This window comes from Siniperca chuatsi, linkage group LG5 (assembly GCF_020085105.1).
Source record: "Siniperca chuatsi isolate FFG_IHB_CAS linkage group LG5, ASM2008510v1, whole genome shotgun sequence".
NCBI lineage: Eukaryota > Metazoa > Chordata > Actinopteri > Centrarchiformes > Sinipercidae > Siniperca > Siniperca chuatsi.
In genome coordinates this window covers 12,334,244-12,394,906 of record NC_058046.1, presented here as the reverse complement: position 1 = coordinate 12,394,906, position 60,663 = coordinate 12,334,244, and the positions used below count along the sequence as shown (strand labels likewise).

The window sequence follows — 60,663 nt, the reverse complement described above, 5'->3', positions numbered from 1 at the left end:
TGCCCTAGAGCACTGTGACAGGCTTTGACAGCCCTCCTCCCTGCTGTGCATAAAGAGCATATATACAGTATGCCACATGTATCCAGATTCACACACAGACTCTACAAGCGAAAGGTGGAGCTGTGCTAACTCATCATTTTTCACCATTATTCTTTTGGCTGATATATGTGAGAAAAAACTTTGCAGCAACTAATAATATCACTATCTAATCTATACTAATCACTTAATTTCAAGTTTTTTACATCATGTTTTCACATCTCGCAGTGTTTGTAAAGTTAAAATGTATGTGTAAAATTAAAACAATATTTAGAAGAGGCGCACAACTGCATCGTCAAGGATAAAGCAATATTTGATATTTTGCTTGTTAACAAATCCCATTGAAATACCAAAACCAACAATGGAGGGATCTCACTAGTCAAGTATTGTCTGTGTAGCTGAAGCCTCATATAGCTTAATCCTCTGTGCCATAGACCGCCATTGTTGTCCAAACACTAAAATCACAGCAATGAGCCACACCGTTGCACTGGGTGAAATGTTCCTTCATTATAAAACACAGGAACTAGTTTATTTTGAGTCCATTCCACGTACTAAAAACTATGAATGAAAGTGTATATTCATGTTCTATTTTCTAAGATTTACATCTTCACTAGGAAGAAATTAGCTTGCAGAGTGCTACCGACAGGCTGGGGTTTGAAAAGTATTAAGATACGGACTACCGCATTGTTGGTTTTGGTCTTTTCATGAAAAGTGCTGACAACTACAAAAATATAGAATATTGCCAGCCTTATGCTTTAAAAATGTGGCCATTTTTCTGCAGAACCTACACTATAACACACATCAGTATTGTGCTCAATGTGAGCAGTGTTGCAGGTGTTGCTGTTATCAGAGATGGACAGCAGGTAGAGTCTGACGTTAGCTCTGCAGGTCAGATGTGAGTGTTTAGATGAAGCTAATCACCAATTTTGCGGTCATGGTAAGAGAAGCAGTGTAGCCAAACTCTCCAGATGGGCACGGAGCAATCTTGCTTTCAGAACCACAACTCATGAGCCCTGCCCAGCATCACCCATCAAAAAGCTTCCTCACATGGTTTCACTTTTCCTTTCACTCCACTTTATGATATGGAAAATAATAATGATTTTCAGGGACCACATTTTAAAATTAAAATGGAAACAACCTTTTTTGTCTGTAAGCTATGCAGCAGTTTAAAGGCTAGAGGAGTAGTTAAGAGCTGTTGTGCGTCTCAAGCATTTCACATATGGCAAATCTGTTTCAAGGCATCTTTTAAACGCCCTTGCTATCTCCAACCTACCAGGCCCACTTTAGGCTTCTCAGTCACCGCTGCTGTGTTGCCCGGAGGATTTGGCTCTGCCGAAGTTGAGCTGAACTGCAGAGCAACACATCAAAGCCCCACCCTCTGTGAGTCCGCCAGATGTCCCGTGGTCATTTTTAAACTCACACCCCGGCACATGACATGGAGCAGTGTCTAAGCATGTAGACAGAGGTGGATGGGCCGCTTGGAAATTGGAAAAGGAAGCCTGTATTTATGAGGTGGTTTGAGGTGCTGTGTTAAGACAGGCTTAGCCTGCCACTCTCCCTTTGACAGCCCTGTTTCCCCCTGAGCTGGGGTGACCAGAGACAGAGAGAGGTGAAGGAGTGAAGGCAGGAAGCCTGTCAAAGCAGGTCCAGACCAGACCTGGACCCATGGTGAACAGTCTCACTGGCAGGTGATGCAGCAAATCACATTGACAAGATGTAAAACTACATCTGATGTTCCCTGGATTCGTATTTTCATAACAAGAACAAACAGGAAGCAGAGAAATTGTGCTTCTTAATATGATTCCTTCAGCCTAGTGCATGCTGGGACAGGCTGAACCTTCCATGACCTTAAACAGGAAGAGCTTTGTAAGAAGAATTAATGAATAAGCGAGTGTTAATATTCTAAGAAAAAGAGACACGTAGGTTGTAGGCAGTGAAACACCTACTCTGCCATTTACCGGTTACCTCCAGCAGTCTCGTCTGTTTGTTCCTTGTTGACGTCATCAAATGTTGGAGTGCTTCACCGAGATTTAAAGCGGGAGGTTGGACGTGTGGTCTTCTATGTACCGCCACCTTAACAAGCCCCCAGGCTGCACTCCGAGGGGAGCCGCACATCTAATCTGTCTTTCTGTACCTCAGCTAGAGGTAAGATGAGTGATCTCCCAGAGCAGGGATCCCCTCTCCTCCCCCACACTGCGGCTCTCCTCCCCTCTAACTCTGCCACGGCAGCCAGCCCATGTGAGTCAAATTATTGTAATTGAGCAAGGATGGAGTCGGGTGTGAGGTGATCTCTCTCTTCATCCCCTCCCTCCCTCTCTCTCTCTCTCTCTTTCTCTCTCTCAGATATTCCTGCACATGTTGTGAAATGACCAGCAAGCATCTTTTTTTTTCTTCCCTCTAACATTGCCTGTAACACAGAAATCAATTAACTCCTTTCAAGTCAGATCAAAGGCCCAATACACCGACCAGGTCTTTCCCAAACCTGTGGGACAATTAACTCTCCCTTTGGACAGCGACCAGGCTGGACAGATGAAGGGAGGCTGCTGCCACTGTTCACATATGTGTGAAGTATTCGTAATAAAATGGGAAGTGATTGAACATAATTTCAACTAGCATCCCCCTAATTTACCAGCTAGTTGTGCATTAATACAACAAGATGATAGGTTTTGATTAATCTGCTAGGGACGTCATGACAAAAAGAAAAGGGACTTTGACTTCTGCATACATTTTAGAGGATGTTTGTGCTATAAGCTGCTATATAAGATGTGGCTCACACAGCCATGGACACATTATGAAACAATGGGTCCCCGGGCACAGACATATGTAAGGCCCCCACCCCGCCTACATAAGAGCAAGACGCCGCGACTGAAAGAGACACCACCAAACGACTACTACACGGCTTCGTCATTTGTAGTTGTGTTGTGTCTCTTTGCCCTCATTTAGCATCTCCTTGTGGTCTTTTTGTGTCTTTTTTTTGTCGGTTTGTGTCTCTATGTAGTTTTGTTTACATCTCTTTGTAGTCATGAATCTGTTTCGAGTCGTTTTGTCTCTTTGTGGTAATTTTTTTTTCGTCTCTGTGACCGTCTTGCATCTCTTTGTAGTTATTTTACATCTGTTTTGTAGTCGTTTTGAGTGTCCTTATAGTTGTTTCGTGTCTCTTTCAAGTCGTTTTGAGTTTCTTTGTAGTGGTCTTTTTGCATCTCTATGTGGTCATTTTGGCTCTGGCCAAGGAGTGCCCCCTGACCCCTTGGGCCCCTGGGCCTGTGTCTGGTAGGCCCGTTCAGTAATGCTTCCATGGGCATGGTACATAGGAGTACCAACATAGGAGTGTGACATCAAACTGATTGGACAAGGGGGAGCGAGGGCAGCTTTCGTCCACAGACAGGTGCACTGACCCTGTCCACCCCTGAAGGTGCCACTTGCATTTTATTGGACATTTAGGGCCGGCCAGCATTTTTTAACAGCCACCTGGATGCAATAAAGGACCAGCTCCTGAGCTCTGGCTGCCCAGAGGATTTCCCAGCAGCTCCCATGGGACCTCTGGCTAGTTAAGATGTTTATTAAGCTGAAAGTGGTCCAGTGGGAAAACACAGCACTTCTGAGAGATTCGGGCCAGCAGTTTTCTTGTTAGTCGGAGCGCTCCCCGGAGGATTGGGTTTCTTTTCCTTTCAAACCTCGGAGGGAGGACAGGGTCAGTTCACAGGGCATGAGGTTGACCAACTGGTAACTAGGCACATGAACCCAGGAAGGGAACTATCTAGAGACCATCAAGGTCAGCTTGGAGCAATTCCCACAGTTCCCAAACTGAGAATGTTAGCTGAACACATCCTAGTTAGCACCGAAATGCAGTTGTGTAGCCACTTTAGAAATGTAATTATTATCTACATTTCAAATATCTTGTGGAAACAATAACTAAAAGAAAATAAAAAGTGGGTTGCAAGGGTCTATCTGTGAGCAGGTTTGTTTTTTCTCAGAAAAAGTCTTCTGAACCTGAGTCTTTACACTTTTAAAATGATATATTTTATGAAGCTAAAATGTAAATGGGAATGTGCGTACTATAGCTTCAATACATATTTCTTTCTTTTTAATCCAGAACTGAAGTTCTTTGAAGAAAATTAAAATGTCCATCCAGAACATTGTGATCTTAGTTCTGCTTGCTGTTTGACAGATCTTGACCTCACTAAGCTCTGCTGGACCTCTAGTTCAAAGCGCTGGTCTTTAGCCTCAGGCACTCTGCCCTAATAACTTCAGTTAGCCTGTTAGCCCTTGTTTTGCTTTCTAAAAGTTTAGCAGCCACACTGCTTAAAGGAGAAGAGTTTGGAAGAAATGATAGAGGAATTGTGTAGTTAAAATTGCTTCTTCGCTTCTCAGCTTGATAAATATAACTTTTTTTCTTGTTTAATTTTGAACTTACTCGGGGCCAAACTGCAGAGCCTGTGGTTAGCACATTGTGAACTGAGCAGCACATGCGGCCAGTGATGGGTTTTTAGTGCTCTCTGCCTAATGTTCAGGACAGATTAGAAATGTTCGCCTGTGACAGATGCTGTCTAGATCTTCACTACCAGATCCACCCAGCTGCAAAACATCTGGTGGATTTCTACCTTTTTCTCTGAAGTGAAGCCTATTAATGACACACCCACAATCATAGATGTGCACATACACTCTCATTCAGCACACACAAAACATATCCAGCATGTTTTATTGAGACACAGAAAAAGAATCACACATATGTCTGATTATAAGGGTTTTTTATTGCTGCTGGCCTAGGTAGCCAAATCTTCTGCATATTTTGTTTCCATTGCAATGAATCATTTCTTATTTGTCATTGTTCACGCAGTACATATAACGCATGGATTGAAGCTGGTACCAGGTTCTACTGATTCTCCATATATGTCTTCGGCCATTCAATTCCAGCTCTGTATCACAGCCAGTGTGTATGTAGATGTATTTAGAATATATTTCACTACTTCAGCCATCAACTCTGCAAGCACATGCAATTTATTCAGCAGGCACAGAATTTATGCATTCCACATGAGGAGTGGGTAGCGAAGGCCTACGCTTGTTGTTAATGGCACCCATCCTAAAATCATGCTCCTGGCCTCCTGCAGACTCCAATTTTTTTGTGTCAGAGGAAACATTATTTTTGTGGAGACAAATCCACTGAATAACATGATCATCTGATGAAAGGCGCTGCAAATCTTGCCTGAGCTGAGACACTTTTGCTAATGATGAAAACAGTCACATAGCAACAAATGCCATGTATCCCACTGTGACATGACGTTATACTATCCGTTGCTTATAAGCACATGAGCCGAAGTTTTTCAAGTTTGCGAAAGCCTTTTTCTCTTAAGGGCAAACCATTGTTGTTTCTGTGTCGCTCCTCCACTCAGCACCTCTGTGCGGGATATTAAATGGTCATTATTGGAGAAAGATTTAAGATTCTTTAGGCGCTCATCAACACTTAGAGAAAGTCACAAATACGTGTGGGTGTGTGTCTCTTGAAGACATTTGGAGACCATGGTTTAATTTTGTTTAAAATTACCATGCAGTAAGTATTTCCTCATGTGTCTGAACAGCTTAGGCTCACATGAAGACTTGTTTGGCCATCGCCTGTGTGTGAAGTAAAACAGAAGGGAAGGGGGGATCGCCACATCACAGAAGAAAAAGATTTTGTTATTGCTGGGTTTCATCATGTATCATCTGTTTCCATCTGCGAACCAACTTTGAACAACATTTTAAAAATGTTTTGAAGATAATCCTTTGGAAAAAGGAAAATATTCATTTGGTTTTAACAAAACATTTGATATTAATTTTTATTTCTGCTATTCGTGTACAACCCAATGCAGAAAAGATCTCATTCAATTTACATTTGAATTTTCACGACTTTACAACAAAAAAAACTTTAATTAATTTAGTACACAGTAAATCATAGAAAATGAATTATGATTAGACAAAATATATATATATACATATATATGTGTGTGTGTGTCTACTGATAAATAATATGACAAAAATTCTAATTATATTAAAAAATAGAATTTGTGTAGTGCATTTTTTTGGCAAGTTGAATGAATTAATGAAATGAAAAATAAATATTGTTTATGTTTGTTTATCCACTATCCATTTGTATTGTAACTTGAAGTACATTATTCTCTAAAGATGCAGATGCAGAACATTGAACCAACAGTGAAAAGTCATTGTAAGTTATTGCTGCACAATTATACTGAATGTGCGTACAGACACCTCTTATCTACAAATATTTTATGCTATATTTGTAACATAATTTTAATATTATATATTTTTTTAATATTACAGAACAAAAAAGTACAATGCAACACATCACAAGAATAATACCAGGACAGAAACACTATATCACATCAACAGTATAAAAGAAGAGAAAAGTCAAAATACAAATACTATGATGAGGAACATATTCAAGTAATATCCAAAGTAGCATCTTTTGGCATTCAGTGAACATTTTAATTAATGGGTTTGAGAAACAACTCCCTGTATTCCTCATGGATATTTGACAGTTGTTTTATAAGACAACACTGACTTATATCTTTAGAATTTTTCACATTTACAGCATATACAAGTCAATAGTAGAAATTGTCTATTATTATTCTCATCAAAAAGAGTTAAACAGGAACATGTATCTATGAAATACAAATGATCTAAAAGCCTGCTTGTAAATGTATTTCTGATATAAAAATTCATAAAATTACATTCTATATTTGTCCTAATGAGGAAAAAATATAATTAAGTTTAATATGAAGAATTTTGAAATAGACCTTTACACTAACATGAAGTAAAGTATTAAAGACAAATCCAGTATTGTGTACTTATTGAAAGTTTGACAAACAATAATAACATATCATATTTATGTGACTTGAAAGAATAGAATAATGCTAATTTTGTTTAACTGATATATTTACAGTATGTAGTACTCCTATCTGCCTGTTACACAATATTTTATATTAGCATTTCTTTCATTGTGGTATTTTAAAGTTATAATAGGACAGCGTGTTGTACTGCCTGGTTTTGTCCAGCAGGGGGTGATATTGTAATTCAGATAGTGAGTTTGAGGGGTTTCGGGTAATGTCAGCATACAACTGAAGTAATATGTGTTTAGACTGAGTCGGGGACCAGATGCATAAATCTGACTGCATCCTGGATCACTGTCATCAGATGAGCTGGTCCTTCACTAAAACTACACCACAGTGTTTCTGAGGAGAAAGTGAGGTTTGTAGCTCAGAATGATGATGTGTAGCGGTGATCTATACCAAAATGGCAAGAAATACATTTGAATACATTTAACAAAAATGCGTTATGGCCAGTTTACTTTCATGAGATTTTGATTAAATGGCTGCGGTTATTATGCCATTTTTTTCATACATTTTACCCTGAAATAAAAGTAAATAGAGTTAACCAACAGATCGAGGACTTTAAACAGTAATGCTTATATTTACATCTGTGACTGTATTATTTGGCCATTACTGAGGTATTTCCCTGTAATTCACTGGTTCATATACACCCATAACACATCTAAATTACAGCAGTTTGATTAATTATTTACTCAAAAGACAACAGCAAAACTGTCAATATTCACCTTTTAAATCATTAAAGGATTTTAAGATTTCCAAAACCATCTATCTATGTTCTTGGGACTTGCTTTTACTTTTCTTTTAGTAAGTTAAATACATGCATTATGGTTTTCAAGTAAAAATTACATTAATAGTGATTATACCAGTAGTAGAACTACATGTAGCATTTGTATAGTTTTATTTGTATTTTCTTTTAGTATTATGTAGTCTATAACTGGTTGGGAATGGGGCTATATTATTATGTCTTATCTTAATTCAATTACAGCTCAGTTTTGCTCCTTGTCTTAACAAACTACAGGTAAACAGTTTTCAGACTCACATTTCAAACTTGAATGTCAGCTCGCTGTCACACAGGGCCCTGTCAGGCCATCTGTCAGGAACTCAATAAATTTGTCAGTGGGGGAAAGAAAAAAGAAGCTGAATCCAATAAATCATAACATAAACAAATCTAGCCATGGGTTGACAGTGCTGTATTATACTTTGGCTTAATCCTCTGGGAGTTGGGATTATCCTGCAGTATCATTTTTTTTGGCTGTCTCGGTAAGATGGGCCATGTTGTTCAGGCGAATAAAAGCAGAAATATGTGACTGAGTGGGAAGAAGGAGATGTGATGTAAATAACTCCACTATTTATCTTGTTGTGCATCTGTGAATTTAAGCAAAGCTCAAATAAAAAATGCATCTAAATAATGCTTATAGGAAATACAAAAAAATGTACAAAATCAGATGGACCTAATTTGTGATATTAAAAATCTGACATCAAAACGAGTTGTTACAGGCTACTTTAGTATTCAGGGGCCCTCAGGCCTGTGGGGCCCTGCATTTCATACCCTTTTTATTACTACAGCAGTGCACTGCCTGTTTGTTTGCTGTGTGAAATCATAGCGTAATAATTTTCATTTTTTTCAGGTATGAAAGCAACTAAGAAAAGATGCAGAAAACACTTAGCAAAAACCCGATTAAATTGCAGTTGTTGCCGACGTGCAAACCTCCAGGAAGCTTCACTGTTGATCCGCCGACCGGCCAGCGGTTCCGCTGACTTGACGCGGAGCGTGCTCTGCCCTTCAAACCCCTCCACAGCCACAGTAATGACTTTAGAGAAACGTCCATGTGAGAGAATCGTGTGCGGGCTAAAAGGAATATCACACGACATTTCCCCCCCAGTTCGTTCAACGTATTTAGCATCAGAAATCGTGCTGCTGCCCAGTGTCAGTCTGGTTTTAAGATGCCCAAGTGCAACTCGGCAGCAAACAAATTAAAGGAGCCTGTATTTTTTTTTCTTTCATTCGAGCTTAAAAAAAAGCATCATGGAAAGCTTAGAAACACTCATTAAAAGATCAAAGTGAGTTAACTATCAAAGTCCTCTAGCCATGCAATTTAGGGAGCCATTATGTCTTTGGTTTGCTGAGTTTCTCCTCAGAATGTTTGTGCAAGTGTTCTTGCCCTTCTCACTAAGGTATTTTATTTTAAAATGCTTATCGGTAAGCTTTGTTTTGAAAATGCTCACATTTCAGCTCCAGCAAACCTGTGTTGGAATTGTAAAAAAAAAAAAGATTATGACATAGGTGCAGCGTTTATTACAGTCCACATATTCACTTGAATATATTTTTACGTTGCGGATGATTTTCTGTGATTTTGCAGTACATTGATTATAGCCTCCGGGTTTGAGGCCTGACACAGTTGGAGTTGTGTGAGTTATTCTCTGGGTTGGAAAATGAATGGATCCTGCGTGGCTTATAAACAGCATGATGTAAATGTAATTAAAGTAGATCAATTATTATACTTTAATTTAAGTGATGCGTTTGTTTAGATTAGATTTAAATTGAACGAAGTCATGGAATAATTTGATTTATTTGTTGTATTAATTATAAAGGGTCAGTTTTGTTGCATTCTGTGGCACTTTTATCTTTTTAGAAGCGGAGATTAAGTCATAATGACGCATTAGTTTAAATAGGCGTAGTAACATAAGTAGCACTGATAATTGCTCGTTTTCTTAATGCACTTTCCTCCCAACTTTGTGCCTACTGAAATGTCAAATCTGCCGATACTGATTTCAAAGCAGAAAAAAAAAACTGCGCGCAAATATTCGCAATTTTTTAACTTTGCTCCCAGTCAACCATTTTAATGTAGGCCCATATGTCCGCTTTCCCCGAAATCATTTGGTCTTCTTCTGCATTCAAAACATGTAGTCCACATCATTTCTTCCTTAATATTCAAGTCGTTACTCTCACGGTGAAAACTCTCATCGAAATCACAGCAGCCGCCGCCGCTGCTGCAGGAATGTGCGTTGCTGTAATGGCGCATTATAATGCTCTCTTACCTTTCCGATGGATGCAACAGTTCTGCTCACTTTAAAGTAAATTGCTAAACTTTAGGAGCCCGTTGCTTTCTGTGCTGCACACCTGCTGCAACGGTTTTTTCCCTGCCTTATAGAAGGCGAGGGAGGGCTTGTCATGTAGAGGCTCATTAAAACACCGCAGGCTAAAAGTTGGCGGATTGATTTATTGAATGAATGTTTGATGGTCTCATTCACACAAGTGACCTGGCCGGTAGCTGCTGAATGAATGGGGGTGGAGGAGGGGGGAACACAGGCTTTATATGTTTCTTCAAATGTATTGATTATATTGTATTGATATTGCTCAGCTCATAATGCTGCTTAGTGGTAAGATAATCCAATATAGTGTGAGGCGGAGGTAATTGACCCCATGCTGATAGAAGAGCTGGAAATAGAAGGGGGAAAGCTAAGCCGGGGGTGGATGACTTCATGACAGGCAGGTATGGACTTAACAGAGCAAGTGCGCATCTGTGTCCTTTCATGAAAAATATAAAGACTTCGTAAATATAAAGTATTCGTGTTATATTTATTTGTGCTTTAAACATTTCTGCGATGGTTACATAATTTTATAAAACATGGCACAACAGGTGAAAATACTAATTTCCTGTCTCTGTTTGGCTCCCCTGTGTCTTTTAGAGAGCTTCAGCTGTTCTCTCACTGACCGGCAGAGGGCAACGCCAACAAAACTGTCCTCTGTTTTCCAAACTGGGCTACAGGTCATCGCCTTGATGCTTCACAAAGGACATCAAAAACAACACGCAGCTAGGCCTTTGGATCGAAGGTAAACACTAGATAGACTTGAGATCATTCTCTAGAAACATTTGGACGTGTTGTTTTGTTTTTGTTTTTTTTTTGTTTTTTGTTTCTTCCTTTCAATAGACTATCTTGCAATACGTAATGTGGAATACATGACTGCTTTTTTCTTAATATAAATTTCAGCAACTCATCATCATCATCATTATTATTATTATTATTATTATTATTATTATTATTATTATTATTATCTTTATTATCTTTATTATTATTATTAGACTTAATACTATTACATCTCTTCATGGGGTGTTGGTTTCCGCGTGTCTTCATTATCTCTAAATTGCGCAGCAGGTAGTCTGTTTTTATTAATTCAATAATAAAACTGGGAAAATAAATCCCGCATAGAGGCTAGCACGAGCTGATCTGAACGTATAGCGATACTGCTTTACAATAGCCCTAAAATGCTTCTTCCATGCGTCCAGTCTTCTCGTGTTTTCTTGCCCGGGCCTGTAGCTATATAGCTTTCTTTTTAAAACACGTTGATAACAATGATCCTCTCATGGAAGCAGCGCACCGTCCCACTGACAGCCCTGTCATTTCAGACAGGCCTCCGCACCTTTGCAAACGTCTTGATCACACCTTGACAAAGAAAATGTCAAGGTGTTTATATACATATACATATATAATGCTTATTTAGGTGTTTTTGGAGTATTCAGATTGGGCTTTAATTTCACTCTGCACGTGGGCGCAATCCTCAAAGTGTAAACTGATCAGTTGTTAAACATCACATAATAAGAGTAGATCTGTAGATGCTGTGTTCCTGCGACATAAATAGGCCTACGGGACAGGCCTGTAGGTATTATCATTATTATTATTATTATTATTATTATTATTATTATTATTATTATTATTATTGGTGCTCTTTCCTGTCCGACAGATGGATACACATGGCTCGTAGTGGCCACCTCAGTGCTGGACAGACCGCTGTTATCACCACTGATCGCCAGGTGCATCAGCTGAAAGGGGACAGCAGCTTCCACTGGAAACAATACACAAAAGAGCAAAGAGAGCATGTGATGCTGATCTGTAATTTTCACTACTGAGGGAAATATAACAATTCATGAGAAATATAGAGGGGGGGGGGGTTTGTCTCTCGCTTCAATATTTTTGAGCTAATCTTTACTAAATAATCGCCACAGAATGTTTTATTTTCTCAGAAAGCGTGTTGTATAATACGCCTAATAATTAAATTATAGTGTATTATTATTATTGTTGTTGTTGTTGTTATATAATCGTATTGTTGCTTCAGTGTCAAGCCAGGCCTCCTGTAAAATATCATTTTTCCTCTTTCTAGTTTTCCTTACGGCTGACTCCATGTGTGTGTTGTTATTGGACTGTGTGGAGCGCACTGTACTCTGCTCCAATAGCATCCCAATGGCAGTGAATGGGGGAATGAAAAAAGTGTAGCCATGCATGCAGGAGTGGGAGGATCCACTCGCTTCAATCTCGATCTCAGACTTTTGCAGCGACAGGGGCACAACCAACCAGCCGTCTCTGTTACTTCCAAAGAGTTACTGCCGGGACATCTACATACGTACTCTCCTGTTTTTATTTGGGGGGGGGAATTTATTGTCAAGTTTGTCTTCTTTTTCTCATCCTTGACAAAACTGTCATTCCGTGAAGAAATTCCCCGCTTTCTCCCGTCGGCTTGAGGACGAGAAGATAAAGCTTCCTCAGTCCTCTAATCATAACAGGTGACAGTTCAGAGAGTTTTCCACCTTTTATTGTTTGCTTTCTGTGTCCCCACGCTTCTCTCACACATTGGGGATCCGTGTAGCCGGCTTAGACTGCCTTTACCTCTTAACTATTGCGAGCATCAAAAGTCGAGTTTTTGCATTTCTTCTACTTAAGCTCATTTTGTAGTTTTCCTCCTCCGAGCTGCAGGCTGTGTGTCACACGGAACTCAAACGCTTTCAACAGGTTTCAGCCTCGCCTCCGCTCTTCTTCCAGACAGCTTTTGCGTGCCACAGGATTTTCTTGTCAAGTCTGACCGTATTCTTATGGATATTGCAACAGGTCTGGTGTCACTGGAGCGCCTCTCCGCGGGAGAACAGTCCGAGACGTGCATCATGCTGGACGGCATTAAAATTGAAGATCATCCCCTGCGATCGGGGCAAGCCACGCTCGGAGTCATGCTCGGTGAGTCTTTTACTGTGTAAACCTCAGCAAATCACTGTGAACTGCGAGCGCAGGTCAAACACTAGACTGTTATTCCTGTCTGGATGCCATTACTGTGCATGCATGCCCACCGCTGTTATGTTTCCGGCCATCATGAAAAGCGACAAAAGTTCATATTTGTGCATGCAAAGGAATAAAACAACAGAGATGACAATAAAAAATGTAGTTTAATTTGCATGTGAGTGTCAAAAAAATCGCATCCTGAACGACCCCAGACATTTAAAGGCTGGATGAGTGATGTAATCAGCAGGCCTTATTGGAGAAAAAATATCAAATTCATCCATTAAAACCATTTTGTTTTTATCTGATTAAATCCCATACACCTCTACTGATTTCTTTAAGCACCCAGTGTGTAGGCCTTTAACGCTGTTAGAGTTTTTAGTCTCAATTCAGGCCTTCTCTCTTCTGACGGGCCCCAACTCCTCTGCCGTTTTCCAGGGACTGACTGTCATCATCCATCCGTGTGTGAAGGATGCCAGCGTCCCATCTCCGACCGCTTCTTGATGAGGGTCAACGATTCCTCATGGCACGAGGAGTGTTTGCAGTGTACCGTGTGTCAACAGCCTCTCACCACCAGCTGTTACTTCAGAGAAAGGAAACTTTACTGCAAACACGACTACCAACAGTAAGCGCAATTTCGGGCAGGGAATCTCTGCTCTTGTTTTTGCATCTCTTCAGTTTGCTTTGGTTGTTGTGCAGTGATTTATTTTTTTATTTTTTAAAGGACATTGTGGTGGCTTTGGCTGGCCTGGAGGCCTTGTGTGTGTGTGTGTGTGTGTGTGTGTGTGTGTGTCATTCACGGTGCAGTGGCAAAATACAGTGGCAAGTCATTCAGCTAGTGTGGAGTCTTATTTGTATTTTATAAGATTTCATCTTCTGTTCTGCGGTAGTTTAACACATTGTTTCCTGCAGAATTATACAAATCAATGAAAGAGCAACAGTGGAATTGCTGAGCTTTTTTTAATTGTTCAGAAATGTTAATAATGAATCTGAGAAATGGAAACGTCTGCAGCAGAGTTCACACTGGCTGGGGGACGCTCGCATTAGCGGCCACATATTATTGTCACATGCTTGGCTTTATTCTTGTCACGGTGGCCCACGATATTTCCACATTTGTCTCTGTGGAACGAGTGCAATAATAACAAAAAGACGTGATCCCACTCAGGCTCCCGCTCAGGTTTTTTGCATCATGTGACCTTTCCCCATCACCATCAACCGCTTCAGATTCATTACAAAATACGGAAAACAGAATTTCAGTTTCTTTATAGACTCTGAGCCCACAGCGTAGTTTAGATTGATTTTCCGATCAGGCAATATTAATTTATTCTGAAAATCCGATGCCTCGATTTGCCTTAAATATTAGATTTTTAAAATTGGCTTCTTTTATTTTACCGGCACACATTTAGGCCTATAAGTTTTTTTTAAAATAATTATTATATTATTTTAGGTTATTTTTATTCAATTTTATTTGAGGCTATTTTATTTAATTGAATATGATGTGTTTTAGCATGCGGCACATGGGAGACATGGCAACCATTTAACGGTTTAATGAACAACTATCTGCGCTTTTTACTCCACATGAGTTACACGTTCCTGCAAGCTAAACACGCTAACGTGGATTTGGATTATAATAGAAAATAGGCCTAATTACAAGTTCAGGGATTTGCGCACGCGCGGGCACACACACACACACACACACACACACACACACACACACACAACTTTAAAGGCATTAATAATTTAATTTAAGTCAAATTAGCTAATAAATAAGTTTCACAGCTTTAAACGTAAAAAAATCGGACTTATTCTATTATTCTAAAATGCTGGAGTGTATTTACAACAGCAGCCTATTGTGATTAAATGCAGATTGTTAATTTCATAATTTGCTCTGCCTAATTCACAGCAACACAATAAATAAAAAAAACATTATTAATATTACAACTACTAAAAATATAAATTTTATGAATTATAGATACATGATAATGATGCAGGAATTGCCCCCGTGTGCTTATTGTTTTACAGTGAATTACAATAAAGTTTTACATTCCAAATTAGGCCTATGACAGGAAGTAGCATGCAGCCATTAGCCGTAGAGTAAAATACATTTGTAATTGAATAAGTAAATCATCTCTTAAAACCAGCAGAGATAGTGGCAGATATAGGGAGGCAAATATTGAGGCCAGGTAACAGAAGTAACAACAATGCTGAGGGTTGCTGTTTACAGAGGACCCTGGGGTGCCCTGTGTTTCTCATCGCATGAGCGCTTTTCATGCTTGTCACTAAATTTTCAGCTTTTTGTGTCCGGCCTTTTTAACAATTCTACTTCGATTACCAGGACATTATGGCTCTCTGCTAGATACCTTGCAAGCAACAAAGAGTTACATCTATTGCCATGCGTGCCATTCATCCAGCTTTGTGACGGGAGTGTAGTCGGCTGATAACAATGGAAAATTCAGAGCAGTAACTATGGGATACCAGAGTCACGGCGTCACGGCTCAGAGGTGGCTGGAAGCTGAGACGGTCCGGCAGAGAGAGAAGGATCTCTTTCTCATGCCTGTTTTAGTGCTGTCCATTTGTAGTTTTTTATTTATTTGTTCGGTGTGTGCAAAGAGAAGAAGACAGAGGCAAACATACAGAGGCAGACAAGATCTATTTTGCCTCCAAATAATACTCTTTCCTGGCATTTTGTTTCTGATATGCTTTTATGTACCATATTTGGTATATAACTGACCATTTCCTCCTTTTTTTTTTCTCTGCTGCATTTGGTACTTTGAATACCGTGAGCTTGTGTGGCAATTCCGATCGCCCCAGCCAAACACAACAACCTGCTGGGCGATGTCCTGTTCTCACACACTGTTATTCATCACATCTTTTAATTCTTCACCCTCCTTCTCACACTTTTTTTAACCCCTCCCAGGTTAAAAGCTAGCTGGAGGGTCCCTCCATCACACAGACACAAGTAGGCTATCTCTTTTCTTCTTTTTTTTTTTGTTGTTTATTCCATTTGCATTGATGGGATACTTAAAGATGTAATTGGCACCTTTTTGACTTTTATGACACCCATTTAAGATGCATTTGTCAGCCCACAAACTGCTTTGGGCTGTGAAGAGAGCTCCTAGCCTTACAGAAGTCTTCGTGCCTAATTACGTTCCTACAGCAACTGATTCATGCCCCGTAATCAGCTCTCACTAGCTATAATAAATCAAGGAATTGGCAAGCAGTCTTTTTTGGCACCTTTGGAACAGGTTTAAGTGCAGACGGGGGAAAACAATTGTGTACTGTGTTATTAAAACTCCCACCAACACAGTTCAACACATCTTGCTCCATATAGTGCAATTATATAGTAACAAGATTGGATTTTATTAGCCTTTATCCCATATGTTTCCCTCTTTTTATGCCATGCAGCTGACCTGTGTTTACCGTCCCTGTCTTGATATGAAAAGGGTATTTTTGTGAATGCGGAATATTTTTCATGGTTTAAGATTCAGGGTGCAAAAAAAAAATCTCAAATGTATGGATGTCAGGCTTATATTTACAGAGGGATGTAGTGGGAAAATAAAATAAAATATATTTTCGAAGAGGAGAAACACGGAAATATTGCACAGCCTTTTGAGAATATGAATATTTCAGAGCAAGTTTTATAAAATTCAAGGCAAATAGGCAGAGCTGTCAGTTGGGCGGGAGCCATAGCCGTAGAGGAGGAACAAGCTTGAACGAGACGGGCGGTATGTAAAAGGTAGAGTGGAATTACACCACCCCGAGAGAGTTTGTTGTGCCCTGGTGTTTGGAGGTCAATTATACATCATTAGAAAGAGGGAGATCTTTTCCCTAGGGAGACCTTTCCTCTAACCAAGCAGATGCTTTGAAAGGAGCCATGTAATAAGGCCTATCACTTCACCGAAGTGTTGGACAACACCCCTGTAATGGACTGCCTTGTTAGAAACTGCCATAGGCTCCATCTACAAAACATAACATTAACTAACTATATTATACACCAAGCTGCCTACTTTTGGGTCCTGCCGATGCATAAAAACCTTGCATTCCAGAGTGGATTTTTTTCTCCCCATGCTCTATAAAGTTTTACTGTGTAGCAAAATGTTATTTTAGAATGTTTCATTTGTAACTTATCCAAATACATCAGCATGCAGATTACTCCAAATTTTCGAATTCACGTGCTGTAAGCAAAATGAAATTCAGGTCACGGTAGTATGAGTAGTAGAAAAACACAGCAGTGATGAAGCCATAAAAGCAGAGCTCCCAAAGCCTGTCTCACCTCCCATGTATGCTGGACGATCCTCCAGTGTGCTGAGAGGTGCTTTTTAGAACTGTTTGGAGTGCCCTCCTGTGAAATTGTTGTTTTTTAATTAGCTGTGCTTGGGACGCTGCAGCAGTGTGTGCCAGATAGATGCTGACGGCTGGGTTTCTGTGTTAGCTCACCGAGTGTGTTTTACTCACTCTAGGACACTCCCACGTGGCCTGGCACTTTGTGAACACTCATATGCACACCAAAAAAAAAAAACAAACTAGGATGTACTTTGTGTTGTCAACCCAGCTGGGTAGATTTGCAGTTAATTAAAGACTGTCCTCAGTCTTGCTAAAGTATTTCAGAAACAGCTCTGATCTGTGGGTGTACGCTCCTTTCTGCAAGACTAACTTTTAGTTATACTTTCTTTTTCTTTCTTTTTTTACTCTCCCTAAAAAGGATAAAAATGTGTCTTTAGTCACTGCTCTTGGGTAAATAAAAGAGGACCTCTACAGAGAGACAAATCTAATGTTAGAAACACTAAGCTGGATAATATTGCTTCAGCTTGCTGGGATTTTTAGTGCTCGGCAAGGAGCTAGCTGACGCTGGCCCCGTTCCTCTGTAAGGAAGTATTGGGTTTTATGTCAACATGGCTCGGCCTGTCCCTGCAGCATACTAGGATGCATCATCTGTCATCTCATGGTTTGCTAACTGTCCCCCCCCCCATTAAACGACCTGTTGGAGTGGTATTTATTTGCATCACAAGCTACATCTTGGATTCTCTGTTTTTTGTTCTTTCCGGTTCCCACAAATAGCTCTTTGAGTGATAAATATTTGATTTAAACGTATCTTTTTACATGAACCCTTGTATATATGAATAGTGCTGTTATAAATTTTACACCAGCTACATCCATAAAAGGTTCAGTATACTGCTGTTTATATTCACTTGAAGTTGTTTTGTGATGCTGTCAGTAAATCGCAAGGCTTAGTATTGTGTTATTAAATCAGGTGATTTCATGAAGGTTTATTTTTATAAAGGCATTTCCGCTGTGTGTTTTAATAGAAATTAGTGTGTGTGTGTGTGTGTGTGGGGCTATAAGCATACTAGTGTTTATGTGTATGTAGCAGCAGCTGGAACACAAAGCACTTTGCAGGACACTATGGGAAGCCACAGAGGCTCAGCCACGGTAATGCCCATCACCACTTTAGAGGCCAGACTGGTGGCGAGGGATGTGGAAAGAGGTCTCTGTGGCTTTGTGTGGGGGAGCTGTAGTGCAGGGAGGAGAAGGATCTGCAGAGGGATCTGCCTGGTGTGCTCACATTACACTGGATGATAGCAGAGGGGTGCAGAGGAACTCAAGCATGCAATTTGTTGGTAGCCACAATTTAACCTCATCTCCTAAAGCCGGCTGTTAGGCAGCCAGTGGGACATGTCAGTCAATCGGGAATGCTAATCAGTGACGGTGGAGAGAAAGCCCTCGGCTCGGCAACGTACTGATTTTCATTACTGGCTCCAAGTCCTTGGGCCTTCAGGTTTATTTTCACAGCATGACAACTCTTCATAACAAAAAGGAAGGTTACCACAAACCATTAAATGCAATTTACAAATTAGATTTTGGCAAAATCTGTGAAATACTGTAATAGGCTTCTTAAAGTAGCCAGCCGTGAAATACACACACTCAGCAAATGTTTTCAATTTCAATTTGCCAGATTACATGTTTAAATCAGAAGAATTACATTTTTAATGGCTGGATTTTTACAGCGCTGAAAATATTAATTTCAGATATAATTTACGGTGTGTCGGTGAACGTGTAACATTTACAAAGTTATTCTCAGTACATTCCCGGTATTTTTTAATTACATTTCAGATCTGTTTGTCTCATTTTGCTTCTGTAGTTTGGAAATAGCCCACACTTGCAGGCAGCCTGGTCGAACGTGCATGAGAAATTGAGACATGGCCTCTGCTGCCGGCTCGCAGTATCGCTGCTGGCCCCAACTGTGTATATGTGATCCCACTCTGGAATGTTTTTCCAACACGTAGGCTTTTCACAGATACACTAGAGAGGACTGGCATCATAGTGGCAAGTGCTGCATTCAGACTGTTGTGTGCCCAAGGCTTACTCTCACACTCACGTCACACATTCTAGCTCTACATGGGAATGGGCAGAGCAGTGTGTTTGTCTACATACACCCCAGGTTTCTGTGAGGGTGTGGGCGCATGTGTGTGTGTGTGTGTACACTTGCTTCCTTTCTCTCTGCTCCTTTCTTTCTTTGTCTCTCATCTTAGCTCTTTCCACTGCCTCACATTCACTCTCTGTATTTTAAAGATACATTTTAGCACCACATCTTAGTTGCTGCATGTCAAATTTGGCTGTCTGAATTTCAGCGGTATAGATTTTTGTAAAGATATGGTAAAACACATTTCTTTGTCTTTTTTTTGGGGGGGGGGTTGTTTTTGTGGTTTTTTTTACCGCTTTTAATCTTCATCAAATGAGATTAGCCCCCAAATACCGGTATTCCTGCCCAAAGTGACTGACAGAGATTTGCACTTTTATCATTAAGTGTGACACTAAGCTGGTCGGAGCTTTGTCTTGAATGGAGGGTCTGACGGAAACGGGGGCTCCTAATCCTTTTATTTGTGTCAGGCCCAGAAAGAGGGAAGAATGGGGCCGGGGTGGGATGGGGCTGCAGAATGCCACGGCCCTTAGTCCCCTCCAGACCCGGCCTCCACAGCCAAGTGAGCATGAGACTCATCTTATGTGGTCTATGCACTCAAGCGGACGCATACACACTCATGCGCACAGGGGCAAACATTTGTGCATCTACAGTATGTTCAAATGTTTGCTCAAGCACATGCATACAATCATAACTACACCGCCTCATGTACAAATGCATATGTTCACCTGCATATATGTACACAGACATGCACAGTCATTTTAGAGCGTGTACCTCCTCACAGCAGAGCATGCGTCTGTCTATGAGTGCATGGATTGCAATAGCAGGAGGTTCAGTCTAGGATGAGATTAATAAAGTTTGCCGGTTCTCTGGTCGAGGTCCAACGCTAGGCTTTTGTCTGCGGCTCACATCGGGTTGTGGGGCTTCAGCTCCTTTTGTGTGTGCACCCTTGTGGTAATCCATCTCCAGCGGGAGTCCCCTGGGGCACTTTATTTACTCATTCAACTGTTTGGAAGTCTGTTAGACTGCAGATCAGATGCAGTGAAACCAATGTGATTACTTTAACCAGCACTTCCAGATTCCTGCCCAGCATCTCCTCTCACCCTGAGCTGGTGTGCTCTGCAGGTGGGAGGGAAGGTCCACACTGACTCATCCCGCTCTGTCTGTCCTGTTTATCAGCCTGGTTTAAGGGCCTGTACAATATTCTCTGTTATCAAAATTCTGCATTAGGCATTGAACCTCCTGTGCCCACACACTGTAGAGCTGACTTGATTCTTTTCTTATCCTTGTGTATTTGTTATTTTCTCCCTAGCATCTCAAAAATACAAGTTCCAAAACTGGTGGCTGACTGAATTCTTGCATTTGTCAGGTCTCTTTCTCAGTAGATCATAATTCAGCACCATAGCAATTGTGGTGTCACAGTGTAAAAACTAACATCTAAGTTTTATTGCAAACAATGAGATGGATTTGGTTATCCATCCATCAACATAAAGCCAGCGCTATGTATTTGGGGCTAACCCCCATGTTAAACCGTTGAAGGCTGTCAGGCTCTTTGAATTTACTCTCCATCTCTTCCCCCTGGTGTGGCTGGGGAATATGGTTGAAATCAGCTGCCAGGACCAGCATCTACAGCGAGAGCTCCCTAAACTTGCTGTTTAGAACCAGCCGCTGATTGGTTATGGCTGTCTTGGCAAGAAAAATAACCCCGTGTGAAAACTGTGCAGATTGGGTTTCTATGCGTCTGACTCACTCCCGTCCTCTCTGACCAGCCCCCCCACGGCAAGCCAGCATGATTTGTGCATGAGGTCCCGTGACCCATGGAAGCTTCAAAAAGCAGCGAGGGGAAATATTTGGATGATCCTGATGGGGGAGTGGAGACATGGGAGGGAGGCAGAGATGATGGGGGCTTGGTAAGAGCAGGGCTAAGTGGTGTAAGGCAAGGCAGATGTGGAGAATCTGCATTGCAGCTGTGATGACAGGGGGAGTGTGTGTGCGCACAGAAGACAACTGTCCATCTTGGATTCTTACCCAGACACCCACCACCACCAGTGTCCCTTAGGACAGCTACAACACAGACGTCATGTTCTGCATAAAAAGGTGGCAAACAGTAGAAGAAACTGTGCACAGGAGGTTGGAAAGAGTTGCAATAGAAGAGGTATTTTATCATCAGGTACCATGCCATGATACTGAACGTCTGTACCTCACCCCCCTGCTGTACACCCCCGATCCCTTCTCCTCTCCCTTTACCTTTCCTCTGCTGGCTGGATATTAATATTTCCCAGAAAGCTGCTACAATACGTCTTCTCGGGAAATTCCACGACTCCTGAATGCTGCAAAATGATCTGGTGTCTATGAAAGGGATGGATAAGGGGATAAAACATGACGTGTTTTTTGTGCATAGTTGATTTCATAGTGCTCTCTGGATGAAGATATCTATTCAGTTGCCTTGATAAGAAAAATGCGTTGCTGCAGGTGAAGACTGAGTCTGCTCTATTCATCAAAATTTTCTCCACTAGCTGATAGTATTGTTTGATTCAACCTCATGTCCTCATAGCACATTGTTTATGCACAGAATCTGCCTCTGGGGCCAGTTCAATGGAAACCCCATTGAACAGAAATAGCTGTAGTAGGCTGAGGCTTGATGCAAACCCAAACTCAGAATTTAAAAATGCAAAGCTGTGGTCTGAGGTAGCCCCAGTCATTCTTTGGCCTCTGTGCTTGTCGCTGCCTCCTCCTGAGAGTGGGTGGGTCGACTGACCCCCAGGGTGTCTGTCTGCCTCAACGTTGGCCCTGCAGGCCCAGCCTCACAGGGGAGCACCAGCCCCAGGCCAGAGTTGTGCTCTGAAACCAGAGCTCCAACGTTGTGTTGTGATCCCAGCTGGAGAGACAGCTCTGGCTCTGAGCGGAGCCCTCTCGCAGCGTGCAGCCGGGGTCACCGGTGGCCTCTCAACCTTCATCACTCCACTGCGCTTCTGCACAGCACCGACTAGGACCGCATTATTTATTGACCCGCAGTCTTCAGTTCTTCTAAGACTCTGTCTCGCAACACATATCAGAGAACTGAAGTTTTGATGAGGTCATGTTATCAATTACATCTGTCTTGGGAGGTTAAACTACACAAAATGTTGGTTCTGCTTGTGTAATTTTGTAGATGAATGTTTCACATGACTTGTACTGTCAGTAATAGCACTCTGGCAGTGAAAATACAATGAGGAGGTCATCTGTTATGTTTGTGTTGGATGGTCTCACTTTTACACTTTAATCTGTAAAGTAACTAGAAAATCTGGTTTTAGGAAAAATGGCACTTTGAGTGTTTGTGGTGTGAATGTGTCTTCATATCTGTGTTTTTGCAGTTTCTCAATACAGCATGTTTACCTCTTGGTATCTTATAGGTTTAAATGCTTTACTCTGCATTTGATCGTGATTATTATGCATTCCTGTGTGAATGTGCTTGCATGTGTGTAGCTATGTGTGTGTGTGTGTAACGTGCCCGCTTGCGAGCGTGTAGTGGGTCTGACACCCGGCCAAACGTTGGACATGCTGTTGGCAGGCGACACAGTCTGTGGATTCTCCTCTTGGTCGTGCTGGAGGCAGAAAGTGGTGCGTGCCACCCAAACCACCAACCCCAAAAAAAAAAAAAAATCAGCAGCAGACTGGCCCTCTCCCTGGTCTCCTTGCTCTCCTTTTCCTGGGCCCCAGAGCCTGGGCTGTGGCCTGTGGATGAGTGCTACATCCTGGCTGTCAGCACAGGGGTTAGCTGGGGATTGGCCTGTGGTGGAAGTGCAGTATCAGGCCCTGTCTGTCAGCTCCTCGTTCCACTTCCTCCCGCCCCTCAGCGCAGGCTGCAGTCAGTGGCACAAACATACGCCTGAGCAGCTCTGGCTTGAAAATGAAAGGATCACCCTCAGAATAGGCATATTCATAGCAATGCCAATGAAAAGGTGCTGTTTAAAACCCTTAAGTGCTTGGGTGTTGTGTTTTTAAACAGACCGCAAAAGCTTTGACAGACAGTTTACTATTTCACGCAGTATTTAATTTCAGGTACTTTTAACTGTCGCTTTCTGACTTCCGAGGAACAGCCACTCACCCACAGCGTGTATTTGCATACAGTTACAGCTCTCTTGCAACCCTCTTTTTCTGGAAAGACTGATAAATGTTTGCAAAATGTCACTCAAGATATTTCATAAATCATATATTTTCTGCCAAGATTCTGATTTTGTGCATACACATGGAGACATGCCTTCACTCCACTGTCTGTGAATCACTTTATCTGATACACACACAGGTACATACATACTTATACACACATGGACACACATCTGTACTGCACATGGTCACAGACAGGCCTACACATGTCGGAGGATTTGCGACTATAATCAGATTAATTGGTCCATTTCTCCTTGGAAACATCACATATACACATGAAGGCCTCTGGTAGCTTTCAGCTGGATGCTGCTTACACTAACCAGAGGCCAGGCAGCAGGCACAAGGTCGGCAGGGTCACAACACGCTCTCTGGCATCAGCATCTCTTTATGGCTTACATGTTAGAAAAATTATTGCAGCACTTACAGCCTCGTTCTGTCTGACAGAGAAGGAATTTCTATCGGTTCCTCCTGAGAGTTCCGGCTTATTTAAGCTGCACTTTCTTTTAGTTAAATTTGACACAGAGAATGTTTTTTCTTTTCTTTTCACAACATAAACATGAAAGTTAGTGTTGCTTGGCAGAAGCCTCGGCCTTTTCAAAGACAGTGGCAAAACGCACTTGGCCTTTGCAACGAATATTATAAGTATTAACCATAATCCTTATTAACATTATCCAAGCTGCATGCAGGTTCAGTGCCTCAGTATGCAGCATATATTTTTCTTATTGCCCACAAGTATGTCTATGTGAGGGACTATCTACACACATGCTGCCATTCATGATTTTATTATAGGTTTTAGCCTCACCACAACTTATACATAGGAATGAGTAATGCTTTTTGTCTTTCTTTCTCCTTCTCAAATTGTGTAATCTCCTATTAACTACATATACTTCTGTTTGCATGTATTTAGTAATAATGTGTTGAGGGCAACTAAAGAGTCATCATTACTGGCAGTTAACAGCAATAAGGGTCATGTCATGGTGCTTTAGATCAGTGATACCCAACCAGGAGGTACTTCGTGGAAAGATTGTGGAGTAGCTCAAGTAATTTGATAAAATAGAAATTACAGTTTGATTAAAAGAATATATCCACATATTGTCAGCTACAACACTTGAACACCACATTTGGATGGAAATTAGTAGCAGAGAAGATAAAACAGTTAGCTAAAAATAATAGATAAACAGATAGCTAAGTAATGGATACATGTCTTAAACTTTTTATGTCAGTTCAGTTTTATTTAAATATCCCAAAACCACAAATCACAAAATTGCCTCAAGGGGCTTGGGTAATGGTTAATGGTTAAAACAGATAGCGTAAAGTAACGGATAAACAGTTGAAATAGCTACCCAAAAATAATGGACAAATGATTGAAATAGTTAGCTAAAAGTAATGGATACGCGGAATTAGGGCTGTGCCATATCATAAAGTAAAAGTAAAGTAAAATTTTGAATATGATAAAAAAAAAATCATATCGTGATAATGGCAACATTTCGACTTGTTGACGTAATGATGTTGAACTGTTACGCACAGCAACAACAAGCATGGCTGAAGGTGAAAGAAAGTTGGTTCCAAAAAGGGGAGCTACTTCAGTAGTGGAAGTGGTTTGGTTACAAAAGATCAAGCAGTGTTTTCCACACATAGACTTTACTTGGTCAGGCCACCCAGGAATATTTACGGCTCTACACCTCCCGTGCAGTCTACTGACAGTCGCACATGCTCTGCAGAGAAACACAGAGAGAGAGAGAGTCTCCAACTTATACCGTTGTTTAATAGAAGATTGTAAGTGCACCTGTTGGTGTCAATGTCATTCAGTACCACATTGGCTTCGATCGTTTTTAATATGTCATTAACAACAAGCCTCCTCCACACGCGGCTCACCAAGCTGTTCACGGGTGAAAAAATCCAAAACACGAGTTGTGTTTTTTGGGCGACTTTATAAAACATACTGCTGACGAAGAAAGTCAACACATACAGGGAGAAAGCGAAACAGAAAGAGACGGAGCGGGGCAAGCCTGTGTGTGCGAATGGGGAAAAGAGAACTGAAGATTAAGCAGATTAAAGTAGTTTGTGAGTAAACACTACAATAAGGTGGAGGATTAAGTAGAAATAGGGTAATGTATTCTTTCAAAAATTTTATATATATATATATATATATATATATATATATATATATCGGGATATTATTTTAGGGCCCACCCGTAGTTGGAATAGCTAAAAGTAATTGATAAGCTGCTCAAATTTCCAGCTTCTGTTACTCCAAGTGGTAGTGTGAATGCAAACCAACCTAAACATTGACAGTTCAATTGTATGGAAAAAATATTGTAATATCCACTTTTGTATCACTAATAGTTGAATACTATTCAGTTTAAAATCAATATCATTCATATGAACACATTTAGAACAATGAAGGGGTACTTCAGTTCATCTGACAGGGCTACGCAAGTGCATCTGACCAAAAAGTTTGGGAACTACAGATTTAGGGGATAGAAATATGATATTTATGCACACAAGCACCAACATCCTCCCAAAAATAATGACAATGGTTGTATGAATTTTGTTTAGCGTCATTTATTTTATCCATCTCCAAATAGCAGTGGGATGTGATTTACCAAATCAGAAAAGTTCAGATATTGTTAGATAAGCTGTCAATCACAAAAATACCAAATTAACCTTCACATACTTCCTTGTAATTGTCCAAATTTTCTGTCCGCCTGCTCTGGCACATGTGGTAAACCCCGAGCTACTGGCACTTAAGACGAGCAAAACAACCCATAAAAACGTATTTTGCAAATACTGTTTCGCCCAGCTCTGGTTCTTTCACACATTCTGGTGCTAATAAGCTCTGACACACCCTAAACAACCACCTTCTCAAAGAGTACATCTAGTGTGGAGCGGCGGTTTGGTGTCCAGGGGAAGCCTGTGGTTCTGGAGCCAGAGAAGGAGTCGTGCCCTGCCGTCCCACAGAGATGACAGGAAGATAAGAAAGAGAGGTGGCCTCTCCGCACAAAAACATCCCACCAGGAACTAACCTAACCTGGGGGGAGAAATGGAGGGCTTGAAGATTCTTGTCAAAATCTATCCTTGCTGAAAGAAAATACACAGAAAAGAACATTGTTTCTGGGAACGTTAGTCATCCAGTAGCCATCAGAATCCACTGTTAGATGTTCTTGTGGTATCACAAATATCCATATCAAGTTTATACTACAACAGCATGCCTCAGTATGTCACAACTTTGGCTTTGTGACATGGCTTCTCCTAACAGCCACAGAAATGGGTTGGGGGGGGGGATAAGTATAAGCGACAGACTCTTGGCAGACACAGCCTCTGAAGTTATAACTTAGAAAACCGCCTATAGTTTGCAATATTTGAGAAGGCGAAGTGAAAAGGTAGCCATTTCTCCTAGACGATGCGTAATGAGGGAACCGTAGGGAAGGAGAAACAGCGAGCGATTTGTGGAAGCGGCACTAACACAGGGATCAGCAGCATTAAAAGAGATTTACACCCCCAGCTCTTAAACAGTTTTCTTTTGCTCAATGGTTCCTCTTTTACAGATATTTCAAGGAAGTAATAAACTGCACTGACAAGCGTTCGAGTGGCTTTGAAACATCCCTCATGGGCAACAGAGCTCCATCACTTCTATCACAGTGCCTTGGCTCTGGATCATTATTTCTGTAGAAGTCAGTCTGTTTCTCTCTGTTAACAGCATTTGGCCTCGCCTGGATATTATGATCAGCTTGTTGTTGTTTATATCAAAGAAATGTTGCGTAACTAACTATAATACTTCAAGCACTATGTTCTCCCCAAGGATAAGTCAGTTCAACATTTATCTCATTGTGAGTGGTGCTTTGCCGTGTGGTTTCGGCCTACAGACTGTTTTTCCTGACGGTTAAGTTCTTTTGAAGCTGTCTGCATGGTCTAGAAAGAGGCCCTGCACAGTGTAAGATGTCATACTCCCACTGTGCTGACCAACATGCTCTGTGGGCCTTGATGTGCCCATAACATTTAATGGTACTTTGGCAAATGCTAATGGAAACTCTTACTTTGCCTAGCAATCACATTTTTATTTACCATAATTATTCATTTGCCTCTTTGATATACTTAAGTATGAACTCATGGCTGAGAGAGAAGAGTGGAAAGAATATGCATTATCTGCTAATTATTAAGATTAAGGGTGGGATAAATAAACCAGAACGAAAGGGAACATTTGTCTTGAGTAAGGCACGGTTCCCCGCATACTGCTACCCCACAGCATGGAGGTTTGTAGTCTCGCTGGGATAGCAGAACATCACAGAGTGTCCCTTTGGATGTGGAGCTGAGACCAGGATTGGCGAGGTACTGAGGAGGAGGAGGAGGAGGAGGAGGAGGAGGAGGAGGAGGAGAGGGGTAGGTCATGCCGTGGCACGTACGTGTCTCAGTGTGTGATGAGGAAACATCTCGACCTCGTACAGGTTCAAGAAGAAACAGCCTGCTTCTGATTAGTCACTCTGATTCCACAGTGATAAACAATTCCTGTGGTCTCCTGCTCACAGAAACATCACTGGCAACGACTGAGTATTCATGGGTGGTTTGTGTGTTTGTATGTATGCTTAGACATGCAGGGTTTGAGTGCGTGCTTTTGCGTGTTTAAAAATATTTCCAAAAATATGATCTAAATAATCAGTATCATACCAAAAATAGCATGAAGTTTGATTTATCTGGTTGGATATGGACATCAGTTATATTTGTACAAGCTTGAAATGGAATAATGTGATGTTTTTATGGTCTAGAATGACATCAGAGTTGTAATTTGCAATCCAAAACATGAGGGTTTGTGGTGATTTTATTAACTACAGTAAGATAGGCACATGTTTAAATAGCAGAATAGATAAAAAGACATGCAAGATATCTCTTCGTGCCAAATCTACAGCCCACAACAGTCCAAAATCATAACCAGAGCGTGATGGAGGAGTTTTAAAACATACCTCAGAGAGTCTGTTGTCCTCTTTGCCCTTGCTGGCAAGTTTATCTGTTGCTGCACTTCCGTGCAGAGGCCTGGCATCGAGCCTTGGGGTGATAAAAACGTCTTCAGAAGGTAAGTGTTTATGGTGAGGATCCATAAGGTTAGCAGGATCAAAGCTCTGTTGAAAGGACATTAAGCAAAGAAACAGAAATAATAAACAAAACAGCCAGTTAGTCATACAATCAGATTTATGACATCTAGAAATCATGTCAGGGAGAGGCAGATTTCTGTCAGGCTGTTCTTTATTGTTGTAAAAAAATAAAAAATAAAAAACAGCCTCCACAGTCCTAAAAAACAGGCCAGTTAAGTAAAAAGAACAAGCGAGGAAGGGAGGGAAGCATTTGAGATTTCACACCACAAATATACAGTGAATCTTTTTTTGGCACTTTATATTGCTCTTGTGTGTTATTTTCTCTTTCTTGTCCAGGATTAAAATAAGACGCTGATTGGATGAAAATTGTGTTTGAATTTTTCATTCTCAGAGAATGTCTGGGTTTGTGGGGGAAATGCTCAGCAGCCCTCTGTCTGTCTTACAAGGAAAAGTATGTTAGCGTCAGACAAGAGCCTTGTGTATGGCTCAGTTTGGGGTTCTCTCTGGTGCTTGTCGAACGGGAATGGCTGATTGAGTTGACTGTTTCGGCTGGGTATGTTCACAAATTCCCCCTGAATCTCACACCCCAACCCACGCTTCAGTGCCAGAATACACTCAGGACAACGATTAAATTTCACTTTTTAGACCTTAGGGAAGTTAAATCATATATTTGTTTTTCTTTTGTTGTCACATTCAAATCAGGTTTTAGGAGTCTGGCCGCTTTATGAGCGCTTGCCACAGTGGTCATACATATTTTTTTCAGTGTAGCCTGTAGGAGTCCTGCAGGAGTGGGAGTGGTGTACCACCCGAGCCTACCATTCCCTTCCTGTCCAGTCATTTGCTTGAGGCTACAGCTTTAAATGGGAATTATTACTTGAAAGATAAGTGTGGAGATAAGCTGGTCCTTGCCTGCATGATGTATGAGGTGTCTGGACATTTCGTGAGGTGCACCTGACCTGGAAATGAATGGTGTGAAGGTACAAGTGCAACGCATGGACCTCCTTTTTCATCCAGCCCCTGTCTTGTAAGCTCATTGCCCCAGATCATGACACAAATATTGAAGGTGATTATAAGATTCTATCTGGTGTTCAGGTTAAAACATCAGTAGTTTCTGTCTTGTAGCACTACAGCTATATGGGGCTGTATGAAAATGATTGGTGTGGGATTGAATCTTATGTTACGCTTTCTCTCTCGTAGGCGTTATTAATATTTTATTTGGACCCTCCCCTTGACTTGCAATACTCTCCCTGTAATATCTCAAAATAATATAACAGTATTGGTACAACTCAATTCGCCATTAATAACTAAAGGATGCAAAGCATATAGAATTTAAGATGGCAAGCCATGACCTTAACATTTAACCCTAATATGTTAATAGAAAATACTTGTCATTATTTTTGTAACCTTTTTTAAAAATAATTAATCTGCAAGGGAATTGAATTATGAACAAATACACAATGAAGAAATTGGATTATTTTTTTTAAATTTCAGAAAAGAAAATTGATTATGTTGCTGCTTCATGTGTGTGGGAGAAACATTCCTCCTGCTTGGTATGTTAATTCACAGCTCCGGGGCCTGTATCAGCCATCATTTTTTGAAGTTGCTCCTTGCGTTGCCGTCTCCCCATCAGATGAACTTGTGGCCTCTTAGCATTTTTTTTATTTATTAGACGATCCCTCACATGTAAAGTATGATAAAGTTGACATTTTACAGGCAGTTGACACTTTTGCTTGTTGAGGAGAGCGCTTTTTTAAACACCCCAACAAATTTGAGCTTTAAATTTGATGACACTTACATGCCAAAGAAGTTTGCTCATTGGACGGCTGCCAAGACACTCAAAAAGAAGCCAGACCAGATCATTATGATCTTACAGTGTCAGTAAAGCAAAGTACTTACAGGATAATTTTGTGTTTACCTATCTCTAACACTTTTTTGATTTATAAATCTCTTCAATCCATTTGATTAATTTTTAAAACTTGTGTTTCAGTGTGTGTAGCACATTTCTGCTGGTTAGCTACCTGGAACATTTCCTCTCATCTGCCAGTATTGCTTTTTTTTTACCCTTCTTCCCTCAAACTCTCTTCTAAGAATCATTGTCAGGCAGCCAGCTAATGTCCAAAAAGTCACCCGCTGTTATGATTGAAGTGAGCACTGGTGGTTTGACCCACCACACAAAGAGTTGTAGGTGGCCGATCAGCTTGTCAGTCAGGTTGGGTGGTTTTTTAATCATTTCATCTTTGCTGGGGGGCTCTCCTGAGACCCCTGCAACGTTTAGCAGTCTGCGGCTCAGGACCCCGGGGCTCGTCTAAGCCCTGCCTGTATCCGTGCTGCCATTATTAGCTCTGCTCTCCAGAGCACGCCGCTCATCTCTCCCCTGAGAGGGTGGCTGAGAAATGAAGCGCGCTGGCTGGGCGCGGCAGCGGAGGGCCAATAGCCCGACATGGAACAGTAATTACTCCATTGATATTCCTCACACAATAACACTGTCATCTCTCATTTGCATAACCTCCCTCGGCTCGCCACAGCAGATGAATGCATATGATCTTGTCAAGGGGCTGCAGGAGTTTAGATGGCATATGATTGGAGGGGTTTTTCACCTCCTTCTAGGTGCCAGTTTTGTTTCAAACACACGGGATAAACAGTTTGATTATGATTAAGTTTGCAGAATGAAAGAGGAAATCACCTTTCAACCGTTCTATATGTACAGAGCTTTCTGGCTTTCTGGCTCTTTGTGGTATTAGAACATAAACAACAAAATGGAGAGAGGAGACTGTGGTGTATCAGTAGGTTTGTAACAGTGTATGTGCGTGCGTGAGTCTGCCTGAGAGAATGAGAGTGTGTTGAGGGGGTGGGGTGTCAGTGGATGTCATAGGGCCCTGTCTCAGTCCTTGGTTAATGGCCATTGGTCATAGGCTGTCTCCCCTTTATTTCTTTTGCTCTCCTGCTCTATCCTTCCAGGTCTCCCACTGGAGCAGCGCCCTCAGGCACCGCATCATTTATTGCTGTCAGGAGTCACAGGGGGGGGGGGCAAGGAGAAAATGTGCTGCAGAGAGAAGCCAATGGAGGCGATGGGGAGAGGCAGGCACGCTAGACTGTCAAATCTCAGCCGTTGAATATTTAATGGAGCCTGGAGTGTTTATTTAGTTAGCCTGTCGATTTTTACCGCTCTGTCAATAGCGGCTCCCGTGTAGCCTGCTGATGATCTTTAGTGTCTCTTCCCCCAGGAGAGGCCAGGCACTAAATGCAATTATGGATTTTCCTGCACCGCAATGTGTTTGATATTTTTACTGATCTAATTTGCAATCTGGTAGTTTATTGTTTGGCATTTTAGTGGCGCTCAAGTGGCGAGGCAAATTTGATTTCCCCTCATAATTCTTTATAACTTCATTAATGCTGTTAGCACATTGGCACAGATCTTAAATAAAGCTAGAGAATCATCGCATGGATGAATGCATTCCTCATTTTATTGTCTCCATGCCCCATTCTTTTTACTGATTCTGGTTCTAATTAAAAATCATCCTAGTGGTGTACTGTCTTTGTGAAATATGAAATCATAATCGGATTTGAATGGCTCCCTTCACAGAGGCATGCGTATTCAACCATACGCCCAGATCTGTTGTGGGCAGAATGAAACAGAATCAAAACAACTTTCTTTCAGTGGCATTCAGCATCTTCAGAGACAAATGAGAGTATTAGCAACAGAGCAACAAAAGTAACAGAGCCAAAATGCGGGTGATTGTCTCAGAGAGAGACAGTGTGGTTCCACGTGTTTCTGTAGAGCCGTAGGATTTCTAGCCCTATGACGGATCTGTTAGTTAGAGGGGCAGCATTAGCTGTAATGCTGTTAGCATGTAGCCGTGTGAGTGATGTGCTAGTTAGATGCCCAGCAGTAGAGGTAATGGTGTTAGCGTGTTGAGCCTTCAGAGGGATGCAATCGGTTAGGCTGTGATGGATGAGTGTCGTGCCGCTGAGGCCTGCAAGCCTCCTCATTCGCCAAGCCGTCAGCTTCTTAAGTGGACGTGCACAATTAGTGCCGAAATCAGAGACTGCTTAATCTGATGGTAAGCTTAACATTCAGTAGGAAAAATGGCTCATCCAGCCGGTGGTGAGTGAATGATGGCCGCTGTAAAAAGAAGAGTCAAAGCAGTGTAAGAGAGAAGGGGCTGATACACATCTTTCTCATTCAGTGTTCCAGCAAATGTACAGTAAGCAGTATGTGATGCTGAAACTTGGTCTTGGTTGAGAAAGCATTGATAGAGGAGAGCTTTATCCTACAGCACTACTTCCTCTCCGTTTCAGATTAAAATAAAATGTACTTAAAAATGTCCTTTAAAAGGATTTGAATGATCTGTCATCACTACAGCTCTTTGCTGCAGAATGACAGACAGACGCTGTCATGTGTCAGAGAAAGCAGAATACACATTCCACTTCAGGGGTAATGAACAGGGCACGTCTCACACTCAAACACAAGAGCATGGGACATATTCACGTCTCGCTGAGTTTCCTAAACAAACAGAGGAAATATCAAAGGCATAGGTACTATATCTCTGCCTCTGTGATCTACTTTAGATCAACAAAACCTGTTCTCTGCTGTGCACAGACACATTGCTGTCATTACTGGCCAGATTATCGGCTAGACTCGGCTGTCTCTGTGATGAGAGCAACCACAAATTACATTATTGTGTGTTTGTAATATCACATTCATTCTGCCTTGATCTAATGGTAAACTGACATCTTAAAAAGAAATGTATTTAGAAATTGTTTTAGATTATTGAATTAGAATACTGTTCTTTTTGGGCTGAGTGCGACTCTTTTTTTCTTGATTACTCTTCAATCGATCAACTTGGTGCTTTTCCAAATGATGTACAAATATGATGATTTATTTGTTGAGGCAGATTTGAATAAGAGGATTAAACTGATATTTGAAAGTTGCAGTGTGGGTTAAGTTTGAGGTTTAGATAACCTCTATAAGATAAAAGAATTTATTTACAGACGGTGTGAAAGTACTTAAAAGCCCTCTGAAGATGCTCCATACACATTAAACTCTATACGCTACGCTATAATTCTGTCTCTATTAGCTATAAATTATGAGAATCTTAATTCAGACTATTGCCATTTCTGATGATTCACTCATAAAACATCTTTATGACACTCTCTGCAGTGTTACCATATGTACTTTACAGGAGAAAACACATTGCTTTTATTTGCACTAATCCCTGCAATTGCTACTGTTAAAGCCCAGTTTGAACACAAACTTTTATTTTGTAAAGATTTTCCTGACAGCAAAGATCCTCTCTCTAATTGAGGACTGTCATCAAATCAGCATCACTTATGGTTTTAGAAGAACACAGGCCCTCTCGGACCAAATCTTAATGATATAAGCAGAGATGAGAGATGTTTGTACTCCAGCTGTGTATAAAATTCATTGTCCTTATCAGCTGAGATGAGAGGGGGAGCGAGGCTGAGGAGGATTTCTCTTGGAGCAGGAAATGTCATTTCTCTGTAATAGTTTATGATTCATCCCTCCACCTTTGACTAAATAATGAGGGATGACAATTAGAGCGGGCCATGGGAGTAGGAATCAAAGGGCTGAGATTCCCCTTGGCAGAATCAGGCCTGTCTGTGCGCCCAGCAAACTGGATCCAGATGTCGGGGTCTGTGCTGCCATAGGCTGCTACTGCCACAGCCACACAACAGGCTCTTTCTGCCAGCCAGCCAGCCAGCCAGCCAGCCAGCCAGCCAGCCAGCCAGCCAGCAGCTAGCCAGCCAATCTCTCAACCTCCATGCTTGCAAACATGACAGGAGACTCTCCCGGTGAGAGCCTGGGACAGAGGCCCCACTCCAAATAAAAGAATTCCAGCTTGCGGCCCTCACAGAGCCAAGGGCTGCAAAGTATCATTTCTTTGCATGCTGTGATTTATCTAACCCTCGGTCTATGTCTCCATCCCCTCTTTGTCTTCCCTCGTCCTTTAGTTTGTGTCTCTCTCTCTCTGCTTACTGTGCATGTGGGCTGGCTGGTGGAGGAAAAAAAATGTAATGGATGTAAATAGGCTTTTTAGCAGGTGTAATATATTTGTAGATTGGCATGAAATCATCACAAGAGTGCCAACATATATTACATTTATTTATTTATTTGCACTTTAATTGTCATCTGACTTTTTTCTTGTACATTTTTTGCAGAGAAAGTACAGCCCCATAGATCTCTAACGATTTGATGTGTCTGTCGGTGCAGAGGATGAGGGGGTTGGGTGTTGTCATTCGCGGTGGATGAATCAATGCACCGGTGTGGCAGAGAAAAGGCCAGCAGAGCGCTATTGATATGTTTAACAAAGTAGCCCTGATGACGGCAGGTGTGATTGTGAGCACGGCTCTGGGGTCAGCTCGTCATATGGTGGCTAACAGACACGATATTGCTGCGTGTCCTGATCTCTCCATTCCCTCACAATGGCATTAGGGGCACCCCAGGGAAATAAAGAGTCCCACTCCCCTATCCCCAGTGCTCTTCAAATTAACTCCCCAGAAGGTTAAGCTCCCTGATTCATAATTATTCAAGCCCTCCACCACCAGCCCTCTCCACATCCACTTCCCAACCCCTCTCTCTCCCTCTCCCTGCCACTTCTCCTGAGTGGCACTTGGCTTTTTGTGGGAAAGCCCAGGAATTAGATTAGCTAAGCCTGACCTGTGAACGTACAGCCAGATGACGGGAGCGGGATTGGACTTGATCTCTGCCTGTCTAGCTGTCTCTCTATTCAATCTAGCTGTCTGTCTCTCATATGGTGTGTTATTGCTTGTGAGCGTCCCTATGGATGAGACTTTTTCAGTCGCAGCTATTCTGCAATTGCATATATAGCTCTCAGAGGAGCGGCCAGTGTCAAGAGTACATCTCACTTGCACGGACATGATTTGAATGATGGGAGGTGCGATTGGCCTTCAGTTCTCCCTTTGTGGGCTTGTGACAGTCTCAGTGCTGGTCTGCTCATTAAATAAGTGCCAACATCAAACAAAACATGGTGACTGTTAAGCAAAGATAGGACAGTCTTTCCACAAACTGTAGATGCAATGGCAGAACAGTCTAATACAGTCACATGATTGCAGTTTGAGGTTCTCTCCTCTTAGAGTATTATTTTTTCTTAATATCTATGATCTTAAGAGGAATGTTGGTGGTCAAAAGCAATGCCTTTAAAAGCAGTTTCATTTGAAATCAAATGCACCAGGATTATCCATGGTTTTTAAGGAATTTGCTTTTTTTCGGAGCTCACTTAGACTCTGGATTTCACTGGAAAACAAAATCTCTGAGTCAAGAAGGAGAATCTTAAATGCTGAGTGGTTATAATGAAGAGAATTTAGGTTACAAGTGTCAATTAAATCCAAAATCCACATAGGAATTTCATCAACTCTCTGAATGAGTTCTTTGCTGGAATGCAGAGTGTGAAGCTGACTCCCAAATCACCACAAAAAGAGGCTTTTAACCTCAGTGGTTTAGATTTTTACACTAGAGTAGCATTACTACTGAGGCCACGCAAAATCAACCATTAATAGTTGTCACACTTCTCAATCAGTGTAGGTCTTCTCTGGAGGAGCCATGTGCCTCTGAAGTCAATTGGGTTCCTCTGGAGGCCGAGGTAATGTAATGAGGGACCACTCTGGCTGAGGGCCGGGCTCCTTTCTCTACAATCACATAATTAATCTCCTGATTCTACCACTCACCATGTCATGACAGATACGTTTGTGTTTGGTGCATAATGGTGAAGTGTTCTGTGCTTCCCGCATGCCTCTGTTTTGGAAAACTGTTATAAAGCCCATTCCTTAACGGCCTACAGAGGGTTACGAACAAAACAACACTCCCTTTGGGCCCTATTAGGAGACAAAGAGAAACACACACACACTTCTCAAGCAGGCCCTAATAATATGTCTGCAATTTAGATAATGACTGGGAGTGAGATAAACTGAAGTGTGTATTACAGGTAATTGGATCTGCAGTGTGTTGGCTACCTAAGCATATATGGGGTTGTGTATTGTGAGCTGGTTCTTCAGCTTACAAGGGGCACTAGGAGATGGACTGTCAATGATAAGTATTGTAAGGCTTTCTAGCATATGCAGTAATAATGGCTGATTTGAGATAATTTATCTGCACACACACCCACAGACATCATCAGAGCCCGAAGCAAATCAGAACTGGCTTCAGATATCTGGCTGTGGACAAGGCAGACTTTACATCATTTCTCCTCAGATCCCCGGCTCTCGCGAGCACGTCCAGTTAGTCGGAGGATGACAAATACAACACCCGGGGCTGTCAGAATGATCAAGTTGAGAGAGTTTTTTTTCCTCCAAGGTGAAGCCTAGAAAAGTTGGAGCCATAATGAGAGTTGTCAGCCTGTGAGGTGAAGCACAGCAATGCAAGAGTGCCTTTGGGGGCCTGGTGGGCTGGATCTCCTTGGCCTTTAAAGAGATTACCTTGGCAGTGTAAGGAGCAGGTCTACCTGGAGGGTTTAGGAGAAGATAGGCCAAGTAGCCCATTACCAATACTGCAGAGGACCCTCACAAGCTTCATTAATAATCTGATGATGAATCACTTTAATTGGACCTTTATAGCTGTTGTCTAATCCCTAGTTCCATCTTTTCAACTCTATTCTTAATGGGCTGGCCGTTTGTTTTTATTTCACACAATAACAATTTTTTTTAATTGATTAAGTTTTTGTTGTTTATTTCATGAAGGATGGGTTCGATAAATAGGAATTGTGGCTAATTTGATGACTCTTTAACAAAGCGTTCTTTTCTTTCAAAATGCTTAATTTGTGGTCTTTGCTGAGATATATGGTTCAAAGTAGTGTCTGTTTTAAGACTACACACAGGGTCAGATTTCTCCCACTCTTAATTAGATGAGGGATGGTCTAATTAAATCAAATTCATTATCCTCAGCTCTAGAAATCAAGAGGCTCTATTGGAAATAAGGTTAGGTTCCCCCTCATCCATCATGCCCTAACTAACCAATTTACAGGCCAGCCTTTTGCATGAGGCATTATTACCTTGTCATAAACACTTACCTTTAAAATCCGCGAATCAAGCCGTGATATGCTAAGCTTTTATCACATTAGTTTGTGCTACTGTGTCAGCCTCTTTCTGCCTAAGATAAAGTAGGCTCCAAATAATTATATTAGCCACATAAGGCGGAGACAGCACAAACGACTTCTATTTAAAGCTGGCTGATAATTCTGTATAATTAAGACATAGTACAGTTCCTCACACAGAAGAGGGATCGAGGGCTTTTCTGTGGTGAAACAATGAAAAACAGAACAAACAGCTCTGTATTCTTGCTTCTTTTTTTAAGCAAAAGAGGTGCTATAGACTGAAAAATTACTCTAACGTCACATTTATCTGTGAAGAATTTCCCTCTCTGCTTTGGCTACATGTAATCTTAATACGGTTAACTATACACTTGGCCACAATGTCTCATTCCTGCAGCTGTGAGTCACAAGTCACTCTGCGTCCATTGTCTAGGAAGCACAAAAAGCTACCATCATGATTATTCTGAGCTCAACTGATCTATCTGAGCAGACGAGCCATTCATCATATGGCTCGTCTTTGATATTGCTGATGCCAAAAATGATTACAATTCTGTATTTTAATAAACTGTCCCTGCTATGTTTGACAGTTTAGATCTTTGCATATTTATGTCTGATTAGCGCAGGTTTAGCATGTGAATAGTCCGGTAAAGATGTGAGAATGCTGTTGCTTAAAATTTATAACAGTCCACCATAGGGCCACAAGCCCTTTAAATGTCGTGCGGTGGTGGAGCCATATTCTGAAACACATGAGGCCTGTCCTCTGATCTGTGTTGGAAAGTGAATTAGTAAGCTCCATTCTAAAGCCAGTGATAGCAATGGGCAGAGAGCAGTGATTTGTTGGCAGTGTATATTACAGCCCACGGTCAGGGAGGCAGGGATCAGAGAAGCGTGTGTGTGTGTGTGTGTGTGTGTGTGTGTGTGTGTGTGTGAGGGATAGGACAGGGGGCCTTATCACTCAGTGTTTACTCACAGTAAATTGAGCTGAAATAATAGTCTTTCTCTGAGGCCAAACAATGGAGCAGGCTGCAGGCCGAGGGCCCAGGCTGGTGCAGAGCTGGCCTGCGCCACTTCAAAATGAAAGGCTGAGCCCGGGGCCATGAGGAGGAGGCACTGTGGGAGTGGGGGCCTTTATGTGGATGGCTACACCAGTCGCGGAGCAGACACCCCTCTGACAGGCACCTGGGTAGGACAACGGGGACAGAGGAGCGTGGAGCAGAGAGGGGGGTGGAGGTTGGTGGGGGTGGAGTGATGAGGCCTCGGGGCTCTGTCATTAGGTTGGTGGTGGAAAGGAAGATGACTGCCCCGAGGACAGAGGAGCGACAGGTCCCGGTGGGACAGCAACCGCAACCTCTCATTCCCCTGGGTCTGCACCGGGACTGGTGGGATATGTCAGTCTGTTAGCCCCTCCTGCTTCAACACGTTCTCATAACCTCTGGCTATGGGTGAGCTCCAGGAGTCTAACCTGCAGAGGGAGAGTGTGTGTGTGTGTGTGTGTGTAAGCAACAGAGAGGCAGAGGCTGAAAGAGAGAGGCGTAGAGAGCATATCCATGTAGTGCACAGACCCTCCTATGCCATTGTTTCTGCGTGTGTGCATTTCAGCTGCACCTCAGCTCTGCCTCTTCCCCTTCATTTATCATTCTGCAACATAAAGTGCTGCCACAGCATTATAGAAACAGCTGCTTTTTTCAGACAGCCACAGAGAATGGGCTGCTCCCCAGCACACAAAGACACTCCTGGACCTAAAGAGAGTGTAAAATTGGTGGGTGAATACAAACCTTTTTCCTTGCTGAGAGGGCTGACCACGGGTGTCACTGCGGCAGGAGACATTGTCATCGCATCTGAAGACAAATAAGCATCCATATCGGCCCAATCATGTGTACAATGAGTGGCAGGGGCACCAGTGAGATTGGCCTTGTTCACAGCCAAATATGCATAACTACAGCTGCTGCTGCATTACACTCTCTTGAGAATTCATATCAGGCCATTTAACCAGGCCTTATATGTATGACTCATCCGAGTCGAGGGAACCTGTATCTCTGTGAGCTTCACCACAATACAATGCCAATTTATTGAATCCTGAGCTAAAGGAAAGGGAAAACAAACCCTGTCAGTGCTCTGTTAGGGGTCATAACGCAGTCACTAAAGGGCTGAGGTGACTCGAGGTAAGTGCCGCAGGGCCATGCAGATACACTGTCAGTTGGGTTTGTGGGGGAGACCAGACGTGCTGTGCCATGCTTCACTCTTCCATTCCGTGCCTTAAAGGCTCCACGTGGAGAAAAGGGAATTTTGTCGAACCTGTTCTCTTCCAGCTGGAGAGATGAGATTTTACACTCTGCCAACCACATGACAGAGAAATGCCTGGTGTGCGAATGTGTGGGTGTGTGGGAAAGACAGAGGAAAGTAGAGAGAAAGAGCAGAAAGGGCATCAGACAACTCCTTTGCCAGACCTCCTGGGGCAAAATGCATGCTTGAATACTTTAAAACATGAACAAAATAGTTTCACAGTAACATTAGCCGCTGCGATGGAGAGAGAATTTCCCTTCCCAAAATTAAACACACAAGCACGCACATACACAATGCAGGTTGCAGCAAGTCCAGACAATTCATTTATTGTTCTTTTAGGGTTATTTGTACCTTGTGTGGAATGTATAACATAGATAACAACGATGAAATTATCAACAGAAATGTTTTGTGCTGCAGGTGTTTTTGTTAGAGCTAATACTAACATTAAAACAACACAATTTTGTTCTACAAATTTCAGATATAACAATGATTTGCAATGAAATCTGTGAGTATGCAATTTTTTTCAAAGCAAGTAGCATCAGAAATATATGTACACCATAGATGATTTTGCAGTAAATGTGTATACTTTTATCAACATGTCTGCCCTGGCATGTGAAGGAATAAGTATTCAGATCCTTTACTTAAATAAAAGTAGCAATACTGCAATGTAAAAATACTAGTATATAGTCCTGCTTTGAAAATGCCACTTGAGTAAAAGTTAAAAAAAAAAGTACAATAAAGTACCCATAATTAAAAAATATGGCCCTTGTGAGTGTTATGTATTAGATTATTGGATTATTAGTAATATTTTACTGTACTTGGTCAAGATGGAGCTAATTTTATGTGCTGTTTTTTATGAGTTTATAAGATCAACATATATTTTGTATTTAAAGTCTTAATCTGTAAAGTAACTACAGCTGTAGTGGAGTAAAAAGTACAATTTCCCCTCTGAATTATAGTGGAGTAGAAGTATAAAGTAGCATTAAACAAAAATAATCAAGTAAATAACAAGTACCTCAAATTTTTACTTAAGTACGGGTGCTTAAATAAATGTATTTAGTTACATTCCACCAATGGTCAATTATAGCTAACACTAAGGGTAATGGGTATTTCAGATATAACTATTATTGTTCTGCACCTATATGCATATGTGAATACACAAATGGTAACCATATTCATGCAAGAATTGAATAACATAAAGTACCAGAAATCAGTGTCTAATTTTAAACAGAAATAAATATGACTGTGTTGCAGATCAACTCTTACTAGCTCCCTTGACAAACCATTCATAAAAGAAAATATCAAGTAAATTGCAGTAAATTTAATTGGATTACTTTTAACAACATGTCTATCGTATGTGCCCTGGCTGATCTGAACGCTGCTTGTTATATTTTAAAACCTCTCTACCTTCATTTTATTGGGTCAGAAGTAACTGGGTGATCCATGGTAGATAAAATGGGGAGCACTTGGCATTTTGTTGAACAGAACGTGATTCTTTATTAGAGCTTTACATCATGTTTTTTATTCTTCTAATATAAATTCCCTTTTATGTTTGACTCCCTTAGCCAGGCACTCTTAAATCAAACCAATAGGGAAAGAATGTTTGGGTTTTTTTTAAAGATAATGATGATGCAAAATGACCTTTCTTTCTTGACCCAAAGATCCCTGGAATTTGTAGGTGGTCTCAGTAATATAGCTGATGGTCTTTAGTGAAACAGCAGGTTTTTGGTTTGCTCTGCGGTGTGTGTGCGCCCCTCTGTCTGTTTGACACATTCCAACACTGCACCCCTCTCCAAGGCTCCTAACTACCAGTCAGTCGCCATGGTTACAGCCATACATCCATGCCAGCCCTTCACACTCAAAGACATATTTGTTTGGCTAGTGTAGCTACGTTCCTGACAAAAAAACACAGCTTTTTAGCATAACACCTGCTAATCTTGGGATTTAGCCCTTTGAAGAGGATTGCTGATCAGAAATTCAAATATATTATTTGAATGCTAATCTGAATGTTAATCCCTGGCCCCCGGGTCTTAAAGCATCCTGTCTTTCAATAACAATGTTTATTTTTCATTTGCTTTCCCTTTTTCATTTTCTCTCACCCCCGCCCTCCCACCCCTTATTTATCTGCGGAGTCCCTTAAGGATATTAAAGGTGGACTCATCTTTTAAAGTATGTGGCAATTTAAAAGCATCAATGATTTGGATGCTCCTATAGACATGGGTTATTATCATTCGTTTTGATGAGAATTTAAATTGAAGGTTGAGGTTGCCTTGGGTGAAATGCATGGTATCGATCCTGCTTAATTGATGTATCCTACCACAGTCTTTCAGACACCGCCATCTTCTGATTTTCACGATCTAATCTCAGCCATGGCTAATTTTAAAACTCAGTTTCACTATCTTCTTTAAAATTCTTAATCTCAGATATATGATGATGAATATTGTGATGTCCATATGTCATGAAAATGGCAATACCATTTATTCTATTTAATTTTTTTCTTTGCACTATTTTCATTATAGTTCTTCTCATGACATAGCATGACTGTGTATCTGTGTGGCTGAATGTTAGCAACTAAAGGAGATGGCTAATCTGGGTGTTCTTTAAATTATGTTTTAGTTCGGATAAATAAATGGCAACAACATAAAGGAGAAAATAATGACAGACGGACCAGACCAAAACATATACATCCTTATAAAAACTACTGCTGCTTATTTACTTATCTGAGTAGTTAAAATGATGCACATTATTATATAATTGCTTACTGTATATCTTTATCCATCCAGCAGACTTTACCATGCTTGGTGTTCTTCTGATATCTGCTTCTGTAGTGCTGACTTTTGTCTTAGTTAAGACACAGAGACAGAGAATGAAGGGCAGCAGGATCACAAACACATGAATCCGGATCTTGTGAACAGCGTCTAATTCCTGGTTGCCTCACATTCTCTCCCCCCAAACTAATTTTGGGCTTAGACTGAATCTCTGTTAAGTAAACAGAGCCCCCTCATACAAGCAGCCTCCATCAGAATGATCTCCAGATCATCTCTGCCCATTAAAACCTGGGCAAACACTTTACTTCACACCAATATACTTAAGATTGGAGGAAGAGAAGAAGGGGAAACACACAAGGGCTTTTTTTCAGTCTTTCCCAGATTGTCCCTCTTTCTCCTTTGCTACCTATTAATCCAGTATCTTTCAGCCCTGGTAAACTCCTCAAGATGGACATTGCTTGGTTTAGGGTGGAAAGGGGTCAAGCTCCACTGGCCTCTGCACAGAGCTGTGGAATTTTTCATTAGTGCACAGCTGGGTCACAAGTGGCTCCAAAGCCGTCTTAATATTGTGTAGGCCCACAGATTAGGAGCGGAGAAAAGAAGCCAAAGCGTGATGCTCTCCACCAGACCCTGTCTTTGCATATTTGCAGACTTGTGCTTTAGAACACCTCATATTACTGTTTGTTTTATTTCTTAGACCCAGAACCTCTGGGTCAATAGTAATTATAAAGCCCTCCAATCCAAATGTTGTTTTTTAACCATTCCAGCGCTGAATATGTAAGATGAGTCCATTTATTTTCTTACAATAAAGAAAGTAAAGTATCTTAGCGTTGGTCGAAGCTTCCCCTACTTTTTCACTGCATTATTTAATCTAGTCTTTGAGAATTTATTGTGATTTGGGCATGAGATCATAATTGTTTTTATTCCTCCAAAACTGATATAAGCATTGTGACTTGCAGTCAACTCCTGAGTCAATCTCTCATTAAAAAAAAAAAAATACAAGTAAAAAAATAAACCTTGTGTATCTGTGGGCAGTTATAGACAGCCATAGCTCTATAACATGTGATAGCCATTACACTTATTGTAGCCATCACTCTCTCCGCTCTCCCAGCTCTTTCAGAAGCTGCAATCACTCGCGGTGGCTTGTCGAGCGGGCCAAGCCCTTAATGGCGGGCTCTGCTCCACCTCACGCAGATTAGCTTGGAAGGGACGGACAAACAGAGACCCTGCAATGGAATTATAAAGAATATATAAAATGGGTGCAGATGATTTTACAGGTGCTTTTAATGGGAGCTGTCCAGGGACTCTCTGTTCGGTTCTTGGCGTCTTGCTTTAAGAGGGACCGCGTTGTAAACATGTCACATCTCCAGCGGTGATAGCCCTTACAAACTGCTTCACTTACTGGAATGACAAAAGGCAGAGCACAGCACTTTATAACAGCCTTGTAATTCACAGTCTTTTCATTTATTTGTTTAAGGATCAACTCTACTTTAAGAACAGGTAAAAAATAAGCAGCAAAAAAAAAAGCCAAAATGCAAAAAACATACATCTTTACAGTCATCATTTCCTCACTGGTGCTGTTGCTCAGAGTATTGTTTGTTAGGAGCTCTAAAAACTGAGCCTAAATGCGATGTTGCACTCATTTTACATACTCAGGAACACCAGCTGTCCAAACAGCATCATGTGTGCCTGCCTGCTTACTCTTGTATTTAGATGTGTACTTAGCCTCCTCTGCTGCCCAATACACTGTCCTTTTCACTCCATGAGCTTTGTTCTACCTGTGTGGCTGGGGAGGATTATTTCCATGCTGTTTTCCTAGTGACTCATTAGCAGATACATGTGAAGGAGAAGCATTGGGTCGCTTGATGCTGCAAGACAATTCTCGGCATACCGCTGTTGCTTTGGAGCTTTGTACGAACACGCAGCAGTGACTGTATGTAGCGTTGTGTGTAGCCTTATTATATATCTCTCATATCTCATATAGTTTGACACCAAGGTAGACTAATTATGAAAGAAACATGCACACTATTTGCATGTTTTTTAGGTTCTTGCAGTTAGAATACACATCCTCTCTAAACTGTATTTCAAGTGTTGAATAATCTGTGAAACACACAGCCCCTGGAATGAGATCATTTGAATAACGACTTAAGGGTTAGGATTTCTTTGTGCAGCTGTGCAGTATAGCGTTATGTACAGATATGCCTGGGATGTCTGTCTGGCCAGGGACTCGTCTGAGGAGCCGCACATTCCAGCACAGAGGAGCTCATGCTGCCATAGAAATAACGTGGCCATATTTATTTTCACAATAGCGGACGTGTGGGATAGATGATCCTGGAAACACTTTGCTCCGGACTAACTGTAACCGGTGTCTTTTTACAGATTCACTATAGTTCTGTTCAGCAGCTATTACTAACTGTGTTCCCTCTGAGATGTAGGGCAGGTGCATATGCATACACTAACACGTCGAACACGTCTCCGCTATTATCTTTGCTATGCCAAGTGCAATCTGCTCATCTCATTCCTCCCCTGTGAGCTTGCAGGCAGCCGGTGCTGCGCTTTAGTGCGAGGAACAAGAAAACCCTGTGGCCAGAGCCGTGTGATGAAGAAGGCACCTTTGGGCCATTAGTGGTGTACACATCTCCCGTTAATGTGTTTTACTTTTACCTGCTGGGAGTTTAATTAAAAAACAAAGAGCCTCAATTTAAAGGCCATTATTATGCTAATGTAGTAAGCACGGGATGGTGATTAAGCAGCTTTTAGAGCTGACTGGAGCTGGCCCTTGGGATCAGAAGGATGGCACTTTTTTATTTGGCTTCATTACTCTCCATGAATCTATGCTCCAAAGAGAAATGCTGATACTATGAAACAAGGTCAGCTACTGAGATCATTAATGGAGAGAGCATATGTCCCACTTTTTTGTACTGTACTACTCATGCAGACTAGAAAGTTTGTGTTAACCTCCTTTTCATAGAGACAGAATGAATCAGGATATGTTTTAGCCTCTTTTGTTTACACGTGCACATCCATTGTCTTAAAGAAAAACTTTCTTTTGGAATCTACTTTTATCATCTGTCCCTCTGCAAGCAATCAAACACTTGCATTAGCTAAATTCAGGTTGCTATTTTTAAACCAGTGCGGTCAACATCTAGTGCCTGCTTCATCTAGAGGACAACAGGACCATACATAACAAAGTAATTTTCATGATGTTGAGTCAAAGTTGAAAAGGTTTGCCTTCAACATCTGGGCATCAAATGTTTTCCTCTGAAGCTCTTGATACTGTTTCTAAGAACCAATTTTCTCATACTATGGCATGTCTCATGAGGAGCTGAGTAGTGGCTGTTCATCAGTTCGGAGACCTCTGTTTGTCTCTTTGAGACAGATATGTTTGTTGTAAACAGAACAAGATACCACCTGAAATCTGGATGAGAAATTAGCTATTTTATTCAATTTGATTGAATTTGGTTAAAATATGTGAAAACTTTAAAGCAATAGTTTTTGACACTTTAAGAAATCTGTTTGCCGTGAGTTAGATGAGAAGATCAATACCACTCTTATATCCGTTCAGTAAATATAAGGCTACATCCAGCAGCCAGTTAGCTTAGCTTAGCATAAAGACTAGGAACGAAGAAACAGCTAGCCTGGATCTGTACAAAGGAATTTAAAAAACGCCTACCAGCACCTCTACAAACATTTAAATGTCAAATGAAAAGTTGCAGTCTTACAAGGGATTATGTGCCATACTATTTCTGGTTATTTAGTTCATTTTAGAGGTGGTGGTAGGCAGGTGGTATTTTGTTGCCTTTGGACAGAGCCAGGCTAGCTGTTTCCATGTTTCAAGTCTTGATACTAAGTTATGCTAACCAACTGCCCTTATATTTGCCCAGACAGATATGAGAGTGGTACTAATCTTCTAATCTAACTCCCAGCAAGAAAGAAAATAAGCATATTTCCGAAAATGTTGAACTTTTACTTACATTTTTTTACATGCCTGTTTCACCCTGTTTTCAATCTTTATGCTAAGGTAAGCTAACTGACTACTGGCCATAGCCATATAATTAGCTGACAGATATGACAGTGGTATCAATCTTATCATATAATTCTTGACAAGAATTTCCCCAATAACTTCAAACTATTCTGTTAAGTCGCAAAGAAGCCTTCAAATATCCTGGTCAGCTATGCTTAGCTGCTGAGAAAAGACTGATTTGAGATGTAGCTTCTAAATCAGGAAATATCAAGCGTGCATGTTTGACCGATTGCTCCACATGCCCTTCGTCCTGCCCGGAGGCCCTTGTGTGACCTGCCTCTCGGGCCTCATCTCTCACCTCAGCAATGATTGGCATGGCCACGGGTTTCCTGCTCAAACACGAGAGCCCATCTTCAAAGTAATAGCTTACAGCTGCTGCCTGGATAATCCTCATCCCCTCTGTCTTTGAAGGGATGCGGTGACATAATAGCCCAGGCTATTCTTCCCTAAATTGTTATGGTGTTTCTCCGAGTGTTGTTCAATAGCAAAAGGAGAGTAGGTGAGACTGTTGCACGTGTTGCTAAATGTAGCATGATTATCAAGCGCCATAAGCAGCTCCAATCTCTCCCCCCTTCCCCTCTTCTCTCTCTTATTCTTCTGGGTTTCTTTTATCCCGCCCAGTCCTCCTGATGCTTATCACTATGGCAGAAGCATTAAATGTAATGTCTGTAGATGGGAAATCATTGGCAACATGTGGTGAGAGCTTAAGATGTTGTCACACTTTAAGTTGCCTATAATCTGTTCAAAGGGAGAGTGCATAGTTCTCCAGAGTGCCTGGAAAAGGGGGGAAGAAGAAGAGCAGCAGAGAGGCCAAAGTCTCTCAGCTGCACTTGGCTCGGCTGAAGTGTTCATCAGACAAAATAACTGTCGATCCCTGTTGGCTTTTGTCTTCTTCATAATGCTCTTTTTTTGTTCTCCTCTGTGTTTTTTTGCTTTTGCTAAAAACACAGCTTGTAGCATTACAAGCCTCAACAGTGTGATAATCGGTCACGGAGAGGAGGAGAAAACCATAGACAACGTAAGAAAGAACAGACAAGGGATTACAGGTATGTGAACACAGGATTAAAAAGAGGGATGTAATGATTCCTCTGGGAGAGAGCTATGTGCTGAGATGGGCTCTTTTTTTTTCATTTTTCATTCAGCCCAGTTCTGGGGAGGACTGGGTAAATATTGACAGTTCTCTCTGCTTGAGATGCGGCCATTGATCCACACAAGAGGGTCTCATCGCTTGATCTGTGCGCTCAGGTGTGGGAGGAGGAAAAGCGAGAGCTGGGACGTGGGTTGTCATGCTGGTGGTCTTCTTTGTGGTGTCTTTTAAGACAGACTAGCTTAAGGGTGCCTCTGCAACACCGGGAGTCATGTTACCCAAGCAGCTGAATGTCCAGAAAGTGGATTTTAGGTGAATACAAGTCTTAGTGGGATGGGTCACTGGGATCAAGTAGAGGCAGAACGTGGTAAATGATCACCTAAATCACTCTAAGTCTGATTCCAGTCACACCTACAGCATTTTGATATCTTTAATATCCCAGTAGAGCTTTACAGAGAGCTGTGAAGCTGTGTCCTTTTCCACTAACGTTATCAACAGTCCCTGTTGATATGTTTTTCTATATATAAAATCAGCATTTACATCTTCTCCTCTGTCTCCTGTTGGCATGCTGGCCCACTAGCCTGGTCCTCAAACCACTAATCAGGTAATGTTGGAGAGGTTGAATGGCGTGCCTCCCCCTGGTCAACCTTCACTGCTCACACAGTGGTGTTGTTTTAAAGAGCATTCTTTAGCAGCTGAACTTGGAAAGGTATTAAAGTGGGATTAGGCTCCTCCACAATCCACTGCTTGTGTCATTCAGGGAGTTTGTGTTCTCCTCTCCCCACTGCCACCTCCCCACTCCTCCTCTGTTTGATTGTGGCTAGCCGCAGGAGTGGGACAGACTGTGCCTTTCAAAGGAGAGGGGTAGGGTTAAATCCCTAGTCCACTGCTCCCTGCTAATTCTCCTTGTTCCTTAGAGAAGGATTTACTTCTGCTGCCAGCTTCTCAAAGGCCTTCTCTGCCCATCCGAAAAGTCGCCGTTGCCTTCCTGTGGAGGTGTGGTTGCCATAGAAGGGGCGTCATGCATGGCTATTCCATCTGAACCCCGCTGAGAATGGGGACCAGGGACTGAAAACAGGCAAAAAGTCCGGATTAGACCCGAGGATAAAGCAGGACAGGAAGATTCCAGAAGGGACGAATAGGAATTACAGCAGCAAAAATAATGCAAAGTGACAGGGAGGGGAAATAGAAAAATAATGGCTTACAAGATTAGACTCGGCGAGGAGAAAGAAGAAAGAAAAGAGGTCTGAATGAGAATGTTTTCATCTAGATGAGAAGATTTGAGAGAGCGGTCGTAGGTGAATGCGGAGTCCTGGACGTTTCAAAACCGTGCTAACAAGTCATTTCCTCAACTTTTTGCTCTCTTTCTTAGCCTAAGCCGGCAATCATTAGCTAAACATTAGAGTTAGAGCTGGGAACTTGTCTTGACAGATTCATCACCTCTTTTCCCCTGATCCCAGCATGTAACACACTAATCCTTCTAAAAACTAGAAACAAGGCCCTGAATATTCAATTTATCTTTACAGGAGTGTGTCGATGTAAGTTTTCCTTTCTTACATTTTTTTTTTTTTTCAGATTTTTTTTTTTTATTAGTAGAGTTGTTCTTGCCTTTCGTTTTTTTTTTTTTTTTTTTGGGGTAAGTGTCCAAACTTGGAGGTTTGTTTAGAAGATAGATCCAGGTTGGCAGGTCACTTAAACTAGAACCCTGCTTGTTTGAGAAACATGCCAACATTTCTTTTTCAAGGGATTATCCTTGAGGTTTTTCCATAGTTGAATAATAATCTTCTTAACTTATTGTAATAAATGAAAGATTAAAGGATTTCATGAACTCAGTGAGTGCCAGTTTTTGATATCTGTTGTTTTGCTGCTGCATGATAGTTAAAAAGAAAATAAGACGCTATAACTGCCATTTTCTGTGCCAGATACAGGTGGTGATTTTGATCATAATGGATGAAACCAGTACAATAACCTGTCAGTTGATGTGATGTAATTAAGATAACATAAAATTTAGCTCTCCTGATGCTGATCGGATGAGCAGAAGTGAAGCAATTATTTTACAAAGATGCATAGACAATAACAAAAAACACACTATCTTGTTTCCAGCGTGCATACAGCTGCTCATACACATGCACTTACACGTGTGAACACACGCGCGCGCACACACACCATATCAGAACTCAATCAGCACCTATAACAACATTACCATAACAAAACCATCCTTTGGTTTCCCTCCGCTCATATTTACACATTATATTCATCACTATCGCTCATCCCTGTCCTGAACCAGCAGATGATGTCAATTGCTCCTCATGCTGCCTCCCTGCCCTGCACAATGAAATAGATGTTCACCACAAATAGATAGGCGGTTGCCAGCTGTCTTCCAGACCAGGGCAAACAAAGAGGCCACTAATAAATCCAGCTTTACGGCTGGACAAGATCAACCACACTCCCGGCCTTCTTGTTCCATTTAATGTGGCTTCTTCTGAACAACAGAGAACGAATTAAATGCCTCTCAGTCACCAATAAAACAATGCAAACATCTTCCTGAAAGGATATAAAAGAAGATGGAGGTGTTGTCTAGGAAATGGTGATAGAGGCAGTGTTGCACCATAGAGGCATTATATTAGACAGTAAGATGAAATATGAACAGACTAGAGGACAGCCCAGTAGTCAGCAATGAATCATGGTCTCTGATATGGTATCTGATGTGGATATGAAAGAACTGTAAATTGTCAGCAGAGGCTTGATTGGGATCATCAGGATTCTGTGATCAGTGCACTAGAACATGATCCAGCCTCTTTTTTAGATTTGTGAGGCGGTTTGGGTGCCCATGACTGAGCTCACTTGGAATGATGCGGGGCTGGGCCCACCCCAGAAATTTTAACAGATGAGCTGCTGCCAAAGGAGTCACCTCCTTGGCTGCCCACAGGATCAGCAAGCCAACTTGACTCTTAATCAAAAACCCTTGATGGGCAACTCAAGAAAAGGCTATGGGACAAAATAAAGCCACACGCCTCGACAAAGAAAAGCACTTAAAGTGAGACTATGTAACTTTTGCCGAACAGCAGCCACTGTGGCCACGAGTAGCAAATGTAGGGTAATGAAAAATGCTCAAACATAGTGTAATAGTAGCACAAGTAGAGAAGAAGTCTGTGAACCACCCCAATAATGTCACAGTAGCTGCACAGCATTATCTATCTAAAGTATGCTAACATTAGCCACCATAATCTACTGGTCATACCAGATCAAGGAAGGCTGTAGCAGCGAAACCCCTGAGTGTATTGAGCTGAGCAAGGGTGCATTTTGTTTCTTATGAATTTAACTTTTCATATTTAAAATAATGAATGCCCCATTTCTTCTCTCAGAAGTTAAATAATGTTGCTTTAAACAACACAATTTTCTCATCGTGTCATCAGCACACCTGCAATCATCTTTTTTTCTTGTTCTATAGGTTGTTTGCGACCAAGTGCAGCGGCTGCATGGAGAAAATTGCCCCCACAGAGTTTGTGATGCGCGCTCTGGAGTGTGTCTACCACCTGAACTGCTTCTGCTGCTGCGTGTGTGACCGGCAGCTGAGGAAGGGCGACGAGTTTGTCCTGAAGGAGGGTCAGCTGCTGTGCAAGATCGACTATGAGAGGGAGAAGGACTTACTCAGCTCGGTTAGCCCGGATGACTCAGACTCAGGTGAGCTCTCTGCACCCTCTCGCACAAGAGCGAGAACAACACGGACGTGCTATCACCATATGGCACCAGGGTGTTGTATTCTGTGTGCTCTGTTCCATCACATTGGTAGCCAACATAGACATCCACCATAACAGATCTAAACTGAATCTAACTGGTTTTAGTACTATGTTAGTAATATTAAAAGAAAAAAAAACAATATTTATTTGTCCTTGAACTAGTCTGCTAGGACATCTGCGATTTTTTAAAGATCTTGCATGCAGCCCAGGCAGTAAAAACTTCTAACATGGCTCCATCTGCAGCTTTTCAATAGCTGATTTTGTAGCATTCTCATTCAAGCAGGGAGCGTAGGTTTATGATACAGTAGGAAGTGGAAACAGGACGAAGCCAAGCCACCCTGAATTAATGGCTCTCCATGCGTGGGCAGGATCTGGTGCTGGAAAGAATTAAATCACTGTATCATGGTGAGTGACAGAGGGATTTGGGGCCTTTCTGCAGAAAGCCTGCTCCTCTGCTCTTATCAGCTCCTCGCCTATAGCCTCCACACACAATGAGGCATCTCGCCAAGCCTCACTGTTCACTACCATCTGGCTCACATTTAGACATGCACAAAAGCGGGGAATTTGTCAAATACATCTGTGCCTGTGTCAACTTTTGTCAACTTGTGGGAATATTTGCTCTGCGTCTTCCTCGTTTGGTTGTGTCCCAGCGTATCAGACAGGCATGTCTTTTGTGCAAGTCTCCTGATTTCAACATGGAGAAAATGTTGACATGAACAGCGGTTAACCTCGGCATGTGGCAGATGAAATGTAGGTTTTCAGCAGAGAAATGTAGATACGTATCGGATAACAGGAGACACAGAGACATCATATGTGACTCCCCTTACAACCACTAGGCCCCAAAATCATTAGGATTCATTAACAACACTGCTACTTTTGATTTGGAAACACTTGTTTTCAGCCCCACATAGAAGGATAATCAATGTTTTGTTTTTACTCATTAATTTTTCATGTTGTGTTTACATAGCATTGTGACTTTTGTGGCAGGTGAACCTGAAATGCATGGGTCACTACAGAATTTCTCCACTTCTAACATTGAATTTAGTGACATAGTTCATAAATTAATTTATTTACCCCTAATAGTGGATAAACTTTGACAATACAGTGTATGTAACAAGTTTGCAAGTTTCATATTGTTTCATGTTCAGTGTATTACATTTTACAAGTACTCTTTAAGTAATGAATTGTTCTGGGAGAGTATTGAGTATGTAGTTGTTGTTTGTAGTAGCTGCAAACAGCAAGCTGACTTTAATGTAAAAATTTTTAATAACAGAAATCTAATAAAACCAAGTTATTATTTCGTTTTAATGGTACGTTGTAGGATAGAAGCATAAAAATTACACAGATTTCACTACCCAAAACTGTAATATCCTGCTGCTGACAGTAAAAATCTAGCAATCCATATGAAAGTTGTCATTATTTGAAGGTCTGAAATAAAAAACTTTCTAGCTGTGTCATGGGAGATGCATTTGCCATATGTTGCCTTTTTTATTTTTGCACTTGATGTAGTATTCTTATCAGAGATTGATTTAGTGTAAATTGGAGTGCAATAAATTACATGTGACACAGTGTCCAGTTCAATGACAGATGTGCATATTTCACTGTGCTCTCCAAGAGCAATAGCCATAGACTTCTGTAAGTCTAATCATACATGTGGCCTTTTCCTTTTGTAATAAATTGATAACAAAGTATCAAAAACACATGTGTCTCCTTTGATTATGCACTTGTGGTGTGTGAATCTCCTAGAACAGGGAAGAACAAAAATATATTTATCAGCAGACTGTCACTGACTAAAAGGGTGTAGTCAGTTCAAGCTTGTGCTGACGATGACTCTTTCTGCAGAGAAAAGTGACGATGAGGAGTTGGACATCAAGCCAGAGAAAGGCATAGGAGGCCAGGGGAAGGGGGATGATGCGAAGGATCCCAGGAGGCCCAAAAGACCTCGAACTATTCTGACCACTCAACAGAGACGGGCCTTCAAGGCCTCCTTTGAGGTGTCCTCAAAACCCTGCAGAAAGGTAAGACAAAGCTTAAATAATCTGCTACAACAAAGTGAGGAAAATGTAACCCTTTTTTTGATATTCCCTGGTCTGCATTTGGAGTAAAGGATATTTAGATGCCGACCACAAGCCCTACAGTAGTTTCACAAATAAAATTCTCAAATTAAAAAAAACCTCCCCCACCTCAGAGCTGAGCTTTGAAGTGGCAAACAGCATTCTGTTCTGTGTTAACTGAGGCAGGCTGGTGTAACGCAGTCCGCCTGCACCAAATGTCATACTGAGATAGGAGAACTGCCTCCATGGCCCGGGCCCTAAAACAGGCGTTGCACCCGGGCCAAGGCTTTGAAGAGGCAATAACCAAGCAGTCCAAAAAGACCACTGCATTCATTCAACATTCACTGAAATCAAAGCGAATCAAAGAGGCAATGTGCCTTTTGGGAAACATGGAAGATATGTTAAGGAGGCAAAGTATTTCAGTGTGCTGTGAAGTGTGTGTTGTTTTCTTGTGTGATGCTGGAAATCTTTTGTCTCGATGGTTTCAGGTGAGGGAGACGCTGGCTGCAGAGACAGGACTCAGTGTTCGGGTGGTGCAGGTGTGGTTTCAGAACCAGAGAGCTAAGGTGAGAGCAGCTAACACAGGAGAAATTAGATTTCGTGTCTGCATATAACAGCCTTGTTCCATCTTAGAGTCCAGCTAATAAATCACCACAACTATGTGTGTTAAACTTATCACTGCATTCCTTTTACAAATGTAAAAAAAAAAAACCCAAGGAGTTGCAAATCTCGCTCACTCTTGCATTAAATGTCTACACCCTCCTCTTTTCTGATTATTATCTTGTGAAAACCTTTGATACTTGACAATGAAGTGCACTCAGATACAGATTTTGTGCAGTTCATTCGAGGGTGAACAGCGAGGAGCATCCTTTTTAAATTAAAGAGCGCCTGTTAGTTTTGGGGGTTCATCACAACTTTGACTCCTTCGTTTCAGATGAAGAAGTTGGCAAGAAGACAGCAGCAACAACAAGAACAACAGAATTCTCAGAGACTTGGCCAAGGTATGATACTGCACATACCCTGCACACACAAAGGAGACTCATTGTCTCAAAGCTTTCTCTGGAAAATTGTTTAGTAGCTCTATATTCACAATTTTCTTTCACATTTTCAGAATTGTAAAAGCCCCCTTTCACTCAAAAATGTGTTTTGCTAATTGCTACTTCGCTTGGTTGTATGAGCTTCACTGTGCAGAGTGATGTATGTGCACAGTTTGACACTAGAAGGCTGTTTTCACATTTGTCTGCTGAAGGGGGAAAGTTTCTCTGTGCTTACCTTAAATCTGAGTTTAACACGTGTACATGTTTTGTTTTGTTTTTTAGACATGACAACTAGAAGCCAATCATGGTCCAGTATGAAACTTACACAAGTGTTATGTGGAAACATACGATATTCATAGATTCTGGATGAGGGAGAAGGAGTAGATATGAATTTTTACCCAATTGAACCTTTTTTGTGGATAAAAACATATTAGACACAAATTATTATTTAAAGCAGATAATTTTTATATGTCATATAACATGTCTGGAGGGGGTCTTTAAGTTTTTCGTATCATGGTAATATATTGTTTTAAATGTTGACATCAAGCTAGTTAGAAGCCGTACATGAGTACTTATTTTTGGTGACTGCTAAACAGCAATATCATGAAAACCACTGAATCAGAAAATATGACCTTCTTCTCTTCTGTATGTTGAGTTGCAGTATAGTCAAATGTGTTGTGAGAAAAGAGCTTGTCTGAGAAAAGAGTTTACAAATTCAATAATTACACTGAATAACAGATTCAAATTCTGTCTGGAAGCCAAACAAAATGAACGGCAGACGTCATTTTGCAAAGCCACTGCAAAGCAAAGTGCAGGGGGGATGGGCCCCAGTCATGTAGCCACAAGAGTTTTGTGTCCCTCTCACAAGACAGTTAGCCCAGAGCAGTGTTTGTGAAGGGAATTATGGGAGAAGCCACAGGAAGGACTTCTGTAGGTTTCCATGGAAATACTAACAGACACAGGCAAGCAATCCAGGTATTTGGAGGTTATTACAGCTATCTCACAAGCACCAGACTCTTAGAACTTTTTTTTTTTACATAGTATTTATATCTACATAGTATTTTCTGTAATGGTTTTCCCTATTTTCTCTCATTTCCTTGCAGAGGTAATGTCCAATCGGATGGAGGGGATGATGAACTCCTTCACACCGCTGGCTCCGCCGCAGCAGCAGCTGGTCGCCATGGATCAGAACGGTTACAGCACAGACCCGTTCCAACAGGGGCTCACCCCCCCACAGATGCCCGGGGACCACATGAACCCATATGGTGAGCATCTACCAACTCCCACCTCCCCAACCCTTTACCAAAAAAAACACACACACACCCACTCCTGCTCTAAAACACACACACATGCCTGTCCCTTAATTAACCTCATAGCTCCCCAATGTGGGACATGTGTTCAGGCCACAGCTCCCCTGATTTAAGCCGCTCACAGAGACGTACGATCAGCTTCTCCTCCCACATGAGATAACACAAGCACACTCATAAGCTATTGGGTTTTGAAGTTCATTTTCAAATCTGTTTAATATGGTTTTAACTCTCCGCCTCCAGTTCTGAGACATGCCCTGTTACTGATGATGTTTTCCAATGGTGGTAAAAACATGTGGTCAGTGTGGACAGTTTGAGATAAAGTGCAATCCAAACAATGATTGAGGGTTGTGTGAGCTAATGAATCAGAATGGGAAAACAACAAGTCTCTGATTTCAGTGTGATACAGGAAAGAATTAAAAGGCAAACAATGAGGGGGGGGATCAGTCAATCAAGTGTTAGTCCACAGGATGTAACTGGAATAACACATTTCTAAGTGATGTCCTCAACAAGCCCCAGAGGGACCATTTCCTGAAGTTCATAACTTCCTTATAATTTGCCTCCATTTAGTTCTTCTCGGTAGTAAGAACCCAAATCCCCAGTCTCATCACTCTCCTTTGGTTTGGGGAAAAGAACAATATTGGCAAGGCATTAAAAGATGTGTCTCAAATCACTGTCCCCGTTTTGTGCAACACTATCATTAAGATCCAGAGTGTAATAAAGTTAACTATTCCCTCCAGAGAAATAACATGTTGAGGTTTTATGAAAGGCGGAACCAGTTGCTATTAACCAGATCTTATAGGAGGATGCCCCTTGTTTACATGCTCCCTCATAGACCAGAATTGTCCCAGCGAGGGCAGCAAAAAGTGAGCTTTGATGATAACTAACAAAACACTTCTCCCAATTGTGATGACACACAACAGCAATTTCTCAAAGCGACTATTAGTAATTATAATTTCCCAACGCTGCTATAAATCTCAAATACAAGATTGTATTGATTTCATAGTCAGAGTGGGTTTTTGAATGACGCCTCTGCCACTGAATCCTGACGTCTATCTTCGTATTGTCTCTCTCCGCAGGTAATGATTCTGCATTCCATGACATAGACAGTGACACGTCTTTAACCAGCCTCAGTGACTGCTTCATGGCATCATCGGAAGTCAACTCCATGCAGGCCCGCGTGGGGAACCCCATCGACCGCCTCTACTCCATGCAGAACTCTTATTTTGCATCATGAAAGAGAGGCGAGCAAAAAACATCAGCACAGAATAAACTGCCCGTCTCAACCTAAAGCGCGACGGCCAGGAGTTTCTACACTAACACGGACACGACAGAAGAAACTCCTCCTTGCAGTAGCTCCTGGTTATGTGCTGAAGCTTACTCAAAGATAGTAAAACCACTTGTTGTAGGACAGTGAAGATTCCTGGGGAAAAAGACTTAAATATGTTAGAGATTATTCGGTAGGATTGCTTATCTGTCACAGGAGATATTACTCTTTTCTTTGTTCACTTAAAGAAAACAAGTAGATATTGAAGCCACTGATTACACTCTCTCAAACCAAATAAACACAGTGAATTTATACAGTGCATGATCAATTGTAAACTAAAACTTTTTGTAAGCCCCCCCTGGTGAAGATGTGGTGTTTGGACTGTTTCTTCTTTACACTACATGGATTTCCATGTTCACCGTTAGCATTTTGATCACTTTCAATAGGTTTAGATATTGTGTTAATAGTAAATAGGTGCAGCATGTCTGCAAGAGTGACTGTACATTTGTGTATGTATGAGAGTTTGTGGTAAGAAAGAATTGTTTAGAGGAGAAAAAAAGTGGAGAATTTGGTGGACAAGTAGGATCAGTGAAGTGTAAATACTCTCCCCAGGCAAATTGGATGTGCATGTTAAAAATGGAAAGCATTCTATTTATTTAACTATAACAGGCTCTTGAAGGTGCATATTAAAACTGAAAAGCTTTATTTAAAAAGGAGAGCATTTTTTTGTTGAGCAATTAGTGAGTTCATGAGTATCACAACTCATCTGTATGCCTTTTTAATATGAAGATTAACCCTTTTGTTTTGTTTTTTCTTCAGCCAAGCTGTAAATGAGCAATGTTGCTATTTATTTCGTACAGACCATAAACCTTTTGTTGTCATTGTCATATGTGCATTCTCAAAATGTTAAAGTTGCTAACTGACCAAAGTTGACTGGTTTGATGAATAAACAATATCTTTCTCCTGATAACATTAAATAAATGCCATTCAGTGATCATTCACATGGTAACATTCACCTGCTTCAGTGAACGGCCTTTTACAAGTATTCTCAACTAGTTACATCAGGAATTTTTTAACCATGCTAGCCATCAGCTGTACTTTGTGTTTAGTGCTACAATAATTAGCAAATGCTAACATGCTAAACTTAGATGCTGAACATGGTAAACATACCTGTCAAACAGCCTCACAGAGATGTTAGTGTGGCTGTAGACAGTCCTATAAATTTACATATAAACTCTGAGCACATTCTGTTTACGAGGACGCTAAGGCAGAAACCTGTACATGTAGTGAGGGTGAGGTCGGAGAAAAGTTCAGATGACATACCAATACAGCTGCACGACTAGAGTGCAAACCCCACCTATAACCTCAGGGCTTGTCGGGAGGCTGCTTGGAAGTTCCATCTGGGTGCTCCTTCATCTCTCTGACAGCTCCTCAATGTGGCCAGGCAAGCTTCCACCCACTGTCTGTGTAGTCATGTGACCACGCCAACAAACAGCACATTTATGATGGTCTATGTTACTGTGACTCAGTATATTCTTAATGTCATACTCATGACAGGGTTTAATAATCTTGGCTGCTGTTCCTGAGCAGAAGCAGCATACAAAATTGTCAAATCTGTGAGGATTTAGAGCATGAGCGCAGTGTGGTACATATATATCTCTGCTATCGAGTCTTCAATCTGACAGCCAGGTGTTGGACTTGTTGACAAGGTTACACTGCCATTTATCTTCACTTGTCACACCAGTAAGCGAGTATCCCCAGAAGTACTACGCAGTGACATCTTCTTAGTATGGAACCTGATTGGATGAGATTTGTTTGAGTATGCAAATGATTGAAAAATGGATCAAACCCAACTGACATGAAAAGGAATTTGTGACTTTTTGTTTCTTTTCCTCATCGTTGCTTTGTGTGAGGTGTAAGAAAACTATGTCAATTCGAACAGGAAACACTTTCTGTCTGGGTGTGTGTGTGTAACTATAAGCAAGACTTATGAGGACAATGAACAGGTTTGCGCCAGGTTTCTAGTATATATGTGGATTAAAGTGTGAAAGACATGAAAGGCTGAGTAAACAGACGTGACAAAGGCTCCCATTTACAGTAAACATGGATGGGGCTGCTATGCACACATTGTGTTTGCACGGGATAGACAGTACAATTAGTTTGGACCTCTCCCTTTTCAGGGCAGGCCAGGTGAGCTTACAGAGAGATATCTAGGTGTAGAGGATGACAGAAGGCCCTGCCGCTGACATTGTAGTGGAAATGTGAGAGTAAACCCTCAAAAACCATAAATTCTCCTACATGATATTTTTGCTGTAATATCTTCGGATTTATTTCTGTTCCAAACTATACAATCCTGTAATTGTTAGAGTTATAGAAAGACAAATTAATCTCACAATAATATGTAAATACAAGACTACAGTCACGCAATCCTGATGTACAATGAAATTGTAGAGGGTAAAAACACAATGAAGCTTAAAGTTTATTTCTACTGTGGCCCTCATAAGAGAGGGGGAAAGGATCAGATGGTTGGTTAAAGCACATGCAAAAACAAAACAAACAGACAAAACTAATTTTTTACTATTTATTAACCATTTCTTTACCAAAAGTTTAAACCCCCCAGTGACTGCTGTTCCTTCAAGGATCTGCAGTAGTGTATAATAATGTATTTTCACCCATGGAACTCCTGAATCTAAAAGGAATAACATTAGTTGAACTAATTAGTTGCATGATTATGAAAATCTCTGATAAGACTAAAATGCTTAGTTAAGTAACCATACTGGTCTGCTTTCATCACATATAATCATCAATGACTCATGGACATTTTGGGACACACGCTTATTCCCTTATTCTGCCTACCAGAGGTGTTGGTAGGCAGAGCCAGGCTAGCTGTTTCCACCTGTTTCCAGTCTTTATGCTAAGCTAAGCTAACCGGCTGATGGCTGTAGCTTCCTATTTACCGCACAGGCATGAGAGTGGTATCGAACTTCTCATCTAATTCTCGGCAAGAAAGCAGAAAAGCATATTTTCCAAAATTTTAATTTCATAATTCAGAGTGTTTCTCCATTTTCCCAAAATATCCAGGCTTCTACTCTGCTCCACCCAGGCTCTGGGTACACAGTATTAGTGGGAGTAGACAGGGTAAAAACAAAAATAAAATTTTCCCAGGATGCATTTTATTGACCATTTACATCTCCACACTCTACGTCCCTGTGCCCTTCCTGCTTTTATCTTACCTCCTCTCCCCACTTTCTTCAGTTCAAGCCTCCAATTTGCCAAACAGTAAAAGGCAATGAGTGAATACAACCTATGTCATTGCTTGTTCTCTGGCACTTGGAACGTGAATCAGCCAAAGACGACACTTAGAGGTTGAAGTTAAGTGTGGTCTCGATATGAAAACAGTTGTGCTGAAACCTGA

At 41.4% G+C, this 60,663-nt stretch overlaps 1 protein-coding gene across 3 annotated transcripts; it reads left to right on the top strand.

Annotated features, from left to right (window-relative positions):
- The first annotated feature begins 10,613 nt into the window (after positions 1 to 10,613).
- Positions 10,614 to 58,249, top strand: lmx1bb (LIM homeobox transcription factor 1, beta b). Of its 3 annotated transcripts, none has more exons than XM_044196412.1 (9): positions 10,614 to 10,755; positions 12,804 to 12,926; positions 13,404 to 13,590; positions 51,295 to 51,527; positions 53,426 to 53,601; positions 54,126 to 54,203; positions 54,572 to 54,638; positions 55,778 to 55,939; positions 57,061 to 58,249. In XM_044196412.1, exons 2-9 carry the CDS (start codon positions 12,857 to 12,859, stop codon positions 57,216 to 57,218), a joined length of 1,131 nt encoding a protein of 376 aa, XP_044052347.1. In that variant the 5' UTR covers positions 10,614 to 10,755; positions 12,804 to 12,856; the 3' UTR covers positions 57,219 to 58,249. The 3 variants fall into 3 exon arrangements, with proteins under 3 accessions (XP_044052347.1, XP_044052346.1, XP_044052345.1); XM_044196411.1 differs by lacking the exon at positions 10,614 to 10,755 and adding an exon at positions 12,020 to 12,481; XM_044196410.1 differs by lacking the exon at positions 10,614 to 10,755 and having other exon boundaries at positions 12,495 to 12,926.
- The last annotated feature ends 2,414 nt before the right edge of the window (positions 58,250 to 60,663 follow it).

Bases quoted from the DNA above. Each gene is read 5' to 3' on its own strand.
- lmx1bb (XM_044196410.1), top strand. From the start codon at position 12,788: ATGGATATTGCAACAGGTCTGGTGTCACTGGAGCGCCTCTCCGCGGGA. The intron at 13,591-51,294 runs GTAAGCGCAATT...CTTGTTCTATAG, and splicing joins TGCAAACACGACTACCAACA to GTTGTTTGCGACCAAGTGCA. The intron at 54,204-54,571 runs GTGAGAGCAGCT...CCTTCGTTTCAG, and splicing joins TTCAGAACCAGAGAGCTAAG to ATGAAGAAGTTGGCAAGAAG.